The sequence below is a fragment of the Diabrotica virgifera genome, chromosome 9 (assembly GCF_917563875.1).
Source record: "Diabrotica virgifera virgifera chromosome 9, PGI_DIABVI_V3a".
In the NCBI taxonomy this organism is placed as follows: Eukaryota; Metazoa; Arthropoda; class Insecta; order Coleoptera; family Chrysomelidae; genus Diabrotica; species Diabrotica virgifera.
The window spans coordinates 123,758,737-123,830,825 of record NC_065451.1 but is presented as its reverse complement, the minus strand read 5'-3'; the positions used below and the strand labels follow the sequence as shown (position 1 = coordinate 123,830,825).

General features: G+C 32.2%; 1 protein-coding gene and 1 long non-coding RNA gene across 2 annotated transcripts; one reads left to right on the top strand and one right to left on the bottom strand.

The window, feature by feature from the left end:
- Positions 1-26,499: 26,499 nt before the first annotated feature.
- Positions 26,500-48,855, bottom strand: LOC126892669 (uncharacterized). Its single transcript, XR_007700962.1, has 2 exons — positions 48,406-48,855; positions 26,500-28,104 (listed from the first exon to the last, which is right to left on the bottom strand). It is a non-coding gene; the product is annotated as an uncharacterized LOC126892669 (long non-coding RNA).
- A 17,457-nt stretch (positions 48,856-66,312) lies between these two features.
- On the top strand, positions 66,313-68,787 carry LOC126892453 (uncharacterized). The gene is made up of 2 exons (XM_050661985.1): positions 66,313-68,515; positions 68,602-68,787. The coding sequence occupies exon 1, from the start codon at positions 66,467-66,469 to the stop codon at positions 67,772-67,774; it is 1,308 nt and encodes a 435-aa protein (XP_050517942.1). The 5' UTR covers positions 66,313-66,466; the 3' UTR covers positions 67,775-68,515; positions 68,602-68,787.
- The last annotated feature ends 3,302 nt before the right edge of the window (positions 68,788-72,089 follow it).

Sequence of the window (72,089 nt, the reverse complement as noted above, 5' to 3'; positions counted from 1 at the left end):
TTAAGCTTCTATAAAACTAGGCTCTTGGGCCTAGAAAGAGAGTTCTCATTTAGTCTTCAGCTAATCGCGTATCAATTATCAGTTACAGTGTTCGGCGGTTCTCCCGGGATTGAAATATATCCTTGTGTTCGTCTATATCAATAAACGTATTTATCGCTACTCACGTCTTTTACATCCTACGTAATTACACACCATCTCAGATTTTTCCTTTTACAAAAATGACGGGCATTCAAAATGGCGACTATATATTGTGACTAATAGCACGATAATTTTTGAACGAGACTTCAGACTTCAACTAAATTTGGTATATAGGTTCTTCTTTGATGTATAAGATCGAGGTCTTGAACCGGAAGAATCGGTTTACCAGATGTTGTGTTTTTCCTGGTTTTTATGTAAAAATATGCTTTTTTTTTTCAATTCTTTCACCCTGTATGTATTATTTTTTTAAAAAGTTAATACAGCCATTGAAAAGAGCGTGAAAATATTTTTAACTTTTTAGTTATGTTAATTAGCATTTAATAAATGCAAAACGTATCTTCACATGTACCAATATGTGGCAGATTCGTGCAAATATAAGAATTATTGTGTATTTAATGGTAGAAGCATATAATTTGGACCACATATACTACACATATAATGGTTCAAATTTAGATACGAGGCCATCTCAGTTTTTGTTCCTTTTACAAAAACGGCGGGCATTCAAAATGGCGACTATACATATATGACTAAAGCACGATAACTTTTGAGCGAAACGTCAGATTTCAACCTAACTTGGTGTGGTTCTTTTTTTGATGAATAATATCCAGTTCTTGAACCGGAAGAATCGGTTTACCAGAATTTGTGTTTTTACTGCTTTTTTATGTAATATGTTGTTTCTTTTTCAATTTTTTCACCCTGTATATATAAATTGTTCAAAAAGGTAATAACGCCATTGAAAAGTGTGTAAATATATTTTTTAGGAAATATTTTGAACTTTTCAGTTGTGTTAATTACCATTTAGTAAATGCATAAAGTATGTTCACATGTACAGGGTTATTCACTATATTGGGCCCCCCTGTAAACTGCTTTATTTACAGAATTAGAACAAAATGTAAAATACAAAAGTTATTCGATTTTTAAATTATGATTTTTGACATATATACCGTACTAGTGACGTCACCCATTTAGGCGTGATGACGTAATCGACTATTTTCTTAAATGGAAGAGGGGTAGAGTGATAGTTCATTTGAAAGGTTATTCAATTCCTTGTTCAGTAATATAAACATTAACATGAATAATTATTATACAAAGTGTCCAAAAAAATTTTTTAATTAAATTAATTGACACAAAAAGAAGAATGTATGTAATTTATTTAATTCAAAATACATTCTATTGCTGTCATAAAACAGAAATAAATGTTTATTGAACAAATAAACATTACTTTTCACTTAAATTCAATGTTCAAGCTGCCACCCATCTGCCTCTTGGCAGTTTGAACATTGAATTTAAGCAAAAATCAATGTTTATTTGTGCAATAAACTTTTACTTCTTACTAACAGCAGTAAAATGTATTGTAAATTAAACAAATTACATACATTCTTCTGTTTGTATCAATTAATTTAATTTAAAAAAAATTTTTTGGACACCCTGTCTAAATAATTATCTTATGGTTATATTACTGAATAGAGAATTAAATTACCTTTCAAATGAGATAGCACACGACCCGTATACTCATTTAAAAAAATAGTCGATTACGTCATCACGCCCAGATGGATGACGACGTCACTAGTATGTTATATACATATGTCAAAAAATCACATTTTTAAAATCGAATAACTTTTGTATTTACATTTTTTTCTAATTCTGTAAATAAAGCAGTTTACAGGGGGGTCAGAATATAGTGAATAACCCTGTACCTATGGGCGGCAGATTCATTTTGAATGCCCGCCATTTTTGTAAAAGACTAAATCTGAGACGGCCTCATATCTAAATTTGAATCTTTGTATGTGTAGTATGTGTGGTGCAAATTATATGCTTCTACCATTAAATGCACCACTTATTATATTAATATTTGCACGAATCTACCGAACGCAGGTACCTACATGTGAAGATACGTTATGCATTTATTATATGGTAATTAATATAACTACAGAGTTCAAAATATTTCCTAAAAAATATTTTTACGCTATTTTCAACGCCAGTATCACCTTTTTGACAAATTAATACATACAAGGTGAAAGAATGAAAAAGAAACAACATATTTTTATATAAGAAAAAACAGTAAAAACACAAATTCTGGTAAACCGATTCTTCCGGTTCAAGACTTCGATATTATTCATCAAAAAAGAACCCATTTACGAAATTTGGTTGAAATCTGACATCTCGTTTAAAAGTTATCGTGCTATTAGTCACAAGGTAGAGCTAAAGTTCTTATGGAAATCCATTGTTGCCACATCTTCAAATATGAGAAGAGACGTCTATCAATTACTGTCAATTGTCAATGTCTGATGATCTTTGTTATGTTTGGTTATGTTGTTGACATTCTAACTTTTGATAGGATAAGGATATTTTTAAACACATTTTAAAAGAAAAAGAACCTTAGAAGTCAGTAGAAAGGAAAGCAATTTTAGATTCCAACCGTATTTTTATTTTTGGAATATTATCATCTTGTGGGAAAACCGCAGTGATTGTGCCTTCAAACGGGCAATTTGAAAGGACAACCCCACCAAAAACCATTATAATTGTAAATTGAAATAATTGATATTAAAAATGTTTGTACCTATGTAATTGTACATGTAAAGCTGGAAATTCAGGTAAACGCAAACATATAATTGGCACATTACTATATATTTTTCGATAAGTGATTACATAATGGTTTGATAAAAGAACCATTTCTCTGCAATTTTGTTTATAATTCTTTTTTATTGCTTACAGCCATACCATGGAAAATTTCAAAAAATTAAGCACGACAGACATCAAACAACAGTGGGGATAATTAAAAAAACAATAATACAACATAGTCAACAATAAAGTCCTACCAGTCTGCTGATAAATGGGCTACTGATATTGTACTAAATTATGATTTAGCTCTATTTTACTCAAATAATGTTGAAGTAAGCTACAGTAACTCTGTTGAAATGTCTTTAGCTATGCTAAATCAAACTGGAGAAGCATGGAAAAGGCTGACTTGACTGCAAGTAACTGGAACAATTTACTGCCATTTATTTATGATAAAAATAAAAGCCCAAGTTGGCCACTTAAAATCAACCAATTGTATAATTCCAATTTTAAAGAAAATACTGTACCCTTCCGTGGGAAAAAGTTATTTATGAATCCGTTGCTTTAAATATGTAAAAAAATAATTCTAAGTATGACTGGCAGTGTCAATGGAATTGTTTCCGGAAAATGTCTAGAAATAAACTGTCCTCTGGCAACTAAAACAAAAACGTGACCTTAAATATTTATGCATAATTGAGGGCAAACAATATTATGTTAAAGAAAAATCATATGTATTTATGGACAAGTGCAATTGCTACTTACAGGACTACAAATATGTTATTTTGTAGTGTTTTGTCCATTTGATAAGTCCACACTTCTTATTAAAGTACCATTTGATGTAGAATTTATACAAGAAATGTTAAAAATTTTGGTAGAGGTATATTTTTACAATGTATTATCAGTTTTATTCCAATTATATAAGTAAAAAATTTGTTTTAAAAGATTGTTTTATTTCTTATAGGTACTTTTACTTGAAAAGAATATTCAAACTTGTCTACACTCATATCATCTGTGAATTCAGATAATATATACAGTAGAACCCTGATTATCCGTGTGCGGATTATCCGTGCTATGATTTTCTATTACTGAAGTTGCATTTTTGAGGTTTTATCAAAATAGCGTCACCTTAATTCACTCGACGGAAACTCTGTAAGCCAAGAGGAAGACTCGTAATGAAAGATTCATTTTTTCTGTTATCTTTTTATGGTAGGTACATATGTATTGTTTTGGAATTGTTTTTTTTTAAGGAAATTAAAAAAATTAAATTTATATAAAAGACCATAAAATCATAGTTTTTCATCACCCTGTATGTGAACAAGATTGTATAGAATTTAATTTTGCTAGTAAACAAGTGTTTCGGAAAAATTAAAACGATTAGTGATAATTATTCGACGAAATGGACGGGGCATTAACAAAACATTTCGGTGATTAGAAAGTGGAGAGAGCGTTGACAGGACAATAACGTTTTTAAGATCCTTCCGGGAAGGTATTTTAACGTGGTATACAAACTGTATTACTTTTAGTTGTAAGAGTAGAAAGTAGAAAATAACTATTTATGTTTTTCCTTGAAATTTGACAAATTGAAAAAGTTATGTATAAGAATATTGGGTTTCTTAAGAAATAAATGGTTTGAGAGGTTGTTGTTTAGTGGACGAAAAATATCGGGAGAAGGGATAATGGATGTGAGAGTATGGATTTGAGAGAAAAATAAAGTCAGTGTGGAATGAACATCGAGAGAAGGCAGCCGAGTTTTTTAAAAGTGTAGAATCAGTGTAGAGTTGGTGTGATCAGCCTTTGCGAGCAGAATCCAGTTGAAACCAAATCGTCGACCCGTTGAAGAGCTAATTTTCCTGGTCCGAGGGAGATTCCTTTGTTTTGTCTAGAACGAGTAGTTGATTATTATCCGTTTGTACACAAGATATTCGAGCAAGTCCTTTGTGTGTTTTTCTTGGAAGCAGTTTTGACGAGGGGGATTTTTTTTCAACAACCAGAGAGTACGTGTTGAGAGAATCAAGGAGAGCGCAATCCAGAAAACGAGGGAGTGAAGAATAAAAGGTTAGTCAAATCATTTGTCTGAATGGAGAAAAGTTATTTATATCGAGACCATATTTGTTTACTTGTTTATTGAACAATTTTTTTTGTAACGCAGTTAGTCATTTCAAATTTGAGAAATCAATTCAAAAGAAGAAAAGTAAAATTCATTCAATTTAGTATGAGTAAATAAGAAATTAATTAAATAAATAATTTTATCAAAACAAGGAGATATCAGAGTTAGAGTTTTAATTTATTAAGTTAGGAATTGTTGCAACAAAGTTAAATTTTAATATTTTTTGAATCATATGTACACGGCATTTGATAAAAACAATAGATTACATTTATATGAATTTGAGTGTTGTCAATGTCCCTGTTTCCAGCCTGGAAGAAGTGAGCAACTAGAAATACTAGAATCCACAGATTACAGGTATTATATCAAATACAAAATTAGCCCTGATAATAAAATTGATTGGAAAATTTAATTGAAATTTAGTTATGTCTTTGCATAGGCAATAATCAATAAAATTAGGAATTTGCTAATTAATCGAAATAAATAGAAAAGGTAGAGCATAACAGTATGTATATATGTATTATATTATTATATAACAAATAAATTTCAATTATCCATGCCACGTCTGACCCCGAGGAGCACGGACAATCAGGGTTCTACTGTAAACATAAATTAATTTTTATCATTACTAAGTATTGTTGTAAAGAGGTTAACAATACCTCAAATAATATTTATATCAGTTCATATAAGGAAACTATTTAATAGGAATAAAGTAACTTGTACTTTGACTTTTAAAGATTTTAGCCATTGTATAGTTCTTTCAACGTTTACACTTGCTGAAGCAAGTCTTATTAATTCAATTTTCTTCTCAATGGATTCATTTTCTATAAAAAAAAGTCTATCTACCATTATAGCATCCTCATTTGGTGTCAATATGATTTTTTTGTTCATTTGAACAAACACCTGTCCAACAGAAGCATCTGATGGGATAAAACTTGTTGAAAACTTTTCCTTAACAGCTATTAACACACCACCTCCACTGTCGAAATTACTGGATTCTTGTGTGTAGATATAAATTAAATAAACCAATTTCAGCATCGCTTGTATCAGGTGTTACCATGTTTCAGTAAATGTGATCACATCAAAGTAGCTGTTAGAAACATTTAGGGCCAGTTGTTCAATCAGTAGTTAACTCATGGATTAAGTAAACCGTAATTAAATTTAATCTAAAGATTATTTTTTAAGAAGTTGTTCAATGTTAGTTAACTTTCGGATTTATTAAACGCGAGTACTGAATCGGCGACAACGTTGCCAGTTATTAATTAACGACTTGGAACAAACTTTATCATGAAAATTGTACATAAAAATGTGTTCTGTGTTATAAAGTTAATGATTTTTAACATGTAGTGTTTAGTACATGTCAACTACTACTGACAGAGATTTTAATTTACATTATTAAACATATTTAAAATGAAAGAAAGTATTAAAAGTACAACCGCTAACTTTGCGTAAAAAACATGTTTAAATAGTAATGTTAATTTTTTAGCTTATAAAAAGAATTCCTATTCCTTCACAAAAATTTCATTAAAAGTTCTTCCAATTTGTTTTAACCTGATTTTTACACATAATGAAAAAAAACGAAACTTCTGGAAATATGTATTTATAAATAATTAATAATTATCATGCATAAATTTGTAAAAAGCATAAGTACCTATACACTGAGAGATCTAATTTATTTTTGTACTAATATAAATTTTTTAAGAAACACATTTTTTTGAAGTCAAAAAAATTATATTAAAAACAGCTAAGAAATATTCGTCATCTGTCATATTTCTGTCATCAAAATAAAAGAGAAATAGCCATTATTATTAGACACGAAACTGTAATAGATTATTACTGCATTATTACTGCAAATCTTATCTACGACTGAAAATTTATAGAAAGAACAATTCAAAATACATGTAATAACTATGGTTGTTCCAATTTGGAATTTTCTTGAAAATATTTAATTTAAAACCAGAAAGTAAGGTTACAAATCTTTAGTTAACACCGTTAATCGTTCGTTTTTGAGCGATTAAGATAATCTCTTGTTAACAGATGGTTAAGTGTTAAACTAGGATTGAACAACGCAACATTAAGTTTAATTGAAGATTATTTTTAATCTGAAGATAATCTCCAATTGAACAATCGGCCCTTAGAGTCAGAGTTGTCAATTTAGTCCGAAGTCCTCTACCATTTTCAATAAAAATGGAGAGCTTGCCCAAGTCATTGTGGCTTAGAGGTTTTTTGAATTACTTTTGGGATATTATAATATCGTATCGACAGGTTCCGTCCCCTGCTTCCTGAGGAGACAAAAGCTCAAATTTTATATACAGATTCAAGTACCTTCCCTTTATTAGGGGTCTGATCAATGCTGATAAAGATGGTTTTAGCATGGTCAATGTGTTTCTGTTTAAGAACTGCATGTCTGCTGTCTGAACATTTTCAGTTGAAGATAAGAACACGTTAAATGGATGGTGCCCATTTTTATTTTTCTTTCCAAAGCGAGCTATTCTAATATTGTCAGAGACTTCATTCTAAATTTCGTCTTCGTCTTAGACTTCATCTAAATTTTTTTATATAAAAAACCTAGTTACTCTGAATAACTGAAATATAACTGAAAAAGCAATATAGGTAACTTATTAATTTAAAATAAATGTAATTGAAGACGATAATTGCAAACATTGCAGGAAACAGGGTGACTTTGATCATCTTTTTTGAATGTAGGCACTAAGTTTTAACAGCATTTAAACTGCCTCTATAAAAATTTAATCAAACTTAATATACATGCACCATTCAATATCCAGTCTGCTGGCTACAGGCTCACAACAAAAATATAAATTATAGATTTCTTGTCAGACACATGCACGTTTCCTAAGATTTGTATGCGAGCATGAAATTTTTTATGATTTCAGTTTAGATTTGAATCCTTTTTTTATCCTAAATGTACCGGGTGTCCCAATAAGAATGGCTCTCGGCCATATCTCAGGAACGGTTTATAGTAGAGCTTTTAAATAAAAAATTTTATAACAAAAGTTGCCTCAGGAAAAGCCTGGAAATTATTTTCATAATTGTGGGTCCACCGCTAGAGGGCGTAATTGAATATCAAAAATAAAAAAATCTAAATTTTACAAAATTTTTCTAATGAACGGGCACTGGAAATCCGATTATTGTATTCTTCATCAAATTCTGCGCATATTTGATTTAACAAGTTTAACTTTACCTTTGCAAATAAGAGGTGGGGGTGAGTGGGAACCTTGTTATGAAAAAATGGCTGTAAGTCCGGTTCTGCTAAATCAAATTTTGAAAACTGGATCTTGTTGAAGACAGATCTTTTTCTTCAATGTAAGCGTGATAATTTTGAACCATCTTAATAAGTAATAAGCCAGCTGGGAGGCGTTATTTAATTTTTTTCAGAAATCTAGTTTTCTTTGGAAAATATTAAATACAAGTATGCATTTTTAATCATACTTTATAAAATTAGATTAAATTAGCAATAAAATAGCGAAAACCGCATGTCGATACCTTTTGTCTATCTCAAGATATCTCGAGAAACGTGTAAATTTTATACATAACTGTTACTATCACCGGTAAACTAAGTTAATGAAAAGTAGTGTGCTGTGGAAAAAAACAAAATAACATTTTCCAGATGTCAACGTATAAAAATATAATTAATTAAAACAACAATATAAAGAGAAACAATACTATTAAAATTAAATATAACACAGAACAAAAAGAACTACTTAGTGACGACCTAAATATTCAAATTGTTGCCCATCATACACTTCTCTAGAATACATTATCCAGAGAATACTAAACGCCATTCAAAGCATATCGAGAGCAGAAATTGAGACTGCTGTTCAATCTACTCTTGAAAGAGTAAATGTTTGCAACGAAAATGATGGGCAAAAATTTGAACGTTTATGTCATCACTAAATAGTTGTTTTTATTTCTTTGTAATAGGGCTTTTCAACGCTCCTCATTTGTTTCGAGCCTCTGTCATATGCCGTATAATCCGTGTATAATATTAATATACGAGATATGAACGAGACTCGAAACAAATGAGAAGCGTTGAAAAGACCTAATATACGTTGACAGCTGGAAAATGTTTCTTTGTTGTTTCCATAGCACACTACTTTTAATGAATTATTTCGTTTACCGGTGGCAGTAACAGTTATGTTTTTAAATTTACACGTTTTGTAAGATATCCCGAGATAGAAAAAAGGTATTAACATGCGGTTTTCGCTATTCTGTTGCTAATTTTGTCTAATTTTGTAATATGGTATTAAAAATGCGTATTTGTATTTAATATTTTCCAAGGAACACTAGATTTCTGAAAAAAATTAAATAACGCCTTCTAGCTGGCATATTACTCAGTAAATTGGTTCGAAATCATAACTTTTTCATTGACGAAAAAGATCTGTCTTCAACAAGACCAAGTTTGCAAAATTTGATTAAGCAGAACCGGACTCACAGCCAGTTTTTCATAACAAGGTTCCCACTCACCCCCACCTCTTATTTCAAAAGGTAGACCTAAACTTGTCAAATCAAATATGCGTAGAATTTTATGGAGAATACGACGATCGAATTTCCAGTGACCCTTCATTAGGAAAATTTTGTAAAATTTAGATTTTTTAATTTTTGATATTCAATTACGCCCTCTAGCGGTGGTTCCACAGTTATGAAAATAATTTCCAGGCTTTTCCTGAGGCAACTTTTGTTATAAAATTTTTCATTTCAAAGCTCTACTATAAACGGTTCCTGAGATATGCCCGAGAGCCATTCTTATTGGGACACCCGGTACATCTTATCCGATATCCATTTTATTGTCCTTTATTGTACCAGTATTGTATATGGGATTATGATTATTGTATTGTATTAAGGTAAATGCACTAGTACTTGACACTGTACCAGTAGTTGACATTTTCCATTTTAAACATAAATAATAAGCTTTTCCAATTATTTTTAATATAATTACTTCCATCATAGTTAACTAGTGTCATCTATACACCTTCTCTGTAACTATAGAATTATTTAACCTTGAAACAGAAAATTCCCACCAAATTTTTGTCAGAGTGTTGTGTGAACTTCAAGTGGCAACAAGTTTTCTAAACAAAAGTATTAAGAAGGTAAGTTTAAAAAAAATCTATTTATAATTGATTAAATTATGAATGACTGTAGTTTTAGTTGTATCACTATGTTATTTGAATATTAAGGTAACACCTTGCTAATGTTTTAAGTGTGTTTTATTCTCAAAACAAAATTTAGACTTGGTGTCAATTACTAACACACAAATAAACAACAATACTAGTAGTTGACATAGGTGTCAACTACTAACCATTTTATACTGAGACTGTAAAAACATAATATTTTATTGTGATTTTCATTGTATATAATGTGTATACTTATATTTTAAATATCACGTAAATGTATCCACCCTATCTAGTAGTTGACACTATGTCAACTACTGGAACACTTTGGATGTCAACTACTAAAACAAAAATTTTCAGTTAAAAACATGCCTCCTATAAAAGGACAAATGTTCCGATATACAGAAGAAGCTATGGAGAAAGCTATCGACGAAGTACTATGTGGAAAGCCAGTTTCAACAACAGCAAAGAAGTATGGTATACCCAGAGTGACTTTGTTGTACAAGTCAAAAGGCAAAACTCCACGCAAAAGAAAAATGGGCCCAGAACCATACCTGAAGGAAGATCAGGAGAAGATTTTAGTGAAGTGGATTACTCATGTATCCAGAGCCGGTTTTCCTATACAACAACAGCAGCTTATGAGCAGTGTTCAGGTACTAAAAGTTTTAATATTATTTCAAGGAAAAAAAATTTTTAGTTTTCTTGTTTCAGGTGCTTATGAAGGAACTGAATAAACAGAATCCCTTTAAAGATGACAAGCCAGGAAGAACATGGTTTACTGGATTCTTAAAAAGAAATCCCGAAATAAGTAACATAGTTGCTCAAAATCTAACATCCACAAGGTCAGCAGTAACAAAAGAAGACATTCAAAAATGGTTCAGAGAAGTTTATAATTATTTTAGAGAAAACAACTATGAAGAGATTCTTAATGACCCAAATCGAGTATTTAATGCAGATGAAAGTGCATTTTCCTTAACCCCAAAGGAAACAAAGTATTGGCAAGAAAGGGTGACAAAACTGTTTACCAACAAGTTAATCCCGATGAGAAAGAATGCCTAACAGTACTTATAACAGGTAATGCTGCTGGTAAACTAGCACCACCAATGGTCATATTTAAATATGAGAGAATTCCAAAAGAACTGGCACTTAGTGTTCCTGAAGAATGGGGTATTGGTAGGTCAGAAAGTGGATGGATGACAGGAGCTACTTTTCATGAGTTCATTACAAATACTTTGATAAGTGGTTGACACTAAGCAAAATATCTCGCCCTGTATTTCTATTCATTGATGGACATTCATCCCATTTAACATTACACACTAGTAGATTTTGCGCTGAACATGGTATTATATTGGTAGCCCTTCATCCAAATGCAACACAGTTGCTTCAACCAATGGATGTTGCTGTATTTCGTTCTTTGAAAGGGGGTTGGAAAAATGCAGTACACCAGTGGCGGATTGAGAATCAGGCTTTCCCAGTTTTAAGGAAAATTCACTTCTGTCCTCTTTTGAAAAAAGTTCTAGAGGAAAGATTAATGCCATTAATTTTAAAAAATGGTTTCCGAAAATGTGGCTTGGTTCCCTGGGATGTTGGTGCGACTAGGTTTCACAATGAGAAAATAGACATTTCAAAGAAAACACAGGAACTACAGGAAATGGAACAAGGGAAAAACTTTATAGAGAAACATATTGATAAAGAAAAACTAGCTCTTTTCAAAACAAGCCTAGAATGGAACAATGACAATGAAGATTTATCTCTTTTTCACTTTTACAAAAACATTTGCATAAAATACAGTCTTTTAGAAGAAGAAATAAACAATTTGAAAGCGAAACAAGGTGCCAAAGAACCAGATGATGAAGACAACATTATGGACGATGCCACTTATATTGAGGACATACCAAATGATGAAGACAACCCTAATGTTGAAGGTGATAAACCAGCCGAAGAACAGTATGAAATAGGTGAGTTATTAAACCAATCTGAGGCTGAAAGAGATATAAATATTTCGGATATTTTGGAAGGTCACTGTTAGATTTTCTAACATAAAGCTAATTATCATTTCTACTTATATAAGAATCTCAATAAAATTCGTCGAATCATTGATAATTTCAAAACGAACACATCTGCCCTTTGTAGCTTCCAAAATTAACCAATTCCGAGAAAACATTGCTTCTGGAGGGTGGTCGGCGATACAAAGACCCTTGCTTTATGAAAATACTCGAGTTTAATACACATCCTGTTTCCCAGAGGCTCGGTCGAAATTGAGAACAATCTTTATATCTTTAACTTAACAATGTGTGATTTAAACTGTCTCCCCGTTCAGATTTATGTTTCCTAAAATCAATAGGGAGCTTTGTCCCTGCCGGACAAAATTAAAGCTTCTGTTTCCATCTGAAAACGTAAATTAGACACGCTTAGGACTTTGATAAATGAGTTCCCCTTCTTTTCGCTTTTGAACCCGAAGGAAAAAGGAATCCTTATTTTTAGTCGTTTTTAGTCTCTCGTCTCTCAATCATTCTTTCGTCAACCACCGAGCTAATCGGTCGCGTCTCTCGCTCAACTCTGAAAGTATTCACGTCTCGGATTTTCCTATCACATTACACGGTTTTTCACGCGAATCTTCTCTCACTCGTTATTAATCACATGTTTCACTCTTAAATCGCGGTTCACTTTACTGTCAATTGTACATAGCAAATGTATGTATGTTTTTTGTTGTAGTAACCACAATAATAATTATTTTGTACGATACTTGTAAATAACAGTGATTGTTTTAAATAAACTAATTATCCCACACGTATTTTAATCATTTCAACACCGATTTACACCTTGCTTCGACTCGACAAAGAATATCAGAATCTAATTATATCAACCACTATAGAAGCTGGTTCCCCTCTTGTGTGAAGGACAGGAGATATTCACCAGGTCCTTTTACCACAGGTGAAGCGTCCTACACAGTCACGCTAGTCCAACTTGTGCTTCTTCATCAACACAATCACAAGTTCCGTCTTCAGCAATGGAAGAATTACCTACTCCTTCTACATCAAATGAAATTATACCCCCTCCTTTTAAACGAATACTGTTTTGGCCTGAACCCAGAGTATCCTCAGTAAAAAAAAAGAAGACTGGAAAAAGTGCCTTCAGTGGCTAGTTCAAAAAAATGGCAAACTTATCACGAAAATAAAGAAAATAAGAAGATCAAGCTACTTGAAGAAAAAAAGAAAAGAGCAGAAGAGAGGCAAAAGAAAAGAGAAGAAAAAAACTTTGCTAAAAATCAGAAACCGAAATTGATTAAGAAAAAAAATAAAGTTAACAAAAAGGAAGAATCATCATCAAGTGATGATAATGAATCATGGGTTGAATCTGGTAGCAGTCTTGATGATATATCTTTTGAAACAGGTGATTGCAGTCATAAAGATAATAGTGATCATGTAAATTATATGGAAGGGGATTATGTACTTGCAAAATTCCCTGGAAAGAAAAGAGACTATAAATTTGTATGTGTAATACAAAAAAATTTCAATAATTGTGAAGCTGAAGTTGTGGGTATGAATTATTGTGATGACAGCAAAACTTCATGTCGAATTAATGATAAAGATGTGAGTGTAGTAACATTTCATCAAATCATAAAAAGGCTGCCCCAACCTAAGAAACTCATTTCAGGAGAAAGAATAAAGTATCAGTTTCCAGATTCAGTAGATGTAGATGGTTGAATTTCTGAATTTAAATATTTTATTATACTATAATTACATAACATTCATAAAGTTCATCTCTTATAATTACATATTCTTAATAAAGTTCTCAATACATATTTGAGTGTCAATTACTAAACCTTCGATGTGTCAACTACTAATTTTTTTTTCATTTTGTTGTGTCAACTACTGACACTTTTGCAACAATTTTTGTAAAATTTATAAAAAATATTTAGAAAGCACAATTGTCTAAAAATTTATTTGTTAAATATTCAGGAAGGATTAGATAACCTGAATATACATATATTTTTTAGTAAAGTTCAACCACATCGGTTTGAGGCTAAATATTGTTTTTTTTTTATTCTTATAATGTCAACTACTAGTACATTTATCTTAAGGATAGGATCCCTTATTAGGGATAGGATTGTATATTTATTATTACAACTGACTGAATGACTAATGTCTATGCCATTAAGGGCGTAGGCGCAAAATTTCGGCTCTAATGCTTTTTAAATGCATTCATTTTTTGAAGTTATACTTCTTTACCGGCGATAGAGGGTGAATTTTTATATGGTTAAACTTAGCGACCGGGCGCATGCGCATTATAACTTTGTTCTGATTGGATGTTCAAATGACATGTCAAAAATTATCCAATATGGCAGCTGTAGCATAGCTGTGGTTTGGATTGGACGGTTTTTGGTTATGTTGTTGATTGATAAATATAGAGTGGTTGTTATACTGCCTTTTTAAATAGTTTTCATATTATATTTTTGGACTTATTAACATGCTTGTTGGATGTCATTGTGGAAGCCCAAACTGTGTGAGTGCGATTTTCAATCGCAAAATTACTGATAAAAACCTATTCGCTCGAAGAGGTAGAGTGTGGAGAACTGTTGTGGATAACATCAGTCAACCCGGAACGATTTACGATCTCACTTATTCAAAACTAAAGAATCGGAGAATCCAGTTATTACTGTCAATGATTACTGGTAAGTGTTTTAAAAATAAGTTGATAAAATTTGGTTCCTACATTTGAACATAGCCACTTTACACATTGCAAGTAATTGCGAAATTTATAGCACAAGTTCTTGCAGCAAGAACTTCTGCAATCAGTTGCAACTTGCAACTAGATTTCTGCAATAAAATGATTACAGGGTACAAGTAATTGAATAAGCTGACATGAAATAGACAGAAACTTTGACCTAACCATAAATTTTAGGTTATGTTGTTTTTATAAATTAAATGTGATTTTTTAAGTAGAGTTATCAGATATTAGATTAAAAAGGTTATAATATGTGTTATACAGGGTGTCCAGAAACTCTACCGACAAACGAAGACAGGAGATTCTTCAGATAATTTTAAGATAATTTAACCCAATTCACTTAGTCCGAAAATGCTTCCTAAGGGAGCTAGAGCTCTTTGAAGATGGCGTCTTGTAATTAGGTTTTCTTAAATACCTCCAGAATGCTTCTATTTAGAAAAACAAAAATTGGTGCGCGTATTTATCTTCAAGATATAAATCTAATCCATCTATTACAAATTTCTAGTACCGATCATAGGCGTCCGTTTTAGGTAGGGCAACGGTTATTTTATCGCATAACTTTTTTATCTTTAACTTTTATGCATTTCTGACACTGGATTATTAAATTGTGAAGTATTCTAGTACTAAAAGGTACTCTTGTTTTAAATCGGTAGGACACACCGTTTTCTAGAAAAATCGATTTGAAAATTTTTCGCTTTATGAATTAAAAAAAAATTCAAAAAAAAAACTGTTTAGAAAGACGAAAACTGGTACATTTATTTATATTCCAGAGATAAATCGATTTCATTAATTCCGAATTTCTAGTACTGGTCATAGGCGTCCGTTTTGGGTAGATCAACTGTTATTTTATAGCATACCTTTCTTGTCTTGAATTTTTGACACTAGATTATTAAATTATGAGGTATTCGAGTACTAAAAGTTACTCTTACTTTATGTTGGTAAAATACTTCGTTTTTTGTTGAAAAGTTCTTTCAATTTTTTTTCAAATTCCAAAAACGAAAAACTTTCAAATCGATTTTTCTAGAAAACGGTGTGTCCTACCGACTTAAAACAGGAGTACCTTTAAGTACTAGAATACCTCACAATTTAATAATCCGGTGTCAGAAATGCATAAAAGTTAAGGACAAAAAAGTTATGCGATAAAATACCCGTTGCTCTACCCAAAACGGACGCCTGTGACCGGTACTAGAAATTTGCAATGGATGGAATCGATTCATCTCTGAAAAGTAAATATGCATACCAATTTTCGTTTTTCTAAATAGAAGCGTTCTAGAGGTATTTAAGAAAAACTAATTTCATGACGCCATCTTCAAAGAGCTCTAGCTCCCTTAAGAAGCATTTTCGGACTAGGTGAATTGGGCTGAATTATCTTAAAATTATCTAAGGAATCTCCTGTCTTCGTTTGTCGGTAGAGTTTCTGGACACCCTGTATATAACAATTGCAGAAAAAATTGCATGAACATGTTCTATTTAGCTGCAACTTCTTGCAGCAGAACTGCGGACTGTCTCCTTATATGCAATAAACCATTAGCTCATGTGATGCTCCAGCTACAATTTGCTTAATCCATATTTTATAACTTTTCCTCAGCTTTTCGCTTTCATGTATCACATTGTTATTAGCATTAATGGTTCTCATTTAAGTCGAGCTGCAATGCCACTTTTTTTGAATAGCGTAGTTAACCATATATTATCTGGTAAAGTATCCAAAAATGTTTCTTACGAACTTGGTGTCAGTGTTCTCCTAACTGCAAATTATATTCATATTTACCAGTTTTACGTGGACTCATTTAACTTTTCTCTATTGTTTGAGAATAGTCCGTCCGCTACAACTTTTCCCATGCGGTACGATTCATTTTCAATCAAATTAAGTCAAAACAGGAAGTGGAACGTATGCCGATGTGTGTAGAATATAGTATTCAGTATACAAAATGTATATACACATCGACGTTCGTTTCAATTTATGTTTTGATTTAGTTTGATTGAAAATGATTCATACCGTATGGGAAAAGTTATAGCGGACGGACTATATCTGCATAAGTATGCTCTACAAACTCTACATAAATCACTCTGTTTATAATGATCAGCTATTGCCCAAAAATTATTAAATGAATTGAGTCATTCTTTTTTTATATAATTTCGATTTACATTTAATGTTACATTTATCGTTACATCGAGGTCCCAATTCTCTCATTTACGTTAATTTTACAGTTTTTCTAGTGTATTCTTGGTCAGAGTTCCTCAGTTTCTTCAAAATATTAATTTTGGGAACACTTGGATCTCTTTGTCTCTCCTTTCCAAGATTTTTCTTCTTTGGAAATTTTTCCTTAGCAGACGTATCTAATAATAAAACTAATGCCTTTGATGCAGGAAGGGGTTTCCGCTGTTGTAATTGAACATGTAATCTACCGTGAACATCAGATATAACAGTGGAAGTTAGTTCACTCGTAAATTATATAGATGTTACAATGTGTTTATAAAAATATTCATCAATAATAGAAATTTATAGTATTGTAACATTGGTTACAAAGTTTTTTTCCACCGAGTGATTCAAAATTTGCACTTACAATGAGGTTATTTTATTAAAAAACTTTATATTTAGGTACATAAGATAGGATAAAAGTTTTTAGATCAAAATGAAAGTTGTCCTTTATAGAAATCATTTAAGCAATAGTTGAAAAACATTATAAGTGGAGTTACAATGTTATTCATATCAGGTGTAGTTGTGATCTAAAATTTAAATTGGATTAATTTTTTTTGTAGGCTATACAGATAAATCAAAAAGTAAACATAGAGGACAATGATGCATTAGAGACTGGCATATCATCTCATACGGACAACAACACAGGAGCGTTTTTTTATATTTGAACAATTCAGCTTCGCTTCAAAGAAAGTTGGACGCCTTGAAAAAAAAATTTAAACTCACCATTTGGACTTACGGAAGATATTGAAAATGCTATAAAGTAGGGACATTATACGGGATTTGTATATACTTTTGTAAATAATATATTGTATGATATTTTAAAAGAAAATAATGAGTACCACCAGTGTTACTACAAATGGCTAGTGAATTTAGTAAGTAATTTTGCCAATTTTGTAAAGTTGGCAAGAAAATAATTACTAAATAGTTCTCACAATAAAACACTGAAAAACGTTTTTTCATGAAGAACTCATGTTTGTTGTGTTCTCCGTATATCATAAACCTACCCATACTGACACAACTATACACAATTCATCATCCCATCCTACACAACACAAATTAGCAGCCTACCATAGCATGATACATAGACTGACAGAAATTCCTATGACAAAAAATAACTTCGAGACAGAACTAAATATCATTAGACAAATAGCAGTAAACAATGGCTATAACGACAAACAGTTAACAACATTTTAAACCAAAAACTCCATAAGAAAGCCTTGAAATTAGTGTATCCACCACCACAGAAAGAACCCAGTACCTTCTGCTCTCTCACATATACTGGCAAAATAACAACAAAAATAGCGAGATACATAAAAAAGAAAGGAATAACACCAGCTTTCAGAACTAACAACAACTTAAGCAAACATATTAAAAACAATAAAAGCCGAAAGAGAAAGCAACTACAGAGTGGTATGTACAAACTAACTTGTGGTGACTGTCCGAAAACTTACATCGGTCAAACTGGCAGAACTTTTGACAAACGGATAGCAGAACACAAAAGGGCTTTCAACAATAGAAAAACAGACACTTCTACATACGCACTTCACCTTCTAGATCATAATCATTCTTTCAATGAAGAGTTTCAAATTCTACATATTCAAAATAAAGGCCTTAAGCTATCACTTTTAGAATCAATGGAAATTAATAAATTGAAAAATACAGATATAATTCTGAATAACCAACTCGAGACAAACAGCTCCCCACTCCTCAACCTCTTCAGTTAAAGACTTAAAAAGGCAAACACATTGTAAAATATATCACTTGAGAAAGGCACTTTGCCGAAACAGCTGTAGTAATAACATAGTTGTAATAAATTTTGTGGAAGTATAGAAAAACAAACGTTTTTCAGTGTTTTATTGTGAGATAAAATGAACTTCCATCAAGTAACGGTCGAATCCATAAATTACTAAATAGTTGGTAATTTTGCCAATTTTCGCAAAATTGGCCAAAAACAAAAAAAATATCTACTAAAAACACAGCCAGTTGTGTCCGAGTTTAGCGAACAGACTATAACTCTTGTTAAATTAAGGTTGAGTTTACACTTTTGACTTGCCTACAGATTTAAAAATATTTTTGTCATAATATACAGTATGTCCCTGTAAGTTGGAACCATAATATGGAAAACTTTTTTATTATTCATTTTACGAAAAATAGTTGTTCTGCATAAAAGGTTCTGCAATATCTAGAATCTCTGATTCAACCATCAGATAGTAAATTTTTATGGGTATTACACAGGGTATGTCAAAAAATATGAATTTCACTCAAGAGAAAAGTAGCTTTATTTTTACAATATTGAACATTGTTATTATGAACAGTTAATTGGGATTAGAACTATATTCTAATATGCAATTACATCCTTCTAATTGAAAAAGAAATTAAAAATTTTTCTCGGCATATATCATCAACATTACTTTCTGTTATTTCAATTATGATAACTTTTGTTATTAATTTTACGAAAGAAAAGTTATAGAATGTTCTGCATGATCTAAAACCTAAAATATAACCATCTTATATCAAATATTATCGATTTTGTATGAGGTATATAAAAAAACTGTTTTTTATGACGACAAAGAAGTATAACTTCTTACGTGCGTACACAAGTACACACTCTTTTTTTAATTCTGAGAAAACTAATAAGTATTTTTGAAAAATTTAAGGGCAGAATGAAAGATTACGTTATTACCCAGAGCCGAAAGTCCCTGAAAACTTCTATAATGTTTATTTTAATAAGTTACAGTTGTGAACAAAAAAACAGAAAATGTGTGATTTTTAATTTCAAATCTCATTAAAAAAATATGCTTACTCTAAGGGACTTTCAGCCCTCGGTAATAATGTAATCTTTCATTCTGTGTTTAAATTTTTCAAAAATATTTATTAGTTTTCTCAGTATTCGCAAAAAATTAAGGCATTTAAAAAGCATTAGAGCCGAAATTTTGCGCCTAAACTCTTAATAAAAAAACTCAAAAAGCAACTAAAAACTAAAATACACTGACAACGGATACGAAACAGAAAACAAGGCAAAAAATAAAAAAGTAAATCACTTTTCATAAATGACAGATGACAGTTTTCTCAAGATCAACTGGCAACGTTGGATTTCCATAAGAACTTTATCCCGACCTTTAGTCACATATGTATAGTCGCCGTTTTGAATGCCCGCCATTTTTGTAAAAGGAACAAAAACTGAGATGGCCTCGTATCTAAATTTGAACCATTATGTCAGTACCATTTGGTCAGACGGTGCTAACTGCATTTTTAGTCATTTTGTGTTTAGTGCACACAAATAATCAAAACAACATTCTTTATCGTTTAGGCAGACGCTGCTAAATGCACAACGGATATAATTTGATTGGCAGCATTGGTTATTCAATGATAAGTGCACATTTTTTTGTTTATGCGTGATCAGATTATCATCAGTATTGTTATCACACAATGATCAAAATACATTTTTTATGGTCAAATAGTGATAAGTGGTACAAGTCACAAATCAGTATTTTTGTGGAATCAAGTTGTATTAATTAATTGTTAAATGCATTCAATAACATGAAACAAATATTTTGTAGTAGACCTCAGCCTAAATCTTAGAAAACGAGTAATAAATTATTGTTATGCATTTTCTATTCTTGTGGATGTTGTGGAGACATGGACTCTTATTAAACAATGTAATAATAGATTGGAACCATTTGAAATGTGGACATATCGAAGATTGCTGAGAATCTCCTGGGCAGACAGAATAACCAATGAAAAGTACTAAGAAAAATAGAGCACAACACGGAGATACTGGATTCCACCAAAATAAAAAAACCACAGTATCTGGATCATATGACACGTGGTGACAGTTATGAATTCTTTAAATTAATAATGCAGGAAAAGATTCAAGGAAGGCGCAGCATAGGTAGAAGAACAACTGAACTCTTTTGAGCTGTAGTGTCAAAAGTTAGAATAGCAGTGATGATTGCCAACCTTTATCGCAGATGAAGACATAGTGAAGACATAAAGATGACATACAGAAGAAGAGGAAGAAGAAATTCCACAAAAAAGTCAATAATTCCAAAATAGGAAGATAACAAGTGATATTCTTTAACAATAATCATTTGGTCAAAACATGATAATTTGCAATTTTTTTAAATTTCTTTTTTATTTTCAAACTCTTGTTCCACTTATTCGAGTCCGTAAAATAAATTTTAACATATCGCATAGATTCACATATCTATTTATTCTGAAAATTGCTAATTCCTAGGTAAAACCTTAAACACAAACGCCCATAAACGGTTTTTTGTCTCTCCTATAACGTAGTAAAAATGGACATAACATCAACTGATCAAATGGTACAGATGTGTAGTATATGTGGTCAAAATTATGTGCTTCTACCATTAAATGCACAATAATTCTTATATTTTCACGAATCTGCCGCATATAGGTACACTTCGCGTCATATAAAACTGGTACACGTTTTTTTCCCAATGTAAACCTGTGTTCAGACTGACAATTATTGTTCGTGAATCACTTCGTTGTTGCCATCACAGATAACGGAATTGCACTAAATCTAAATACAAAAAAAATAACGTTTAAATGTATATTTCGAATTGTAATACATATATTTAAATTCCACACTTGTTCACTGTAAAAGTTATTCATTTTGTATTAATTTCAAATTAAATTTTTAATTTTTCCGGTGTGTTCTATTTATTCTACACAACTTAATGCAGTTTTGTCCTACAATTTACGAGAAACCAATCACACCTCTCGATTTGACATTAAACATAATAATTTAAAATCATGTCAAGATTTATTATCTATCATTATTTTTGAATTGAAATATTTTCATAAATTATAATTAAACACGAATCAATGTATGGGTACTTAATCGAGATGACGGAAAATTACAATTGTTTTAGTTTGTAGTATATTAAAAAATGCTGTCTGTCGCACAGCCCCGTTTTTACCTAGTTTGATATATTTTCGTTGAACTGGCAACGTTGCTCTAGAAATCAGAATGACACTTGTGACAAGATCGACTTAAACAACTTGAAAAACACGATTTTCGGTTATAAGAGTTGTACCAGTTTTTTTTTGACGCGAAGTGTACATGTGATGGTAATACGTTTTGCATTTAATAAATGGTAATTAACATAACTAAAAAGTTAAAAATATTTCCAAATAATATTTTTACGCACTTTTTAATGGCCGTATTAATATTTGAAAAATTAATGCATACAGGGTGAAATAATTGAAAAAAAAAAACAACATATTTTTACATACAAACCAGGAAAAAACAACTTCTGGTACAGATTCTTCCGGTTCAAGACATCGATCTTATACATCAAAAAAAGAACCTATATACCAAATTTGGTTGAAATCTGAAGTCTCGTTCAAAAGTTATCGTGCTATTAGTCACATATGTATAGTCGCCATTTTGAATCCCCGCCAATTTTGTAAAAGGCAAAATCTGAGATGGCCTCCTATCTAAATTTGAATCTTTATATGTGTAGTATATGTGGTCCAAATTATATGCTTCTATCATTAAATGCACAATTCTGCCGCACTATCTTTGGTATTGACATCGGTAGCTTTGAAATGCAGTTGCTGGATTTACAGAACAAGGAAATATGGCGCTCTAAATTCGAAAGTCTTTGTGTGGAATTAGAAATATTACAAAAGAAACAATTTGAGATTAGTTCACAACACAAGTGGTCTGTTTTGAATTATCTGGAGAAGGAAGATATGATTATTTTTACCACTTGAAATAGTATTCCTGATTCTTACGATCAGCTGAAAAAGCTCGCGTTTGCTGTTCTTTCCCTTTTCGGTTCGACATTCGAACAATCGTTTGTATGCGAACAATCTTTTTCTAGCATGAATATTATTAAGAGTAAATTGAGAAGTCGTCTTACTGATGAAAACTTGGAATCATGCCTAAAATTAGAAGCTACAACTTACAAACCTGACTTACTCAAACTTTCCAAGCAGATGCAATCACATTGCTCGCATTAATAAAAAAAATATTTATAAAGTATGAAATTTAGTTTTTATTTAGTGTACTACTTATTTAGTGTAATAAAAGTTTGAGTTGGCTCCCAATGTTTTTTTAATTGTTGTAATGTTCTAATTTGGCTCTTTGGGCTAATAAGTTTGCCGACCACTAGACTAGGTGTCAATTAGTAAGTCACATGACTAATATATCAAAGCATAAAAGTAGCTTCTTTTCAACATCATATGTGTGCTCAAAAAACGATCTACATAATATAATACACTTCAAAATACTTACAGTAGACTCCCGTAAGTTCGGCCACCTCGGGACCGGACCCTAGGCCGAACTTAAAAGTGGCCGAACTAACCGATGCTTACCTAAAAAATGCCCATTTATTGTTTGTACGGATCTAGCAAACAAAAAACACTTTCACATTCTGTAGAATACATCACAGAGGAATACTCTGAGATATTTAACACATATGAAAAGATAGACCGTTATAAAAATACTATAAAACAATACAGAACTTTAGGCCTAATAAAATTTAAAAATATTATTGCACATTGGTGGTTTGGCTTCTTAAACAGTTAAAAAAGTCAGCAATTTTTTTCTGAATTTTCTTTTTTAATGATTTTTGATGGGCAAAGTCACGCCACTTTTTAATAATCATTAACATCGATGGCAGTTGCTTCTTTTTGCTTTTCGACGTAAGTAGCTGCCAGTTGCAGATCTGCTTTGCCTTCAGCGTGGCTCATTTTATTTTCTTCATCTTCCTCTTCATTCTCAGAAGCATCTTTGTCGTTATCCTTCTCATTTTCTTGGCGAATGACACACTCTGTGATTTCGTCGTCGTTGTGTAGCTCCGTTTCAAAGTTGATTCACTCCAAAACATCTTCTTCGACAATGGGACCACAGTTCGGTAGTTGCTGAAGGTCGTGCAATAGAGCTGCATTGCCATCAGGTTCGTTAACAAGAATGTTGTTTGGCTCATCTGCTGATGCGTTTGCTTGGTCAATGTTATCTTATATATTTGGCCAAAGTTTTTTCCAAGACTTTACAAACGTCGACGGTGGTATTTCGTTGTATGCCTTAGACGACATGTACACAACATCCTTCATATTAACTGACTTTTAAAAGGTCCAAGTTGTCATCAGCCTCCAGTTTGGAAAGAACGTCAGAAAGCAGTTTTCGGCGATACTTTCTGTTGAAGCACTCAATGACCCCTTGGTCCATTGGCTGTTGAAGATTGGTTACATTGGGGGCAGGAACAGCAGTTTAATTTATTTTTGAAGACACTGAAGACCTTCCTGGTGAGTAGGCGCGTTGTCAAGCAGTAGAAGTGCTTCGATGGGCAGAGGTCGCGTCTAGGTGGCGCTCGCCATGTGCGTGACTAATGCTCAGAAAGCGGGCCGGACTAAGCGGAGGCCGAACTAACCGAGGCCGAACTAACCGAGGCCGAACTTACGGGAGTCTACTGTATCTTTGTATTATCTGCTTTTTATATTTATTTTTGTTTATATTCATACATAAAGAAGACAATGAGTTCCTCAGAGTTCCATAGCAACCTCTTCTAAAGCCCTCTACTCAGTTCAAAAGCTGGTTTGCTATGGACTGTCCAAGTTGCTCACCACATGTTTTGAGTACATATATACATCCTAATACATCCGTCCGCTTTAAATAAATCTACTTCAGACATTTTCCTTTATTTGATTGTCTTTATTAACGTTGCTTTCCAAATGATCAATTATAAAAATGATTCAAACCTCTAGAATATAGGGGTAGATTAAAGGATTTGTAGAACAGCGAACGATGGATAATCAAACCTAATTTTGAATTGAATGAGACGTATGTAGAAAGGAGATGAAACAAAAGAATTCACCACTTCTTATTTTTTTGTCGTTTCTATCAATTTAAAAACCATTTTGAAAATAGTAACTTCTTGTTAAATTGGAAACATTCTGACATTGCCAGACATGAAATAAGTTCCACGCTTTTCATGTCAGATATAGATGAAAGTCTTTTCGATTTGTTTGTAGAATCTTCTTGTTAATACAATTCCAGTTTTTTGTTTTATAATAACCATAAATCGAGATTTTTATGCACTAGGTGTCAATCAGCCTGTTACAACATCACTAATACATCAAGAATAATGGTAGCATCTTTTCAACATCATATTATATGTATGCTCAAAAAACGATCTACATAGTATAATATACTTCAAAATATAGTTCAAAAGATGGTTGGCTATGGACTGTCCAAGTTGCTCACCACATTTTTTTCAGCATATATATACAGGGTGTAACAAAAATACAGGTCATAAATTTAATCACATATTCTGGGACCAAAAATAGTTCGAATGAACTTAACTTGCCTTAGTACAAATGTGCACATAAAAAAAGTTACAGCCTTTTAAAGTTACAAAATAAAAATCGATTTTTTCCAATATATCGAAGACTATTTGAGATATTTTATTGAAAATGGACATGTGGCATTCTTATGGCAGTAGTATCTTAAAAAAAATTATAGTGAAATTTAGACACCCCATAAAAATTTTATGGGAGTTTTGTTCCTTTAAACCCCCAAAACTTTTGTGTACGTTCCAATTTAATTATTATTGTAGTACCATTAGTTAAACACAATGTTTTAAAAACTTTTTTGCCTCTTAGTACTTTTTCGAAAAGTCTAGTTTTTATCGAGATATTTTGAATATTTGTCAAATCCACCACATATTTGTATATGGTTAAGTACGATTATGGAGACTTGGTAATAATACACATCTCGATAAAAGGTGCCTTATCGAAAAAATACAAACAGGCAAAAAAGTTTTAAAAACACTGTGTTTAACTAATGGTACCGCAATAAAAGTCTAATCGGAACGTACACAAACATTTGGGGGGTTTAAAGGAACAAAACCCCCATAAAATTTTTATGTAGACATATTAAAAAGAAGCCGCAACTCGATAAAAACTGCCTTATCGAAAAAATACTAAGAGACAAAAAAGTTTTAAAAATATCGAATTTAACTAATGGTACCACAATAATAATTTAATTGGAACGTACAGAAAAGTTTGGGGGGGTTTAAAGGAACAAAACCCCCATAAAATTTTTATGGGTGCACAAATCTCACTATAATTTTTCTTTAAGATGTTCCTGCCATGAGAATGCCACATGTCCATTTTCAATAAAAAATCTCTAATATTTTTCAATATATTCGAAAAAATCGATTTTCATTTTGTAACTTCAAAGGGCTGTAAATTTTGTTTTATGTGCATATTAGTACTAAGGTAAGTTAGGTTCATTTGAACTATTTTTGGTCCCAGAATATGTGGTTTAATTTATGACCTGTATTTTTGTTACACCCTGTATACACATACATATATAATCATAAATTCGCTTTTCAAATTTGAAGCAAATACTAACGTAATGATTATTATAAATAAATATATATGCAGAAATTGTCTTTGGTGTTGCAATCCTTGATGTTTATCTATTTTTCAGTTACATTTTTCAAAGCCGATCCTGACGGAATGGTTAGTAAAAAAAACTTTTATCTACTCCTTGAACCATTTGAATAAAACTTGATAACCCTGGAACTGGATATAAAAAAACAACATAACAAATAATATTTAATATTAATACATTAATTAAAGGATTAATAGTCCATGTGGTGAGACCGCTCCCGTCTGAAAAAAATTCTGATTCGGTTTCTTTGTGGATTCCTATTCAAAAATGTCCCCTTTAAACAAATCTGAAGGGTGCCGGGCGGAATTTTTGGGCAGAAATTGTTTAAACAATTTTTTAAACAAATACAAAAGATCACCTTTTTTTGCTCTGATATATGTATTTTTAGGTTTTTTGGGTCATTCTAAACAAGAAATCTTGTAATTTTTCTCAAAAATTGATAGTTTTCGAGTTATAAGCGATTTAAAATCTGAAAAATGCGAAAATACGCATTTTCGAGGCTTAAATACTCATATTTACATTAGTATTTTTGAGGTTGCCAGATAATTAATTTGAAGGTTAAACATTCATCTTCAAGATTCTGAAGAGTGATCACGTCTAACTTTAAATTATACCGTTATATTTTAATTGTTAAATATGCATGTTTATCCGATTTTTTTGCCGGTGCGGCGCGCTCTATTTCAAAAATCTCCTATTATCCTCCGAAAAATATTTTTTCTAGATTCTTTGGGATATTCTAAATAAAATAAGTTTCTTGACATTTTTCTCAAAAGTTAATAGTTTTAAAGTTATAAGCGATTTAAAATCGGAAAAATGACAAAAAACGTATTTTCGGTTTTTAAATCGCTTATAACTTTAAAACTATTAACTTTTCAGAAAAATGTCAAGAAACTTTTTTTATTTAGAATGCCCCAAAGAATCTATAAAAAATATTTTTTGGAGGAAAATAGGGTTTTTTTTGGAATAGAGCGCGCCGCACCGGCAAAAAAATCGGATGGACATGCATATTTAACAATTTAAAAACAACGATTTAAATTAAGGTTAGACGCGATCATTCTTCAGAATCTTGAAGCTGAATGTTTCAACTTCAATTTAAGTATATGGCCACCTCAAAAATACTAATTTAAATATGAGCTTTTAAGCCTCGAAAATGCGTATTTTCGCATTTTTCAGATTTTAAATCGCTTATAACTCGAAAACTATCTATTTTTGAGAAAATTTACAAGACACCTTTCTTGTTAAGAATGACCCAAAAAACCTAAAAATATATATTTCAGAGCAAAAAATCGTGATCTTTTGTATTTGTTTAAAAAAATTGTTTAAACAATTTCTGCCCAAAAATTCCGCCCGGTACCCTTCAGATTTGTTTAAAAAGGACATTTTTAAATAGGAATCCACAAAGAAACCGAATCAAAAATTTTTCCAGACGGGAGCGGTCTCACCACATGGACTATAAAGGAAGTACATTTATACACATTAAATCAAGATTTTGAATACTATCGCCACTCTTTTTTCTAGACACATGACGCTATGTCTGGGTCTTAAACCTGTTATCGTGTAATATTGTGCATTCTTGAGTGTCGACCCGATACACCAGCATATTATTACTATGAATCCATAGAAAAGGCCAAACTTAAAATTGCATCTACGGAAAAAAAGCTTGTGTGGCAAGCAGAAAACCAAGCTCTATGAGGCCTGCAGTCCTTACTACCAAAAATTCATTTATATGTATCCAGACACTGTTTCTGCTCTTAACCTGAAAAAAAAAACAGAACTATGTCTATGAGTAAATCAACATCTATATATTTCAAAATAATAAAAAATTAAAATTAGTATAAACATGATCTAAGGTCGGCCGTACACGGACAGCTTCAAGCAGTTGAGATCGACTACTTGAAGCTGCGACCGCGCGGTGAACAATAATCTTATATTCGCTGCCATACACAGGGCAGCTCGAGCAATCGCGACTGCTTCAAGCTGTAAACAGCACGATGAAATTCCATCGTGCTGTCGACAGCTCGTGAAAGTTGCAAGACATACACTGACTGCTTGAGCTGTTGACTGCGATAGGAGCAGTCGATAGCTCTTTTACGAGTGCTTCCTCGTCAGAATCTGTGATTCGACTGCGGAAAAGTCAACTGCTTCAGCAGTTACAAATCGAGCAGTCAACAATCGACCGATCCAACTGACTACAACGACCGCTCGAGCTGTCCGTGTATGTCGCTGAGTGGTAAACTGCCTCAACCGTCCATGTGCGGCGGCCCTAAATGTTAATGTTGGTTCATCACAAGATTTTTGCAATTCTTTGGTGTTTATAAGATATTTCGTAATTTTAATAATGCTTCTGAAATGCTTTCTTTATTATGAGTTTTACGTTAAGGATAGTTACTTGCCATCAGGTGAATAAAAAAATTAAGGATATTTACTATATTTAATGGGAATTGACAACACCGACATAACAAACCCATCAATTGATTTGGAAACAAAAATGGATTTACCCCAAATGAGTAGTATTTAAAAATTGGAATCTCCCACTGATAGATTCAGTCAGTCCCGCGGATTCTGGGGACAAAAATATATCACTTAAAATTACAACTTATGCAAGAACCCTGCTATCAGAAGAAAAAATATAGTTGGAGTTAAAGCCTGATCCCATTTTCTATTAAGTTGGAGAGAACAATGGAAATGGAGGTAAAGAGTAGGCTGTACCGAAAATGTTTTTTATGTAAAATAACAACACATCATCATCATCATTCTCTTTGCCTTATCCCTATGCGGGGTCGGCTTCCCTAATTGCATTTCTCCACACAATTCTATCTTGGGTCATATCAATGTTAATCCCTGTTACCAACATGTCCTGCCTTATCGTCTCCCCCCAGGTCTTCTTTGGTCTTCCTCTCCTACTCCTTCCAGGAATCTGCACTTTAGCTATTCTTCGTATTGGGTGATTAACGTCTCGACGTTGAACATGACCAAACCATCTTAACCTATGCTCTCTCATTTTGGCATCAATTGGTGCCACACCTAGACTTCTCCTAATATACTCATTTCTAATTTTATCCTTCTTTGTCACTCCACTCATCCATCTAAGCATTCTCATTTCCGCCACATGCATTCGTTGTTCCTCTTTCTTTTTCACTGCCCAACATTCAGTTCCGTGCATCATAGCCGGTCTTATGGCTGTTTTATAGAATTTTCCCTTCAGCTTCATTGGAATTTTTCTGTCACACAACACACCACTCGCTTCTTTCCACTTCATCCATCCAGCCCTAATTCTACTGCATGCATCTCCATCTATTTCGCGATTACTCTGTAATACCGATCCTAGGTACTTAAAACTATTACTTTTCACAATCATTTCACCATCCAAAGATACCATTTTATTTGTAGTAACTCCATCTTTGTAAAATCCATGTAAAACATGTAACGCCATCTTTGTAACATCCATGTAAAATAACAACACCTGAGGTCAAAAAAAGTTGCGTTGTACTAAAACACAAATTTTAAGCCCAAAATGAGTAGCTAAAAATATTTTTCTCCACTCCCACAAAGGCTCTATATTATTGTAATATAAAACGTCATTGTGGCAGTGGAAAAAATAAAAAAATTAACTTTTTCAAACACAGATATTCATTTTTTTATTACCTAATTTTTGAAACATCAGGGTTATTTATTTTGTACCCCAAAAAAAGTTTAAATAAAATCTGTATTGTTGTGGCTGGTTCATGTATACGTTATATACTAACCTATACTTTATTTGGCTATGTCGCCACTAAATAATAAATAGACAAAAATTAATTTAGAAACCTACTTCAAAAAATGTGATGATATACTCAAATAAAATATACGATAGTGTAAAAAAGTTAACATTACCAATCGTTATTTCACTTCTAAAATAACGTAACCTTGGACGTCAACGCTTCTGTACTGAACGGTACTATAATAAATACAGGCGTAAAGGAGGCATTATATTGTTACCTACTGGAGAATAAAATCGAAAGGTCCCTGCAGTGGTTTGTCTGCCAACAAGTTGCCTATAATACATCTATTTCAACAACTGGATAGCAGTACCAGTGGACCACATGCATTTTCGGGCCTCTTGGAGAACAACTGTATGTTTGCGAAACTCTATCTTAGCTTCATTTTCAAAAGTAGAATCATCAGCTGACGATTTCCGCAGTGACAATCTTAGTACAGATCAAGAATTTCTGTACGATATTTGTCAAAACAGAAAGTGGTGTTTGTTCAGAACAACTTTCTAAGAGACAACCTGGGAAAATGGTTCATTCTTGCTGGCTTACCACTGCTTTCGGAAACCCCTCGGAAAATTTGCAAATACTAGGCCATTTTAGAATAAAAGTGTATGCGCCCATGTGGTTTTGCATTAAGACTCAACCATCATGACTTTATAGTGCAAGACATCTATTGAAGACAATATGACTCTGCGAGCAGACCTCTTCTTAATACCAGAATTAAAAGATATAGTCTACAAAAATATTTAAGGAAAGGGATACTTTGGCAGTCCAGAGAATATTATTTTGATTATGCTATTATTTGGTGAACGTAAAAACATAAGACAACTGGGATTTTAAACAATTTTTAAGAGGAAATAATTTAATTACAAAGATAAGCGGTATTTCATAGTAGCAGAATTATTTTTTTTGCGCTAAGGAATACTTTTGAGATTATTGACTGTCAGAAAATTTTATGAACAGAGCCTCGTGTAGCTATAAAGCTATCAAAAGACCAACTAAGGGAAGCTGTTGAAAATCCCGACACCAGTCTTTTGGCATAATATAACAGCATACCACTGTCACACACAAGCGGTTGAGAGGGAGTATTTTCGTTTACTTTTTGTGTTCAAACCAAAGTCAGCTTTAGCTTAATTTATTTTTTTATATGCAAAAAAAATCTACCATACAAAAAAATACAGTGCTTCCATAAAGTAACGCATAAAATCATTATTTCGTAAAGCAGCGACATTAATGAAAAATCCATAAACAGGTCGATTTTTATTTTTAGATTCAGATTTTTTGGCATATATATCATACTAGTGACGTCATCCATCTGGGCGTGATGACGTAATCGATGATTTTTTTAAATGCGAATAGGGGTCATGTGATAGCTCATTTGACAGGGTATATAATTCTCTATTCACTAATATAAACATTAACTTAATTATTTATACAAGGTCTTAAAAAAAACATTTTTTAAATTAAAATAATTGAGACAAAAAAAAGAATGTATGTAATTTATTTAATTCAAAATACGTTTTACTGTTGTTAGAAAACAGAAAAAAATGTTTATTTGAGAAATAAACATTGATTTTTGCTTAAATTCAATGTTAAAGCTGCCACCCACCTGTCGCTTGGCAGTTTGAACATTTCGTTTAAGCGAAAATCAATGTTTATTTGTCAAATAAATTTTTTTTTTGTTTACTGACAGTAGTAAAATGTATTTTGAATTAAATAATTATATTATACTCTTCTTTTTGTCTCACTGATTTTAATTGAAAAAATGTTTTTTGAACACCCTGTATAAATAATTATGTTAATCAAAAAATAAAAAATGAATAACCATTTTTTTTTTAATTATGTTAATGTTTATATTATTGGATAGAGAATAGGGATGTTCACTAATTTTTAAATATAGTTAAATTCAATAGATTACAAGGTATATAAAAACGTAACAATCATAAAACTGTTTAAAAATGTATATTTTTTAAGATAAATGAGTTCATAATGTTGATTTTCTTGGAGGCTAGAAAAACGGTACCCTGCAGCGAGGCTACGGTCTGTGACGTCAGCAGTCGTAACGTCTTTGATCGACGACTAGTTTTGTATACTTATTTACTCAGTATATTTGAATGTGCGCAGTTTTTTACGTATTTAATTATTAAAAATAAAGCCAAATAAGTGGTGTTTTGTTCCTGGGTGTGTAAATACATCAAAAAACAGTTCTGACAAGATTTTTATTACCGTTCCAGCCAATTTAAAACAGAAAAAGAAATGGTTTGTTGCAGCTAGAACTTAAAATAACTAACTTAAAGAACTAGCTTAATAAAATAAACATTATAGAAGTTTTCCAGAGACTTTCGGCCCTTGGTAATAATGTAATTGTTCTTTCTGCATTTACATTTTTCAAAAATACTTATTAGTTTTCTCAGGATTCGAAAAAAATCAATGAATTTAAATAGCATTGGAGCAAGATTTAGCACCTACCCCCTTAAAGAGTAAATGAAAAAGTTTCGGGACCTCAAATTTGTATTCCTTAAACTGGGATATTCCTAAAAACGGGATTCTAATAATACATACAGTAAAAGTAAACCTTGAAATAACTACATGTGGATGTAGGTATGACTTTATATTATATTAAAATAATTAATAATTTAGTGAAAAGATTGGTTGAAATGAAAATGTATAATACCCAAGTTCAAAAATATTTTTTACCTTGGAACAGTTGTCAACTCGAAATACGAAACAACCAAAATAAGATCTAGAGTTGAAAAGGGCATAGCAACATTTAACAACATGCGACATAATATCTCTCCCACTAAAAATGCGGCTGCTAAAATGTTATTATTTCCGGTCTTGCTATATGGCGCAGAGGCCTGGACAATAATGGAAACATTAATGAAAAAGCTAGAGGCATTCGAGATGTGGGTGTACCCACGTATCCTCAAAATATCCTGGGCGACCCACACCAACGTACAGGTATTGCATCGAATGGGAAAACAAAAAGAAATCTCTTTTACAATTAAGAAACGAAAACTTAAATATTTCGGTCATATCATGAGGCATGATAAATATCGTATACTCCAACTGATAACGCAAGGTAAAATAGAGAGCAAACGCGGACCCGGAAGAAAAGACACTCATGACTTAAAAACTTACGCCAATGATTTGGACAAAAATCGATCGAGTTATTCAGAAACGCCTCAAATGAAATTAAAATTGCCATGATGATAGCCAACGTCCACAACGGACAAGGCACATGAAGAAGAATAAAAATATTTTTAATACACCTAACCAAGGTAAAATAATAACCAGCCAATGTATGTATACAATATGCATGCGTACAATGCATGCATACAACTTTCTCTATTTTTTTTTTGTGGAGTATTAAGCATTTATTTTTTTAGCTTAAAGAAGACATGGAAAATTATATGGAATGTACACTCAGTAAAGCTGTGGTAGTGTGATATTTATTTTTTTACAAGATGCCAATAAATCATACACCATTGTTACATCTACACTACAGTCGGTAGTTTATACGAATCGGCTTTCTGAAAACCTTCTTCAAAATATGTCCTTACAAACAGTCTATCCACTTTAAACTAAACAAATTCACTATAAAACTCCACTTTAACCCTGATAAAACAAGAAGAGAACAAAATAAAATGACCTGAAACGTCAAACAGGTAAACAGTAACACTATGAGAATGGCGCGCGCTTGGGGTATGCAACTAGTGACGTCAGGCCAATAGAGAAGCGTTCTTGAAATTTAAAATAATGCTAGATTTCTAATAAAGATTTTTTATAGAAAGGCTTTTTCAATTTTGTTGAAATTTTGGACAATTATTCCTAGGGTGTTTCTTAATCGTTTTACATGTTTGAAATGACTTTTTAATTTTTTGTGAACATCCCTATTGAATACCCTTTCAAATGAGCTATCACATGACTCCTATTCTCATTTAAAAAAATCATCGATTACGTCATCACGCCCAGATGGATGACGCCACTGGTATGATATATATGCCAAAAAATCGTAATTTAAAAATAAAAATCGACCTGTTTCGGTAATTTTCCTTAAAGTAGCCGGTTTACGAAATAACGAATTTAGGCGTTACTTTATGGACGCACTGTATAGTTTTTTTGAATAATCCTTAGGTTTATATAGCTCTGTGGTAGTGGAAAAATTATTTATCGGTCAAAATACATACTATGATGGCAGTTATCTTATCAAACACGCTTTTTGGCTCAGGCGACCATAATAAATAAAAAAAACTAATTTGCCATTTATTAGATGATTAGATTTTTTCGAAAAAATCCTATTCTTATACAGCTCGGTGGCAGTGGAAAAAAATAAAATTAATTATAAAACAAAACACTGTGAAGTAAGTTATCTTATCATAAATCTTTTCTGTGGTCAGGAAACTTAATTAAAAAAACAAAATAAAAACACATTACTCAACGGCCCACCCTAGTATAGAATTCGTTATGACGACTTGTACACTGCTGTTAAAGAAGACCACGAACATTTTACGATATGTGGCGATTTTACTGCCACAATAGGAGTAAGAACCGATCCAACTGAACATGTCTTTTTGACATTTTGGCACACCTGGTGGGTTGGTTCTGATTGTCAATATACATATATCGTCCCTCTCTAGTTTAACTCCAATCATTTTCAGCGTTTTTTTTTTCAAATGGTAAATTGGTAAAAAGGTTAGTAAGTGATATCATGATTAGAGTAGCCTTTTTACCAATGAACCATTGAAAAAAACGCTAAAAGTAATAAGAGTTAAACTAGAGAGGGACAACACATTGACAACCAGAACCAAAGTGAATGTATCAGATATCATGGAACTACTATCATTATGCACAGATAACACCTACATACTTCCAACTCAATAATGATTTCTATGAGCAAAACTTCGTATTAGCCATGAGCTCATCCTTATCTCCATTATTAGCTGATATATTCATGGAGGATTTCGAACAGAATATTGTACACAAACAACCTACAGTATAATGGAGATATTTGGAGGATGTGTTTTCCATTTGGCCTCGTGGACTAGAAGCATTAAGTAAATTCCTGACTGAAATAAACAATCAAGAAGAATGGATCAAATTCACCTTGGAAAAAGTGGAAAACAATTGATTTCCTTTCCTGGATATGCTAATCACCAAACAAGTTGCAGGATATGCAACCAAAGTATACAGAAAACCAACCCACCCCAACATGTATGGGTTGGCTTTCTGTATACCCACAACTTCCACTCAAACCACAATGTAAACATCAAAAAAGGAATCATCAATTCATTATATTATGACAAAGCACAAAATAGCTGTTCCAACGAAAAGGCATTTCAAGAAAAGAACCTGCTAACTAAAGTCTTAACAAAAAATAACTGTCCAGTGTCATTTATAAACAAGGAATTCCATAAGATAGAAGAAAGGAAACAACAATAAATACAACACAAGCAACCCAGCTACACCCAAAAAGAGTGACTCAAGGATAAGAACAATACCATATGTAAAGGGTCTATCAGAAAAATTAGGTTTGGATTCTTTACATAAAAATAAGCAACTTTTATTCGAAACATTTTTTTCGAATTATGGATAGATGGCGCTATAATCGGAAAAAAAGATTGTTGGAAATGGAAAATTAAATTAAAAAATGGAAACTCCCCACGAAAATGGAAAATTTTATTTAACTTTTTTTGGTTTTAGGACCTAATTATCACAACCCAATAGGTCCCCACAGCGCTCGAGTGACTGCACATTTAGCATACTTTCCTCCCCTACCATATATGAAGAGTACAAGGGAAAAACAAGGAATGTCACATTTTATACATATTGAGATAAACACCAATAAAGGTTTAATTCTTATGATATCTAAAAACTACTTAGGAGATTCTTAGCAGAATTCTAGCAGTTTGTATTCTATAATATTAATATAATATTAATCTATATGAACTTATATGGCGGGCAGACAATCCTGGGTCTTCACCTGGATACAAATTATTAGAAATGTATAGACTGATATTTCTGGTTTTGTCCTGAATCGATAGGCTAGTTGATAAGTACTCAGTTTTTGCTACCAACTGGCGAGAAAAGCCAAAATTCATAAAAGAGTGATATTCCTTGTTTTTGCCCTGTACTCATATAATTTCTTGTTAGATATTTTTTTTGCGTTTGTTTACTGTACAAATAATATTTATAATTCTTTATTCAAATTAACGACGTGAATCGGTTTTTATTACTTGGCGAAATATATTAATAATATGCCTCAATATACTAATTAAAATCAATATGCTGTACTGTATAAATAATCAATAAAATAAATCATCTAATATTTTAAGGCTAAATCAATTTTAAGGCTGTCATTTTTATGACAGATGCCTGTATGAGTATAAATAGTATGTAACATCTACGACTAATATATTATAAAATATATCAATAAAGCATTTTTTCTACAACCGTGTTAAAAATGCAATTTTTAGCACTCCATAGGAGCGTTAAAAATGCTACTTTAAAGCACTAGTGCTTTAAAAATTTTAAGGCACTGCAGTTAAAAGTGAATTGTCAAAATTGTGAAACGTCAAAATATTTATGTTTCATTTATTAACATTAATATTAATAGTACAACTTGCACGATTTGAAAAAGGTAGTTTAAAAGGTTTTTTAAAATTTAATGCATTTTTAACACGTTTGTAGAAAAAAACTACATATTAAAATTGGTTAGAATATACAACATACAGTATATACAGTATAGGCAGTTTTGATGTAATGTCAAGAAAAATATAAAAATGGAATGTCAGTCAAGTTCAAGTAAAAGCTTTTGTAGATATTGTCCTGTAATTGAGAATGAATAAATTATAATTGTAAATTATAATGTTGATATACAGGGTGATTGATTAGTGTGAGGAAGCTCAGTAGATCTGTTATAGTAAAAATTACAAAAAAAAGTTACTGACAAAAATTGTAGGCCGCTTTAAACTCCACATTTTAAAATTAGTTACAATCTTACAGGGTGTTCCATAAGATGGTGGCAGACCAAACTTATCTTTTTTTAAATGGAACACCCTGAATTTTATTTTAAATTTGAAATCTGCTTCACTTCCACATCACAACAATGTAAAGTTTTATTATGTTATACCGGGTACTTAAAAAGTTATAGCCAATATTACATGAAAATCGTATAAAGTTTAACTCCCTGTATAATTAAAAAGAAGTATAGGAACATTGATCTATTGCAACCATAGTTTTTTAATAATGGTTAAAAATTATAAAAAATATTCGTTTTCATAATATTCGTTAAATCAAATACAGGGTAAGTCAAAATGCAAGTACATTATTTTCTTGGTAATTTTAAATATAACACCCTGTATTTTACATCACTATCGAAAAGTACTAATATCATACTTCAAATTTTATGAAGTACTCCCTATACCTAAAGTTATCAGTTTTCTAGATATTTTTATTTTTTCATCAAAGTATTAATTTGGTAGATATTTTAACGTTTACCAATAATTATTGTGAGTTGGCCATGATTGATTTGTCAGAAACTGACAGTTTGACATTATTGTTTATTAATTCAGTAACGAAATAACGACACAGAAAAGAAAACAATTTATTTTAAATAAAATTTATAAAAAATAACCGACGCAAAATTAAAAAAAAAATAACACAAAAAAATAAAAAACAACACTAATTTTAACTTATCTTACTTAAGTAAGGTGTTCAAAATGACCTCCCCAAAAACATCTATGCATACTTGAAAGCGGTAATTGAAAGAGTTGCTTACATTACTAAGCATTAGTAAAAAAATATTCTGAAATACAATTCGGATTCTATTTTTCATATCATCTCTTGTTGTTGCAGGTATTTTATATACTTCGTTATTAACGTAACCCCAAAAAAATGAGTCCATTTTATTGAACTCTGGTGACCTTGGGGGCCACCTTACTGGTCCATCCCTTCCGATCCATCTTTCACCAAACTGATCATTAAGTTCACCACGTACTAATTCGTTGTGGTGCGCAGGAGCACCGTCATGTAGAAACCACATTTGTTCACGTATATTAAGTGGAACCTCTTCTAATAATATCGGTAACTGATTTACGATAAAATCTAAATAAATCTCACCATTTAAATTATCTTCAAAAAAATATGGTCCTACTACATGGTTACCGACGATACCTCCCCACACATTTAGAGACCATCTTGTTTGACTATGTGTTACTATGTGGTATGGATTACTTGTTGAATAGTAGTGAAAGTTATGCCTATTAACAGAACCGTTTCGATGGAATGTAGCTTCATCACCAAATAGGACATAATCAAAAAAATCTCTCTGCTCATTAATTTGTTCTAAAGCCCATTCACAAAATACTATTCGTTTCTGAAAATCATCATTATTTAATTCTTGGTGCTTTTGAATATGATAAGGGTGCATCTTGTTTTTAGATAGAATGTTTTGACCAGAGCAGTAACTAAGTTCTTCTTCATTGGAAATACTCCTTATACTTGTGTGTGGGTTTTCTGTAACTGCCATCAACACACTCATTTCGTTTTCCTCTGTCACACTAGTTTTTGTTCGTTCATGTTTTTCATAATCCACTGAACCAGTGCGGTTAAATCGATCTTTCAATTTTTCAAATGTATCTTGTCTAGGTTGCCGCCTTTTTGGAAACCGTTCTTGATAAATTCTAGCTGATAGTAATGAATTTTTATTGCATTCCCCCAAAATCCAGATCATATCTACCATTTCATCAGTAGTAAAATTCATTACTGCTAATTTTAAATTGAATTAATTACTGAATTACTAAATAATGATTATTGCTAATTTACGGTGTACCGCAATACTGAATTAATAAACAATAATGTCAAACTGTCAGTTTCTGACCAATCAATCATGGCCAACTCACAATAATTATGGGTTAACGTTAAAATATCTACCAAATTAATACTTTGATGGAAAAATAAAAATTTCTAGAAAACTGATAACTTTAGGTATAGGGAGTACTTCATAAAATTTGAAGTACGATATTAGTACTTTTCGATAGTGATATAAAATACAGGGTGTTATATTTAAAATTACCAAGAAAATAATGTACTTGCATTTTGACTTACCCTGTATTTGATTTAACGAATATTATGAAAACGAATATGTTTTGTAATTTTTAACAATTATTAAAAAACTATGGTTGCAATAGATCAATGTTCCTATGCTCTTTTTTAATTATACAGGGAGTTAAACTTGATACGATTTTCAGGTAATATTGGTTATAACTTTTTAAATACCCGGTATAACATAATAAAACCTTACATTGTTGTGATGTGGAAGTGAAGCAGATTTCAAATTTAAAATAAAATACAGGGTGTTCCATTTAAAAAAACATAAGTTTGGTCTGCCACCATCTTATGGAACACCCTGTAAGATTGTAGCTAATTTTAAAATGTGGAGTTTAAAGCTGCCTACAATTTTTGTCAATAACTTTTTTTTGTAATTTTTACTATAACAGATATACTGAGCTTCCTCACACTAATCAATCACCCTGTATAAGACGTTTGTGGAGGAAAAGGGAAAAGATTTGAAAGAGCAATTTTATAGCAAATTAGATGAAGTATATGAGGCTATACCCAGGTAGGATATGAAGATCATTCTAGGAGACGCCAATGCCAAAATAGGCAGAGAAGAAATATTAATGCCCACTATAAGCAAGCACAGTTTACCTCCAGATACTAACGAAAATGGATATTTCCTGGTAGATTTTGCCAAAGAAAAGGGACTTATAATAAAAAGTATGTACCACCAACTAATGGACATTTATAAGGGAGCATGGAAATCTCCAGACGGCCGTACAGTCAACCAGATCGACCATGTTTTAATTGAGAAAAACGAAGAACACTGCATAACAAAGGTGAGAACATATAGAGGACCCGATATGGACTCAGACCACTATTTGGTCGGAATATGGATGAACCAATTAGTACCAACTCTTCGAAATAAAAAGAGATTAAAATACGAAAGAAACAAACCAATCAGATTACAGACAGAATGTGTGCAAACGTTGTATGGACAAATTATTAACAACAAATTAGAGAGCATAGTTGATGAAAGGAATGTAGAATGCATGTGGGGAACATTAAAAGATGTAATTAAAGAAGCAGCAAATATTTCCAGCACCAATGACAACACAAAGAAAAAACAAAAAGAATGGTTTGATGAAGAATGTGAACAATCATTGGAAGAACGGGCCAAGATACGATTAAAAATGATAACTCGAGGAACAAGAGAAGCGCAGGAAAATTACACTAAACAAAGAAATACTACGAAAAAAAAACAGAAACATGAAGCTAAACTGAAAAATATAGAGGAAAGCTACAAAAATAATCAAATTAGGAACCTTTACCAAGGGATAAAAAATGAGAAACGAGGGCACCAACCGAAAACTGTACATTATAAAGACAAAAATGGAGACATGATTATCGGTGAACCAGAGATATTAGAACGCTGGAAGCAGTACTTTGATGAACTTCTAAATGGACCTGAAGAGACAGACGATAACAACGAGGAAACAGAGGATCAGGCTCCGACTACAAGCGAAATTCAGAATATCATCGATTAATTAAAAATGAACAAAAGCCCAGGAAGCGACGGCATAACGGCTGAAATGATTAAATTTGGAGGAAATCAGTTAGTAGACAAAATCCATAAACTAATTAATAATATATGGGAACAAGAAATACTACCCGAGGAATGGACAGAAGCAATACTGTGTCCTATTCACAAAAAAGGAAATATGGCTGATTGTCAGAATTATCGAGGCATAGCGCTGCTAAACATAATGTATAAACTATTGGCTATGCATATTAAAAACAGATTAACAACGAAGGTTGATAAAAGCATAGGAGAATATCAATGTGGGTTCAGAAAAGGCAGAAGTACTGTGGATCAGGTCTTCACACTACGAGAAATACAGGCTGAAAGTTACGAATATAATAAAGACACCATGGTTCTTTTCATTGACTTTAAACAGGCTTTCGATCGAGTGAAAAGAAGCGAATTATTCACAGCATTGCAAGACATGGACGTTTCTCCAATGCTTATTAGAATTATAAAATTAACTCTCCAAAGAACAATGAATAAAGTCAAGATAAACAATACTACAACAGAAAGCTTGGAGGTCAAACAAGGAGTGCGGCAGAGTGATCCACTATCGTCTATAATGTTTAGCATATTACTAGAAAAGGTTATACAGGAAGCAAACATTAATAGAACAGGTCTGATCTACCACAAAAAAACATCAGTGCTTGGCATTCGCAGACGATTTGGTAATCTTGGCTAGGAGCAAAATAGAACTTATAGAAACAGTCGTGAAACTCGAGGAGAGGGCAGCAACCAAAGGATTGTATATAAATGAAGCAAAAACAAAGTATATGGAATGAACAAATAAGCAATTCGTTCGGGGGTAATACATAACAATGACAACAGCGAAGGGAACACAGTATAAATTCGAAGAAGTTGAGAGATTTGAGTACTTAGGAACTGTCTTCACAAGAGATCCTAACTGTGAAGAAGAAATACAAAAGAGAATTATGTCGGGCAACCGCGCTATATTTGCTCTTAATGGGTTGTTAAGAAGTAAAAATATATCACGAAGAGCAAAACTAAGAACTTACAAGACCGTAATAAGGCCGATAGTAACGTATGCTTCTGAAACATGGGTCACAAGTCACAACAAAAAAACACCAAGAGTGTTAGTTTGGGAGAGGAAAATACTGCGCAAAATCTTCGGTGGGAAAAACTTAAATGGACAATGGGTAAGAAGAACAAATAAGGAACTAACTGAGCTCTATCAAGATCCTAACATACTAGCAGTAATTAAGGCGCAAAGACTTAGATGGCTGGGCCATGTGCAGAGGATGATTCCATCTAGAATTCCCAGAATGGTACTATCTAGTGCATTAGCAGGGAAAAGGCGAAGAGGAAGACCAAGGTCACGATGGAGTAATGGAGTTAGAGAAGATATGGGAAGAATTAACGTAAGGAACTGGGAAAGAAAAGCGACTGACAAAAGGGAGTGGAAAAGCCATGGGCCTACTAGGCTCATAGTGCTTACATATTATTATTATTATAAGACGTTTGTAGAAAAAATATTGTATGATATACGTGTTAAAAAGTACATTTTTAAGGCACTCATGTGAATTACAGAATTCGCTTCGCTCATTCTGCAAACTTTCACATGCGTGCCTTAAACGTGTACTTTTAACACTTATCATAAATAACTATGTATGTCAATAATAGTAATTGTAATATATACAGTGCTAGTCAAAAGTCCGTACCCCCCCTCGTATCTTTTGAACGATTATTCCTATAATAGTGAAATTTGAAAGGAGGAAATAAACGGACGTAAGCTTCTTAACCAGTAATGACAGGTGACGTAATAGTGACAGATGACGTTACAGAGCCACTGTGACCGATAATTTTAAATGGGACCTTATGGCAAGTGATACCTCGCTTGAAAGGTATTGAAAATACCTATTCAGTCATACTAATTTTGTTTGAGTTTAAGCTAATTTTGATGAATAAATGAAATAAATATAAAATTGTAGTTTCGCATTTAATTAATAAAAATTCAAAATTCCGCCTATGATTACTTGTCAAACAGGTTGACGTTGACGTAAAAACTACTAGAGAATTAATAAACGTCAACTTTTTTGACAAAAAATCCATAGGCGGACATTTGAATTTTTATTAATTAAATTCGAAACTACAATATTATATTTATTTAATTTATTCACCAAAATAAAAATCAACCTAAACCCAAAAAAATTAGTATGACTGAATAGGTATTTTAATTACCTTTCAAACGAGGTATCACTTGCCATAAGGTTCTATTTAAAATTATCGGTCACAGTGGCCCTATAACATCATCTGTCACTATTACGTCACCTGTCATAACTAGTTAAGAAGCTTACGTCCGTTTATTTACTCCCTCCAAATTTCACTATTATAGGTATAATCGTTCAAAAGATACGAGGGGGGGTACGGACTTTTGACTAGCACTGTATAATAATAAAGTACCAGTGAACACATACAAAATTCTGGGGTCATCAGAGATTTTATTTATATTTCTTTTATATTTATATGGGGTCTCCAGGAAACTCGCAATCACAAATGGGGGTCGTAAATGAAAAAAGTTTACAAGACCTTTGATAGACTGTAATATTGTTGTTAATTAATATCTTTCATATGGCATAAAGACTGCCACAAAATCACATAGCCATCCCCAGATGGTAAAACTGTAAGCCAGATAGATCACATATGTATAAGTAAATTAATGATAGATGTGCATAATAAAAGAGGAGCAGAAGTGGGATCAGACCACTACCTCCTATTAGCTAAAGTATGACTAAATATGCAGAAGGAGAAAATAATTTACATACTCAACCACAAACTAGACTTACCAAATTAAAGCTTGGAAATACAAGAACAAATTTGCTCAAATCCTAAAATGAAAGCAAGAAAGAATAAAATACAAGAAATCGATCCAAGATCCAAGGGAGCAGTGTAAATAAATATTCACAAGAACAGGACAAGAGGTCCTCGGAAATAAAACAAATGGAAGGAAAAAATGGATGAGTGGTGATATTTCGAAGATAGAGGAAAGAAAGACTATCAAACAGAAAATACTAGCCACACAAATTGCAGAAAAAAAAAAATATTACAAATGAACTAAAAGAGATTATCCAAAGAGATCAAGTAAAGTGTTAGGAGAAATAAACAAACATACATTGAGGATATAGCAAAAAAGCACAACTAGCAGCAGAGATGGGGAATAGCAAAGGGCTCTGTAGTAAAATTAGAGAATTAAGTGAAAACAGAAGAACATACAATATTATAAACAGTAGAGAACAACAAATACTAACAACAGAAGAACAGAGATGTGGGCAGAATAATTTAAAGAATTACTGAACATACAAAGAAAAGAAATCCTAATGGCACCAGAGAAAGAGAATATTTTGGAACTTAATATAAACACAGATAGACCAAACAAAGAGGAATTAATCGAAGTAATAGAGTCTTAAAAACAGCAAATCACCAGGCATAGACCAAATCACAGGGGAACTATAGAAAACGGACGTGAATATGACAACAGAAATACTATTACCCCTATCTGAGAAGATATGGAAGGAACAGAAATATTCGAACGACTGCCCAACAGGTGTAATAGTTGAAATACCAAAAAAGGACATTTAAAGTTGTGCAATAATTGGAGAGAAACTATTCTCTAAAATAATTCTCAACAGGATTGTAGTAAACACAATCAATGATGGCCTAATAAACGAACAAAATGGGTTTAGAAGAGAGCAGTTGTGCATAGATTTAAGGAGCACATTACAAATAATAATTACAGAACAACAATCATTGTTATCACATACTCATACACAGATATTACTTCAAAATAGAGGCATCCCGATAAAAATAAATTTGATCAAAGAAGGTTGCAATACTTTTAAAAGTGTAGTGCAGCACCAAGGCAAACTATCTAGAAAATTTGAAACAGAAACAGAGGTTAAACAAGGATGTATACTATCGCCATTACTGTTCTCCATACTGTTATACCACCTTTACTTTAGAAGTAAAGATGGCGGGTGATGAACAAACACCGAAAGATGGTCCGCCTGATATTAGTTCAAAAATGAAGTGTTGTATAACAAAATATCCGGCAGTCAGCGTTTGCATCAACTGTTATGGAATATTTCACAAAAATTGTTTAAAAAGACTAAGTAATTTAGTAGTAATAAGTGAAAATAAAGTAAAGTGCTACAATGGCTTGTCTGTGCTGAATGTCGAAGTATTTAAGCGTCAAAAAGACTCATTAGAGACCGAAAACAGGTATTTGAAACAACTTGTTGAAGTCCAAGATAAAAACAATATAATGTACTACAAATAAGTAATCAGTTATTGTTGGATAAAATTAGGTATATGGAAAACGAAAAACAAATCAGATCCAAAAAAAGTGAAGTGAACGAGAATTCAAATACGAAATCCCTAAAAAATTATAGAAAAACCATAGACAACAACGATAAAAATGGCAAGACCAGCCGCAGTCTGCAAACCAAACATATTCAAACTGCGCAAGACGAAACATCAACCTCGAAAACAACCGCACTTGTAAACCAACCATTAACCAAAAATGTATTTGAACAATTAAAAGAAAACGAAGAAGAATTCTCAAATGCAGTTCAAGGCCAACAAAATAAACAAGATGGATGCATAACAATAAACCCGAAATTCAAATGTAAACATATAATTGGACGTTGGTGCTGAAAATAATGACGCGATTATTCAAACAAATAATGAAGAAAATTGGTCAGATGTTTGTAAAAGAGGGAAAAATCGAATGACAAAAGTCAGTACAGCTCAAACAGATAGGTCAAATGGACTCCCGGCAGGGGTGGCAACTCCTAAAACTGCTTGGTTTTATATTGGCAAAATCCGAATCAACATCAGAAATGTGGCAGAAATGGCTGGAAGATGATAATAAAGGTTTTACATTCACTGTAGAAAAATTAAATAATGTTGGGAAATATTCATCATTCAAAATTGGTGCACCCTTCCAATTGTACACCAAGATGAGTAATGAAAATTACTGGCCACCTGGGATAACTTTCCGTAGATTTAACTTTGCTAAAACGCCTGAACAGAGATCAGAACATATTTTTTGATGAATCAAACGATGAAGTAGGAGATGATCTCATTACCTCTAATGGCGAAAAATAATAAAACCTGTAAATATTTTTATCAAAACGTTCGAGGACTACGATAAAAAACTCAAATTTTACATGAAAATGTTTTGTCAAATAATTTTAATATTATTTGTCTCACGGAAACGTGGCTTAACAACTCTGTAGACCAAGAGCTACTGGATGATAGATACGTTTTATTTCGAAATGATAAAAAAATACAAACTAGCAGGGGACCAAAGAGGTAGGGGCGTTCTCATTGCTGCAAAGAAGAAATACATACCAGTCTTGTTGGGTTGTAGTAATAACTTAGACTTTCAATGGGTTTTTGTAAAGTTTACTGTTAAAAGTGTGATGTTTACAATGGGCTGTGTATACAGGGTGTCCCGAAAAGATTGGTCATAAATTATACCACACATTCTGGGGTCACAAATAGTTCGATTGAACATAACTTACCTTAGTACAAATGTGCTCACAAAAAAAGTTGAAAGCCCTTTGAAGTTACAAAATGAAAATCGATTTTTTTCAATATGTATATCGAAAACTGTTGCAGATTTTTTATTAAAAATGAACATGTATAATTCTTATGACAGGAACATCTTAAAACTAAATTATAGTGAAATTTGTCCACCCCATAAAAGTTTTATGGGGGTTTTGTTCCCTAAAACCCCCCAAACTTTTGTGTATGTTCCAATTAATTCATTATTGTGGTACCATTAGTTAAACACAACGATTTTAAACCTTTTTTGCCTCTTAGTATTTTTTCGATAAGCCAATTTTTATCGAGATGCAGCTTCTTTTTTATTATGTTTACATAAAAATTTTATGGGGGTTTTGTTCCTTTAAACCCCCCAAATGTTCGTGTACGTTCCAATTAAACTATTATTGTGGTACCATTAGTTAAACAGTGTTTTTAAAACTTTTTTGCCTCTTAGTCTTTTTTTTGTTAAGTCACCTTTTATCGAGATGTGGCTTCTTTTTCAAAATATACCTAAAAATGTAAATTACAAATAAATTTTCAGATTATTAACAGGTCTCTATAATCGTACTTAACCATATACAAATATGTAGTGGATTCGACAAATATTCAAAATATCTCAAAAAAACTAACTTTTCGAAAAAGTACTAAGAGGCAAAAAAGTTTTAAAATATTGTATTTAACTAATGGTGCCACAATAATAATTTAATTGGAATGTACACAAAAGTTGGGGGGGGGGGGGGTTAAAGGGAACAAAACCCCCATAAAATTTTTATGGGGTGCACAAATTTCACTTTAATTTTTTTTTAAGATGTTGCTGCCATAAGAATGCTACATGTCCATTTTCAATAAAAAATCTCTACGAGTTTTCGATATATGAAAAAAAATTGATTTTAATTTTGTAACTTCAAAGGGCTGTAACTTTTTTTGTTTGCACTATTGTATATATAGGTAAGTCAGGTTCAAGCAACCTATTTTTGACCCCAGAATATGTGGTATAATTTATGACCAATCTTTTCGGGACACCCTGTATATTAGGTCAGGGTCTAATATCTCAGTTTATGAATCATTCTTAGAAAGCCTGGAGGAAGGTGATAAGTTTCTCTCAGAAAATATGTACATAATTGGTGATTTCAACGTTCATGAAATAAATGGAAGTACTTTTGATTTTTTAAATGCAACACCCAAAGGTAAAATTATTGAATCACTAATCAATGAATATGATTTATAGTCAATTAATAATGTTAAAAATCATCTGAATTCTATGCTAGATTTAATTTTAACAAATTTAACTGAAACAAATGTTATCGAGTCAGATACATCACTTTTGAATATTGATCGTTATCATCCTGCTTTAGAAATTGACATTTGTTTCAAAACGCCAAATTAAACTATTGTAAATGCCACAAACTTTGCACCACCATCAACATATGATTTCAAAAAAGGTATAGGATATAGGAAAAGGATATTCAACTGCATTATCTGATATACAACACTAATTGGCAAGAATGTATTACTTCAAATTCAAATAATCCAGATATATGTGTCAATCAATTTTATAATACTCTTTATCATATACTAGATCAATGTATTCCACATAAGAAGTTAAGCCAATCAAGGAAATATCCTTTTTGGTATTCAAAAGAATTGATTAAAAAAGTTAAATCAAAAAATAAATTTTTTAAGAACAAAAAAAGATGACACATATTTACAAAAGTTTTATGAACTTAGGAAAGGTGTTAAAAAACTTATTAAAAAATGTTATAGGGAATACATTCAAAATATTGAAGGTAATATAAATAATAGTCCTAAAGAGTTTTGGCAGTACCTAAAAGGGAAAAGATCAAATTCAACACTAGCATATAAATATAAACATGAAGATGAATGTTACGAATCTGAAAGTGATATAGCAACATGCTTTTGCACATTATTTTGAATCTATACATTCTAACACTAATCCAATAATAACAGACTCCTACAAGGAATATGGACTTGAACAATTATGTGTTGATTTTATAACTCCAGAAGAAATCAATATTGCAATTAAGTCTTTAAAAAATAGTGCAGTATAGGTGAAGATGAGATTCCTTCTTACCTGTTTAAGGCATATTCAGAAGTCCTGTTACGTCCCCTACAAATGATATTTAATAAATGTTTAGAGACAAGCACGTTTCCGGATGCGCTTAAGGCAGGTAGAATAACTCCTATCCACAAATCGGGAAATATGAGTTTAATATCAAATCATCGTCCTATACCAGTATTGCCTTCTCTTTCAAAAATCTTGGAAAAAATTATGTACAATACACTGTATACTCATGTTTCAAAAACTTTAATTGAAGAACAACATGGTTTCATTAAACAAAAAATCAACTCAAACAAATCTGTGCATTCTCAGTCACTATATTGCTTCATCCATAAATAATTATCAAGTTGATGTTATCTTTACTGGTTTAGCAAAAGCCTTTGATAGAGTAAATCATTCAGTACTATTAAAAAAACTGAGGTCATATGAACTTTCTGACAAACTTATAAAATTCTTTGAATCTTATCTTACCAACCGTACTAATGTAATCAAATTTGGGAACTGCTATTCAGACAGTTTTATAACCAGGTCAGGTGTACCGCAAGGTTCCATCCTTGGGCCTTTACTTTTTGTTATGTTCATAAATGACATCACCGATTATATCAAATTTGCCAAGTTTCTTCTAGTTGCAGACGATTTAAAATTATTTCCTACAATAAAAAAAACATTGTATTAATTGTATATCCACATTCTGTAAAAATAATGATTTGGACTTAAATGAATCAAAATAAAAACTACTGACTTTTTCTAGAAAGCGAGAAATCATAAGAACAGATTATTTTATTAACGAAGTAGAACTTGAAAGGCTAACAAAAACCAGAGATCTAGGGGTTTTATTCACTATCACATTCTCCTTTAATTAGCACATTCTCAAACTAACTAATGATTGTTATAGATAGTTAGGCTTTATTCTAAGATCCAGTAAAGAATTTTATTGTGGCACTACAATTAAGCTTTTTAATGCATACTTATGTGAGGTCAAAACTCGAATATTGTTGTAACATATGGAATCTCTCCACCATATCACATAGTGATATGATAGAGGATTCAGAAGAAATTTTTAAGGTCTTTATATCTAAAGAAATTTGGGATTTATCCTCTTAGGTTTCCTATCCTCTACTTGCAGAGAATGCTTTTTGACACTGTTTTATTGAACGAAAGACATAGAAATGCCCAAATCATTTTGGATAGATCACAGATTCTCCTACGATTCTTTCATTTATAAATTTTAATGTACCAAACCAAAGACTTAGATGTAGACACACTTTATTTAAAATAACTCCAGAATATGCAAACTCCCCCATGACAAACTGCTTAATGGCAATGAACGATTTTATCGTGAGTGAAGACCTTGACCCAGATAATATGAAAAAGAGTACTAAGTTACATAAACTCTGATACCCTTGTTTATTGTTTTAAAGTGTATTTATTTTATTGTACACCCATACCTCGCTATACGGCCGCTCTGTATACGGCATTTCGCTATAACGGCCCTGTTCAATTACGGAACGGTTTCGATTTACGACCTAAAATGTTTCGCTATAACGGCCCCATGTTGTCATTCTCGCGCAAACGCAATCTCAATGCACACGCTTTTCTATTTCCACTTGTTTATGCATAATTTGAAGATAAAATGAAATGAGGCCGCATCTAAAGAATATCTCAACATTTTAAAGGGAATTGTTGAGAAAGGTGGTTATAGACCTGAACAAGTGTTTAACGTAGACGAAACAGGACTTTATTGGAAGCAAATGCCTGATCGCACGTACATTTCAAAAACCGAATAATCTGCGCCTGGTTATAAAATGGTCTAAAGAACGACTAATTTTGCTACTTGGTGCAAAGGCCACTGGCGATTTTAAGCTAAAACCACTTCTAATATATATGTCCGAAAATCCAAGGCCTATTACAGGACTAAATAAAAACATTTACCCATTATATGGAGATCCAACAAGAAAGCTTAAAGTTTGTAGATTATATTTGGTTTTTTGAACCTATTATTATTTTATAACCAGTGTATGTGCTTTTTTTGTATGTCTTTTTGATTTAAATGGAATAAACAGATAAAATGCACTTTTAACGATAAACCATGTCACATATTTAACAAATTTGGAACCGATCCAATCAAATTTTTATGAATATGTATTAGAATAATTGACTTGTTATACGGCCTTTCGATTTGTGGCCATGTTTCGTGGAACGTATCTAGGCTGTAACGCGAGGTATGGGTGTATTGTATAAATTGTATGTTCTTATTTCTTTGTATTGACCAACTGTGTGTTTATAATTGGCATCATTGCTGTAAATGTGCAGTATAAATAAATAAATAAAATTAGATGATGTAATGAGGAAAACCATAAATAACAAGAAGAGAGGAATACAATGAGGATTAACGGAAAACCTTGAAGATATAGATTTTGCAGATGACATATGCTTACTGTCGCAGAACAGGCAACATATCATCTGTGTCTTTCTAATCCCTTGTAACCCCAAAATAACGATTGTTCAGGAGACAAGAAAAACGATTGCTATTCATACTCTCAGCAATGGGATACAAGCTCTTAGAAACCTATTTAATAATATCGTGGCTGCAAAGCAACAGCAGGATATGTAAAAAAATGACTTTTGTGATATCCATGTCAAATGATTCGAAATAAACCCTTCTGTTGAGTGTAACTAAGATAAATAAAAAGTGAAATAGTTTTTTCATAATATTACATATCCTTGTGTAGCTTAATTTTTTTAGCTCAAATTCTTTAATGTAACACTAAGACAACATACATATCATACCATTATATTTTGTCGTTTACCCATTTTGGTCATCAATATTAATGCAACACTAAGTTATCTCACGCACATATTCTACTGTTGCCATGTAGTTATTGCTGAGTTGCGATTATGTCTTTGTTTATATTATCCAGCTTGCGGGCACAATTTTATCTTCTGTAATCTTAAACAACAGTTCTATTACATTGATGTTGAAAGGTGTATGTTAAGAGTAAAAATGAATAATTCAGCCAATTTAACCCTCTCATGCCTTGAGTCCACTGCAATGGACAGATTTTTTTAAGTCCAAAAAATATATTTTAATTCTATGAAACTTGTGCAAAATGCATGAAATCCCTTTCAGTGGATTCTAATCAAGTAACTACTACCACCATCTACATCTACAATATTTATTTTGAAAGTCAAAGTTTGTTAATGTTAGTATCTATACTGCTGTACTAAGCACAAAGGGGGTATCTGACATTTTTGGGTATATTGAGATTTTGATGTCTAGTAAATTCTTGAATCTTCCTCTATACGTTACTAAAGCTCTTTAGCCATAAATATGAATAGTTATTTTTATAAATCGCATATTTTGTTTGACGTATCTACAATTTTAACCTATTTTGCTAAGCATAATTGGGTGTAACCGACATATACTAAGGTATAAAAGTAGTATCGTCACAGATACAGCTGTTTGATACTCCTATACAGGTTACAGATACCTTTAGTTTTTTTAGACACTCCTATATTGCCTTAGTAATTAGTACTCACTATTTACCACCTATTGCCTCTAGTATGTTGGTAGGAACTACAGTACTGCAGAACTAATATAGTGGTCCCAGGAATGCAAGTCATAAATGTTGGCAATATCATTTTAAAGTCTTCTACTTTAAAATGTATAATATTATGTCTGAATTACCGATATGAATGAGTCAGATTAAATTAAATTATTAAAAGAATTTTTTTGACTAAGCAACAACATTTTTGTTTAATTTAGTAATATGTAAGATGGCGCCGACTGATGAGCAGCGTTTAAATGTGCTCTCTCTAGTTAGTGAGGAAAATTTCCTAGAAAAACAATTTAAGTGTTGTCAAAGTAAAGCTACTAAAATCTTAGTTTGTATACAGTGTGGAAATGTTTTTCATTTGTCATGTGCAACCAGAAGTAAGCTTCAGTGCATCAAAATTTGTGACACACGTATAATTTGCTGTGAAACAAACGAGAAACCAAATGATGTTGAGGAGAATTTCCAAGGTAAACCCGATCTATACAAAGAAAATGAGCTACTTAAAAATATTATAAAAGAAAAAGAGGAAAAATTTAATTTATTACTAGAAAATAATTCTCTTTTAAAACAAAACAATCGTTATCTACAAGAAAAAATACGCCAAATGGAAGCAAAAACTGTACCTGTTAAACAACCAGTTTTAAATGAGTCAAACAAAAAACACCTTAGTCATATCAAACAATTAACTCCAAATTATGAAATTACAAATAAATTTCAAACACCGGTGTTGCCACCTGTTGCTGAAAATAGTAGAAGCACTGATAATAATTCAACATCTGCAGAACTTAGTAATGCACAGCAAAATAAAATGCAAACTTTAATAAATATAAATGAAGATATTGGACAAGACAATGATGGTTTTACATTAGTCCACTCGAAGAAGAAAACTAGACAAACAAAAAAGAACTACGGGGAAAATGATAAAACTACCGACTTAGGAGTTCAACGAAAAGCTTGGCTTTACCTTTCTAGAGTTAAACGAAGTGTCACAACAGAAACTATTTTCGATTATCTAAAAGATCAGGAAGTGTTTAATGAGGCTGATATTATTATTAGAGAACTACCAACTAACGAAAACCAAAACAAATGCTTTATGTGTTGTGTCAACTTCGAATTAAAAGATGAAATCTATAAACCGTCGACTTGGCCAAGATCTGTCGCTTACAAGCGTTTCGATTTTCGGAAATACCAACAATATAATCGTCGCTCCGAGGATTTTTAAATAATTTCTTCGTTAGGGACTCTCAAACCCAAAGTAAATGTCAAACTTCCATAGTTCACCAAAATATCCGAAGTATTAATGCACGTAAACCGACGAACTTATATTTCCCTATTTTACACTGCAATATACAGGGAGGACTTGCACGTAAATCTCACGATATAAACTTAATACTTCAAAGTAATAATGTGAATGTTTTATGCCTTAGTGAACACTGGTTGAAAGAAGATAAACTTAAGGTAACCAATATTGAAAACTTTAATTTAGTGTCTTATTTCACAAGAAATGATAAAGAAAGTGGAGGCGTATGTATATTTGTAAATAATAAATTCAGTTGTGAACAGCTAAATTTAGGTCAATGGTGTATTGAAAGCAAAGTTGAAATATGTGGAGTAAAATTTAAAGTTCATGGAAGTAAAAAATATTTATTTATTGTAACTATATACAGACCTCCTTATAGTGTGAATTTTAATACTTTTATTGCGAAGTTAGAACTGTTGTTGCAGAGTATTTATAATAATAATGATTTTTACGTTATATGTGGAGATTTTAATATCAATTTTTTAGAAAACAGCAATCAGAAAAATATTTTAATAAACTTATTTTTAGAATACAACATTAAATTTCACATAAATGTACCTACTAGAATTACTAAAAATTCTTCAACATGTATTGACAATTTTTTTTCCAATTTAGATGTTCAAAAGGTGAGTGTATGTGACACATTTCTGTCAGATCATACTTATCAATTATGTGCTTTTGATATGAAAGTTACTGGACAAAATCCTCAAACTATTTTTACCAGAAACTTATGTGATGCCAACTTAATAACTTTTCAAAATATTTTAGCTAATATTGATTGGAGTATTCTATATGTGGCTAATAGTTTTGAAGAAAAATTTTCAATATTTTATGATACTTTCTTATATTATTATAATACTACTTTCTTAAAACGTAGAGTAGCTACCAAACCAAAACAAAAAACGTGGTTTGCACCTCATATTAAGGGTTTGCATGATCAATTGTGTCAGATGAATAGATTAAGAAAACAACTCAATAACCCACAGTATTCGGAATGATACAAGAAATTTAAACAAGAATATCAAAAAATTGTTAAAAAACATAGAAAGGAACAATATGATACTCAATTTAGAAATAGCAATAATGTAATGAAGGAAAGTTGGAAAATAATTAATAAAAATAGAGGTAAAAACTGTCAATCAAATCAAAATTTAATATCTTTTAGTAACAACGGTGACTTACAAAATTATCATAAAGCTGATCAAATCAACAATTATTTTATTAATGCTGTAAAAAATAATGAACTATCAGTTGTTAACCGTACTATAATACAAATTGACCAATGCAATTCAAGTTTCTTTTTATCACCAACCACTGAAAAAGAAGTTATATCTATTGTGTTGAAAAGTGCTTCTAAAACAGCTGCAGGGGTTGACGAAATTGATGGAAAAGCTTTGAAACATGTTGCCACTTATATAGCTCTACCACTATCTTATCTCATAAATGAATCATTTACATGCGGAATATTTCCAGATATAAAGAAATCGAAAGGAATCCCTATTTTTAAAAATAAAGGATCTGCAACGGATATTGCAAACTATAGGCTGATTTGTGTGTCAAGTCAGTTCTCTAAAATATTTGAAGCAGCCTATGCAAATAGATTAACAGATTATTTAGAACATTTTAAAATTCTTCCTGTTATTCAAAACGGGTTTAGAAAAAAGAAATCTACAAATACTGCTATTTCTGACTGTCTTCAATTTATTTATAAAGCATTAAATGATAAATTAAATGTATTGGGTCTTTTTTATGACCTTAGTCATGCGTTTGATACGGTTGATCGTGAACTCTTATTACAAAAATTGCAGAGTATTGGAGTACGTGGTATACCGTACAATTGGGCCCTATCTTATCTAAGTAATATAGGCTTGTGTAGTTCATGAGCGAACTAGTTCAAAGATCCGGCTCCGATACATGAACTAAACGAACTAGTTCGCCAGAGCTGGCTTAAACCGCTCAGTGCTCAGTCGCTCAGTGAGTCATTTATTTATCGTAGCCCAGAGCTTCGCGTTTCGTTCGTCTATCAGTCAGGAGCGGTTCGATCTTCGAGTCGAGTCGAGACGTGACGAACGAAGTATCTGAGCTATGGAGCTGAGCGGGTAGGAAGGAATGGCGTGAACTAAAGAAAAGAACTATGAACTAATATTGACTGATGAAACGATGAGTTGATGTGGGTGAGCATCAAGCATTTTTTTAAATAAATACAATTTAATTTGTCCTTTTTTTCTTATTAATGAATTTTGATCACATCCTTAAAAAAAGAATAATAAATTTTGTAATAAAATAATTTTGATGTTAATATAAATTAAAATCGGCCTTATCAAAAATAAACTTATGCACAAACGATAAATCAATCTTACGTTTTGCTCATCTGTTCTCATGTAACTCTTTGTGCTAATGAACTAGTGAACTAAAAGAGCGAACTAGTTCACTTCTTACATTTGAACTAAACTGAGCGCTCTTGATGATGAACTATTATGCCCAAGCCTAAAGTAATAGAACTCAAGTAGTCACAGTGGATAATGTAACGTCGAGGCCACTTCAATGTACGATGGGTGTACCTCAAGGCTCAATACTGGGGCCTTTATTTTTCATTATATTTGTAAGTGACCTAAACACGTTTTGTTCAATGCCAGATAAAATTGTTCAGTATGCTGATGATACCAATATTTTCATGTCTCACAGTGAACCCATAAAACTGGTGGAAAATACCAATTTTGCGTCTGCTGAATTTAGCACATATTGTAAAAATAATGGACTTAAGCTCAACGTAACAAAAACACATTTTAAGCGTTTCTTACCAAAAAACCTAACTCCAAATTCCGACTTTTATTTACATGTGGATGGCAAATCAGTAGAAAGTTGTACTACAACGAAATTTTTGGGGGTAACCCTAGATCATAAACTTACATGGGAAACTCACGTGAATGATGTATCAGCAAAGTTAAGTACATGTAGCTATATAATGCGTAATTTAAGAGAAACTGTCTCATTTGATATATTGCGGATGATTTACTTTAGTTTAGTCCAATCTGTACTTCAGTATAGCTTAATATTTTGGGGTTGCTCATCTCATTTTGAACGGGCATTTATAGCTCAAAAGAAAGTTTTAAGAAGTATGTATGGCGTTCCATTTTCGGATAGTTGCAAGCCACTATTTAAGAAGTCTAATATTTTAACACTACCTAGCCTTTTAATTTTCCAATTAATATTGCACATTGAGGAAAACAAGCTTAAGTTTGACAGAAATGAGGACATTCACTCACATGATACTAGAGGTAAATCAAATTTTCGACAACCTTTCTCTAGATTAGGTGTATCCCAACATGCACCTGAATATATTGGAATAAAACGTTACAATAAAATAGTCAATATATTAAATCTCAGTAATTCTTCACATAAAGGTTTTCGCCAAACTGTGTATTCATTTTTAATGGACAACACATTCTATAGTATTGATGGATTTTTAAATTTTTAACATTTTTGCAACAACAGTTCTAAATTTTTATTTGTAACTTTTATTTCTTATTTATTTTATTGTAATCACTGTTTTATTTTAATCATATGTATTTTTACTATATATTGTACTAAAACTTTGACTAGTCCGATAAGATTTATACATTTTTTTTTGTAAGAATTGTGTAAACTTTGTGGATGAATAAATTCTATTCTATTCTATTCTTGTATTTTGAAAACGACATCTGATGTGGACTTCGAAACGTCAATAAAATCATTTTTTCAGTTAAATTGTGGCTTAGTTCCCATTTAGAATAATAAATTACATAAATGCCACACAGAAATAGCTTCAGAACAATATTGGGAATACATAAACAAGATTTAAAAAAATTATCAGACCTTTGAACTGATCAAATTTAAATACAATATCTATTATTAGATAGATTACTAAGCGGTAATGGTCGTAGAAGTGTCTTTTACTTTTTACTTGAGCATTTCAGCATAACTACTACTTTAAATACCTTTTATTAATCATTGGAAGATTCAGTTAATAAATTTATATCCTAGTAATCTCTAATTTATATTATTTTATCATTGGTAGTATCCAGTGTAAATACTAAGCTTTATTAGTGGTATCTGCTATTACTTAAGAACTTTGGACGTAACTACACAGATACCACTTATTTGGCGTAGTACATTGCAGTTACAACTAAAACATCTTAGCATTGTTAGTATTTTGCGTTGTAAATTTGGCAGTATCTGGTATAATTAATGTAAAATAATAAATTTTACTATTAAAACAATACATTCAGCTAATAGTACGTTCTTTAACAGTAAAATATTTCAAAACCTCTAAATTTTAAAGAACCTCTTGAATTGACATGAAATTTGGCACACACATAGCTAACAAGTCAAAGAAAAAAAGTGATATTGTGCCGATGTGTGCTTTTGCCCTGGGGGTGGTTGTCACCCCCTGTTGGAGGTGAAAAAATATACATCCAAAGTAAGTCCGGAAATGGATAAAATGACTAATTTTAAGTAACTTTTGTTCCATAGAGTTTTTTCATTAAGTCAATACTTTTCGAGTTATTTGCCAATGAATATGTTCATTTTTTCAACAAAATAACCACGCTTTTAGACAGTTTTTCACAAATAACTCAAAAAAAAACATTCTGACCCAAATATAGCCTGTAAAATTTAAAAAAAAAAATGGTGTATATACCACGTTTCTATACCTAGTAGAAGCAGTGTTATATCTAATGAAAAATAGGTTCATATTCGTCAAATTCCAAATGGAATACTTTAACGCGAAATAACCAAAAATGAAGCACATTTGGGGGAAAACTCATTACAACTTATTTCAAGTGTTCAAGAAAAGCTTCATTTTTGTTTTAAAAAAAAAATTCTATCTTCAAAAGTAAACAAGTTAAGCTCAAAATAAAGCTAGTTCTTTTTTTTTGGCAAAATATTCGGGAAAATCACCTCCTAATTAGTATTTCAAATGAACTTAATCGTTATGACTCCACAAGTTTTTTGACTTGCGTATGTATTGTTTATATGATCTGTAGGTTTCATCGGTTCGAAGTCATTATTTTTGAAAGGGCTGTAGTTAAAAGGGGTTGAACGAGTCACTGATCACGAATGTATGCAAATTTAGAAACACCAAAACTTAATCAATTTTTGTCTTACCGAAAAACAAAAAATACAGGATATTCAGAAAAGCTATGCTGACTTTTTTTGTTTTTAGAGATTTTTGGTATCTCTAACAATTTTTAAGTTATTTTGAAAAAAGCATATTTTTCAAAATTAAAATTTTTAAAAATTTTACTTTAAAAGAAATTTTTTTTCAAAAATAAGCACTTTGAATCGATGAAACTTACAGGTCATATAAACACAACATAAGTAAAATAACTTGTGGAGCGGTAACAATTAATTTTATTTAAGTTGCTAATTAGGGGGTGGTCTACTCGATTTTTTTGCCAAAACAAAAGGGACCAACTTTATTTTGAGCGTAACTTGCTTAAATTTGATGCTAGAAACTTTTTATAAAAACAGAAATAACGCTTTTTATAAACACTTTAAAAAAGTTATAATTGATTTTTCCCAAAAAGTGAATAATTTTTTGGATATTTCATGTCAAAATATTCTATTTGAAATTTGGCGAATATGCACTTATTTTTCATTGGCTATAACTCTGGTTCCAGGAGGTCCAGAGACCTAACATGTACACCATTTTTTACTTTTTTACAGGCTATATTTTTACTAACAACGTTTTTTCAACAAAATACATACTTTTTGAGATATTTGTGAAAAACCGTCTAAAAATGTAGTTATTTTGATGAAAAATGAACATATTCACTCGCAAATAACTCGAAAAGTATTGACTTGGCGAAAAAGCTCTATAGAACGAAAGTTACTTAAAATTAGTCAGTTTATCTATTTCCGGACTTATTTTGGACATATATTTTTTCACCCCCAAGAGGGGGTGAAAGTCACCCCCAGGGCAAAAGCACACATCAGCGCAATATCACTTTTTTTTCTTTGACATGTAAGCTATGCGTATGCCAAATTTCATGTCAATTCAAGTGGTTCTTTAAAATTTAGAGCAAAAACCGCGAAAGAATGTACTATAAAGAAAAAAATAAGAAATTCAATAAAAAAGGTTGGAAGGTTTTACCTAATAAAAAACCAAAATAAATGAAGTTTGAACTTTAAACGTTGTTTTCTCAGTTTGAGGTCTAATGTAGATACCCCCTTTGCGCTTAGTAGGGCAGTATAAATCACCTGACTGCGATGGCGACCTGTGAATTGCCTGAAATAATTGCCAGTAGTTTCTATGGAAAAGCGAAAAAAAAAGATAAGAAAATATTTTTCTTATAGAAAAACAGCAGAGCGTCGATAATCCGAACGTTCGCTAATCCGAACCCAAAAAAAAAATTATGAAATTAAAAAATATGATCGCGGACCGAATTTTTGGATTTAATATGACAATATGGGCAAAATATGACTGCGAATTTTTGTTTTGTTTATGCAGAAATACATACAATATATTTGTTTATTATGCAGGTGTTTATTCCTTGTAACTAAAACATATGTACATGTTATGTACTATGTTTATGAGCTTTGTATGTATTTTGAACATATGTTCGATAATCCGAACAATTTGATAATCCGAACTACCACTGTACCAAATAGTTCGGATTATCGACGCTCTACTGTATGTATTTTACACAATTAGCCTTTGTTATAATTTCAAAATAATTGAAAACTAACTGAAAATATCACCTTGAAGTCATGTCCACTAGATTGGACATTTTGCAATATGTAACTTACAATTCCACTTTTGTGGTATGTTTTATGAGTATAATTTTCAGAGGGGTAGTAGGATTTTTGTTCACATATTTTTTGTTATTTTCTTGTCAAAGATTTATTATTTATTTAGGGATTTTCGAGGGCATTTTTTTATGTACTTACCTATATTATTTTAGTGGAAATAAATAAATTTTATTTATTGACATAATATTGCTTCTTCAATGAGAAATTTTATTCTATTTCAGAAAGTACTTTTTGCTGATGAAGACGACAATAGGGATGAAACACCTTTATGTTTACCAGAAAATGAAGAATTTATAGGTATTGACAATTATCATTATTTATGATTTACTAGAGAAGGTTCAGATTTGGAATCTGATTACAACGACGACGAGACGTATTCACTTAATATGTAACAGCTGAAGACTAAATTGTTGAAAGTGAAGAAATACAACCAGAAAACAGTGATGATATGTGTGAAGATGACATTCCATTAGATCAGCGTATTTTGGCATTTTCATCAAAGCATAAAAATCAAGAGAAAAAACCAAAAAAAGACTTGAGAAAAAGACTGGAAATGGAGCAATAATAACAGCATGTATCGGCCAGCAACTTTGCTACAGTTTAGAGGAACAGAAAATATTCATGTTCAAGGAAACAATCCCATCGATTATTTTTTATCACTGTTTACCACAGACATAATGGATGATATCGTCTTTCAGACCAATTTATATGCTAGCCAAAACAATACTTTAAATTTTGGTTTTACAAAATGAGTTATACATCTGCAAAAGGTGCAACGAGTCGCTGTGTTCATCATGCTTTGAATATTTTCACCTGATGCTGCTGCAATTCCGCAAGTGCATAGTAGTGATGTTGAAAAAGTATCTATTAGTTACAAAGTACTCGTTACTTACGAATACCGAAAGTAACGATTACTATACAGAGAGGCAAATCGTTACTTTGATTACGTTGATTACTTCGTTACTTCGTATCAATCATATCACAGCGAGTAATGACTATTGTATCTACAACCAGTACACTTGATTACTTTCTACCAATCGTATCCCAGCAAGTAATAGACGCGACAGGCATTTTATGAGTGTTATCGAATATCGTTACCGGTATGAAGCATTTTAAGGGTGTGATTACAAAATACCTACCTACTGAGAAATACGATTCTCGATATGATTACCGGTACTCAAATACAAAAGTAACCATAGTAATCAAAGTAACGAATACTATAAATGATTACTTTATACGAAAGTAACGATTTGTAACGAATAGTCGAAAGTAACTATAATCAACATCACTAGTGCATAGTGACCACTAGAGTGGACAGACTATTTTTTAGGTTTTAAGAAAAAAATTTCATGTTTTGACACTTACTATACTACTTTCTAATGTTAATTTTTAATATTTCGCAATAAAATAATTTTTCTAAGAAAAAAAAAATTTTTTTCTTAAAATTATTAGGTCTGGATTCCGCGTATGAAAAAAGTTAATAACAAGCTGAAAATTTGTTAATAGCTTAAGGGTGTCTAGTCGGACAAACTTTGATATATGGGAACACTGGAAAAGGTGAAGTTTTAATTGTGGAACAGGTTAAAAATTTGGAACGGTCAGACCATGAAAAAGTCATAGGTATTTTGTCCAATAGAACTTCCAATTGATTTGTTACCCTTTCATTAAACTCTCATACAAAAATCAGGCTGCTATTTACCACCAAATGGGCATTATAAGTGGAACACATAGAACATGTCAAATGACAGGAATTATGACAGGTCTGCTTTTTGCATGAGAGTTTAATGAAAGGGTAACAAACCATTTGGAAGTTCTGGCGGACAGAATACATGTGATGTTTTAGTGGTCTGACCGTTCCAAATTTTTAACCTGTTCCACAATTAAAACTTCCCCTGTTCCAGTGTTCCCATATATCAAAGTTTGTCCGAATAGACATGCTAAGCTATTAACAAATTTTCAGCTTGCTATTAATCAACTTTTTTTCATACGCGGGATCCAAACCTATATGCATGGCATGAGAGGGGTAAATTGTACAAATTATGGGTATATAGAAGAAGTCAGTATTTAGTGTATTTAGCGAACAAAAATAACACTGATTCTGAGTTGTTATCTGTAATTTATCGAGCACAGGAAAAAGGTAAGTTAAATAATTCATGATTTCCCATTTAGAAATTTCAGGCTGATTTAAGAAAATGCAATAAGTTACAGTAGACTCGCGATTATCCGAGTCTCGGTTATCCGAGCCCCTCGGTTAACCGAGGCAAAAGTCATAACTGGTGAGTTACAACTTTCAACCTTGGTGCAACATCGACCCCTCAAAAAAAAGAATGAAACTTACGCAATAATCAATCAAAGATTTTTTTAAACAGTAATATTGATAAGGTAAATGTCTTTATCTTTTATAGACAGTACTGGATTAATTTTGTCATTAAAATATCCACAGTTATCATTATTTACATGTTTTTCTATCAATAAAATCAATCTCAGTGTTAACCGAGTTTTTCCATATCCGAGGTAGTCACGGTCCCAGTTACCTCGGATAATCGCGAGTCTACTGTATTACTTTCACAACTTTCAGTGTCCGTTATTACCAAAACTGATTCTGATGATTTTTTCATTTTATTTTGTTTATTATCTTGTCAAATTTTAAAATTTTTGGAAAACAAGTATGTTCATGTTATAATTTATGTAATAACATGTGCGAAGAACAAAATTGTTTTGTTTTTTGTATTGAAATGTGTAAAATTTTAAACAAAACTTTAGGGCAATATAAGTTTATATAACAGAAATTTACGGATATCGTTAAAAACACATTATCTTTGAGCGCAACAGTAGGACAACTAACTTTTTTTCCAATTATTTTTCACTTTTTTATGAATTAATATAAATTGTTATGTGACTCATGTAAAGTTAGGTACTCAAACAAAATTCCATGTAAATCCATTCACATATAAAAAAGTTATTAATTACTGAAGTTTCGTAAAATTTTCAATTGCGTTTATCTCAAAACTACATTATTTTACATATCCTACTGTTGCTTTGAGGCAACGATATAAGTAATGTGCAAAAAACGCATTTTCCAAGTTTTGTGGGTTACGAGATATTAGAATGACACAGACGATATGCAGGAAAAGATAGAAGCGTTAGAAACAGGAGCGAGCAAAGTCAGGTTAAAAATACATAAAGGAAACACCAAATCAATGAGATTGAATGCGACACAAAATATACAACTAAGAGTATCAGAAAAAATTATAGAAGAAATAGACAAGTTTAACTATCTAGGAAGTATTATGTCGAAAAGAATAGAAGCCGTCAACAAAAGAATAAATAAGGCCAGGAGCATGTTCGCAAGGCTAAATAAGATGACATACAAGCACCCTGACAACCCATACAAAAAAGTCGCTGCAATGGCGCTGAAAAGAAATAGGCAAAAGGAAGTTTGGATGACCGAGACATACTTTAAGAAAAATGAAATTCCAAAGAAAGTCGTACATTGGAGCCCACAACACAAGGAAGAAGAAAACAAGGGAGGCCCAAAGGAAACTTGGATCAGAAGTACCCAAGCAAAAGCCAATAGCCACTGTCATAAGCTAGTTTTACTGAGTAGTGAGTGTAATTCAAACAAAATACGGAGAAAAATTAATAACATCAATAATTAGAATTACATATCGAGAAGTTATGAACTACATAAACATTTGATGGTACTTACATTTATTGTTAGCAAGGACACAATTGCATATATATAGTTGACTATAAATTCAATAATTTGATTATAGATTCATTTTTTCTGCAGAATGCCTGCAAAACTTTCTTTTTACACAAATGACCACTAAACACCTCCATTTCCATTATGAAAAAAAGGAAAAGAAGCCAAAAGCTAGAACTAAAACCTAGACCTAGAACACAACGCCGGTTGTTGGTTGTTGGTTTTGGTTAGCGGGTCGGAGGGGAGGAATGACAATTGACAATATCAAGGTAATTTCATTTCCGGTACGTCCAGTGTTGCCGTTGCCAGAGCCCTGGGAGAAAATTTCAGTAGCACTGCTCCATAACTTTTCGGTAGGAATCGTTTTTCAGTCGAGTTTATTTTCTGTTTATTTTGCTATTACATTGCAAAAAACAATGATGTATTTTTTGAATTTAAGTATAATCGGTTCGCTAACCTTACACAGAACTGTCTAATAATTTTTTTTTACTACATATTTTAATTTACAATCTGCTTCATCGAAGCTATAAGACAGTTTTACATTATGCTATTTTCATGCTAGGCAAGAGCCATGCAAGACAGATCACGCTACTGCGCATGCCCACGCGCTATTTCCATGCTATTCCTGTGCTAGACGAAAAATTAAAATTAAAACATGTTGTATTTTTCATGCTATTTTGATGCAAGTCCTGTCAAAATTCATGTTGTCAATATGACAAAATTTATAGTTTAGAAAAAACTTAACCTTATTTGTGTAAGTTTAAGTGGTATTTATCGGATGTAATAATTTGTGATTTATATTTGAATATATTTAATTATGGACTGAAATTTCCAAGTGAAATAGGGTAAGTGCACCAGTAATGGACATACCGCTAGTAATGGTCACCTTAAGCCAATTAACGTCATTATATTCATTTCTTATTACATTTTACCGCACATTTTTACATTACCCTGTTGATTATACTATCCATCATGATACTATAAATAACAAGATAATATATTACACATCCGGAAGTCGTGACGTAACTGGAGACCGGCAAGTTCGTAATGGTTCGTAATCATTCGTAATGTCCGATTAGTTTGAATTGTTCGCGGTTGTAACCTAAGTGTATTTTATATTTTATTTTTGACAGTTACTTTGACAGGAATCTCGACACTAAATTTTTTTCGAATACATTGAAGTTTAATGTTATTTAGCTAATTGAATAATTTCATCACAGAATGCATACAAATCCCATTTAACTTTAACAAGAATTCAAATTCAACTTCCGGTCTCCAGTTACGTAATCATGCGCGAACTCGGACGTATTTTCGCAAACGGGAAGATACTATCTCGTTATTTATAGTATCATGCTATCCATAATACAAGGACGAACTCTGCGCCATCTGACAATGGTTTTTGACTAACTGTCATGCGTAAAACTTTGGCGCGCCAAAAATCAGTTTCATGCCCCGCTAACTCTAATAAAAAACATGTATTCGTATTTATTTTCCTTCCGTTTAGTCAGAGGCGCTGATGTCGGCATTGTGATTGGTGGAACATGACTTTTGACAAATCCTGCGCTATCTGTGAATCTGTAATCTGTGTTCGTGTTCGTTCGTTCGTTGTCGTTCACTTATTTTATATGGTCGGTTATGTGATGTGTTTGGTGTTTGTGTTTATTTTGTGTCACCATAAAAAGCTGATATTCAGTCGTGTTTTTTGATATTTTTGTTATTTCATAATCGAGTACCTTTTTAAAGATAAGTTTTTCTGATTGTAGGTACTGTTTATCCAACAGTTTTAAAATACACATTTTATTTCGCGTTTTGTTGTTGGGTCTAATGGCCGATCAGCTGTTGTGTGCAGCCGATAAATTCAACAAGTAAACATATATTTAATCGAAATTAAATACTCATATTTCTATGTAAAATGTCACATTATTGTATAAATAAATAATTAAGAAACAAAAGTTGTTTGTGTTTTACCTTTATTGTCCACTTGAATAAAATAATATTAAATATTGGAAGTACCGTATGGAGGCTATGGTGTACCTAGCGTGGAGGCTAGATAACGCTACCCTTCCTATCCAATCAACAGCAAGAACGTTTAAAATTTCACACCTATCATATCGAAGCTACAGACCACTTATGTGGAGGCCAGATTTGTAGTATCCTTCCAATTTTCCAGGTGCTGAAATACGTGACATATTTTTTGAAGGGTAAGATCGCATTCTACCAAATCACACAACACTTTTTTCTATGATCAGTTTGTTTTGATCTATCAGACAAGTTGTGTAGTCGTTGGGTTGAAATTAGTGCCGTGAACGTATTATTGAAATTTATATATTTATTTTGTGTTGTTACACATTTAAAGGGTAAGTACTTTGTATTTTTTATTCATATTTACTAAAAACATTATTATGAAAGTTTTTGATCATGGGTGACCATTACTGAATGAAAATTCTGTTAGAAATTTAGAAATGGTCACCACGGGTGTCCATTTCTAAAATACAATGATCTATTAATGGTCACCAATATATTCGAGCCATTTAGCGCTTTAAAAATTATGTGTTATTTTTTTATTTATGTTTGTTTGCTTAATACATCATTGTGGAGGTTTTTGATTATGGGTGGCCATCGTTAAAATACAATCATTTATTAATGGTCTCTTTATCCATTTCGAATTTAGAGCTTTAAAGAATTTAAAGTAACCTGTAATTTCTTATTATTATAGACATGGATACTCAGAGAGGAAAGAAAAGGCCTTTTTTTAAATGGACGGAAGATAAAATGAGCCTTGCTATAGAGGCAGTAAAAAATGAAGGCATGTCCAAAAAATGTGCAGCTAAAGAATTTTGTGTTCCTAGAACAACCTTAAAGCGTAGACTTGAAAACAATTGTCTTAAACGAAAAATGGGTCCTAAAACTATTCTTTCAGAAGGCGAAGAGAAATTATTAGCTAATTGGATCTTGTCTATGGGCAGAAAGGGCTTTCCTGTTAATGCAACAAATCTACTCTCCACGGTGCATAAAATTATGAAAGAAACTGGGAGGTCGACTGTTTTTAAAGATGGGATGCCCGGGAAAACTTGGTTCGCTGCTTTTCTTCGAAGACATCCTGAGATAAAAAAACGAAGAGCAGAGTCTATTACAAAATCAAGAGCTGCCGTCTCTAAAGCTGATATAGAAAAATGGTTTAATGAAATTGAAAACTATTTAAAAGAAGAAGGTATGATTGACATACTAAAATACCCAAATAGGATATACAATGCAGACGAAACCGGGTTTAGCCTTGATCCTAAATCTGGTATTGTCCTTGGGCCGGCGAAATTGGAAGAAGACTTTTATGAGAGAAAATCTAATGCAGAAAAAGAGCAAATAACTGTTATGGCCTGTTTTTCAGCCGATGGTATCACAGTTCCACCAATGGTCATATATCCGTACAAAAAAATACCAAAGGATATAGTTAATTCTGCACCACCAGAATGGGCAGTGGGACGATCAGACTCCGGATGGATGAACTCGGAAGTATTTTATGAGTATATCGGACACCATCTTTTGCCCTATCTCAAAGAAAAAAATATACCACAACCTGTTTTGTTTTTCGTGGATGGACATAGGTCCCATCTAACTAAACAAGTCAGCGAATTATGTGAAGCAAGTGGTATCATCCTGGTTGCTCTTTTCCCCAACGCCACTCATATTCTCCAACCAGCCGATGTTTCAATTTTTAAACCTTTAAAAACTGGTTGGCAGACAATAGTAAGAACATGGAAATTTGGAAACTTTCCGAAGGATGTAACAAAGTATAAATTTGCAACCATTCTAAGTACGGTTTTTAAAAAATATGCAACGGAAAGTACAATACGCAACAGTTTTAGAAAATGTGGACTGTTTCCTTTTGAAAAAAGCAATGTTGATTACACCAAATGTGTTTCCACTCGGCAAGTTGTAGATCCTACAAATCAGATATTAAAAACACAATTATTACAAAAGGGAATATATTATCCGAACTTGAGAAAAAAATACCACCACTTGAATTGAATCATTTCAGAACAAATTTCGACAATAAAGATGACTGGAAGGGAGACTTACAATTTAAGAAACTTTATTAGGTTTGGGCAGAATTTAAAAATGAAGCTTTATTAGTAACAAATAAACATAAACATGTCACTGGGGAGGATGACTCTAACTTAATGGAAGGAAATGAAGAAATGTCAATATCGTTTTCAGTTCCAACAGCGTCAACTTCAACTCCAAACGGTAAGCAGAGAGAAGAGAGTGTAATTCTTCCAAATGAAGAACAGTCACAGAACGGGAACAGCACTATTTTTATTTTACAAGATAAAAGTACTACTTCACTAAATGTTTCAGAGTAATTTCTTTCACCGGATAAATTAGAAAACGTTGCGCTGTATAAGGACAAAGAAGACCAAGGATATGTGGTTAGCACTCCTTTCAAAAAATGTCTCATTTTTCCTAAGACTCCTGAAAAAGAACCACCCAAAAGAAAACGAAAAATATTTCCAGCAGTTGTATCCACTACACTTTACAGGGCCCATTATGATAATATAACGTCTAAAAGTGGCCCTTCAAAACAATCACAAATTAAAATAAAAAAGCCTGCAGTAAAGAGAAAAGTAATAAGCGAATCTGAATCTTCTGCCGAGGTTGTTCCTTACTGTGATGAAGATCTAGATGCGAGTGATGTTGAAAATTATACGATCAAGAATATTCATGATGGAGATTTTGTTATTATCAAATACAATGGAAATCTTTATCCAGGTAACATTCTATAACTATAATATATTTGTTGTTTCCGTCTCCTAACAGAATTATGTTTTAATGATCAAAATTTTTCTTTGTTCTAGGAAAAGTGATAAAAGCTAACCAGGAAGGAGCAGAAGTTTCGTCAATGGAAAAAGCAGGCTATGACTGGAAATGGCCAGAAAAAGAAGATGTATTATTTTATTTTTATGAGGACATTAAAAAGATTATAAGGGAACCATTAGTTAAAGGCAAACGGGGTTATTACTCAATACCAGAACTATCTAGTTTTCTTTAAAGTACGTTATACAATTTTTAAGTGAAACATTTTTTTGTAGGACATCACGGGCGTAGCCAGGTTTTAGTTTCGGGAGGGGTTTAAGAAAATAAAACGACAAAAAGTACATAAAATAACCCTTATATTCATAAGAAAAATTTTATAAATCTTAATATTTAACATTTAGGGGGGGGTGGAAACCCGAAACCCCCCCCGGCTACGCCCATGGGACATAAGTTTACATTTTGCTATGTTTTTTTTGAATGGTTGTTAAAAATTTCAGCAATGTAACGCAGTGAAAAGCTTATATAAAAATATATTTGATAAAGTGTCCATTACTAAATTATCGAGAGTCCATCACTAGAGTTTTTGTGACCATTACTGGCGATTTTGGCATTTGTGTAGCAAAAAATATTTTTTTGGAAAAACAATTTTTTTTTAGTTATTTACTTGGATGTATATGAAAGTATATACCTTTCTTAGTATCCTAGCACAGTAAAAAAAATTGTAAGTCAAATACTTCATTAGAACGAATAAAAATAGTACAAAATTTTCTGTTGGGTGTCCATTACTAGTGCTCTTACCCTATCTAAAGTTAATATTTTGATATATTTCTTCTATTGGCAACAATGACAGTGGTCAGTGGTATCTAAAATTGCTCGTATGTAAAAATGGCAGGGTAGGCAAGAGATATGCCATGCAAGACGGACTTGCATAGCTTTGATGTAAAGCTGCTTTAAGCAAATAGTTTGAATGTTAAATACATGAGGGAGAAGCTGCCCTGTGGCAACCCTCCTATTATAATTTTTACATTTGATCACAATATGTATATTTAATTTATTAAATCTGTTGGCCATAGTTTCTTCAGTCGTCTTGCGAATTCGGGAGGAGTGTTCAGCAGTCTTGCTTCATCATTTGGATGACTTCTGAGTCCATCAAGGTAGCTCTTTGTGATCCTTGGAATTTCTTCCTCTACCAAGGGTGTAGCTGAGTCCTCGTGTAGGGTTTTATTGCTTACATACCAGGGTGCGTTGAATATCATTCTCAATATTTTTGATTGGACTCTTTGTATTATCTTGATATTTGATGGGTTTGAGCAACCCCAGAGTTGAACACCAAAAGTCCAAATTGGTTTTATCATAGTTTTATACAGGAGCAGTTTATTTTCAATATTGAGTTTTGATTTTCGACCAATAAGCCAGCTCATTTGTCGTATTTTGAAGTTGATCTGGGTTTTCTTGGCTTGAATGTGCGGCTTCCATGTTAATCTTTTGTCAAGGGTTAGTCCCAAATATTTGACTTGTGTGCTGACTGGTAACTGTGTATCATTTAGTGTTATTGTTGGACATACATCTCTTCGGTTTGTAAATGTAACTTGGGTTGACTTCGTTTCATTTACTTTCACCTTCCATTTATTGAGCCATGTTCCCAATTGATCAAGGTGGTTTTGCAGTTGCGCAGACGCGATAATAGCGTCCTCATTGACAGCGACTATGGTGGTGTCATCAGCAAATGTTGAGATTTGGGTTGTTTCAGTGGTTGGGATATCTGCGGTAAATAATAGGTAAAGGAGAGGGCCCAGGACACTACCCTGTGGTACGCCTGATTTAATGAGAAAATATGTGGAAGTTGCTGTGTTATATTTTACTTGAAAGTAACGATCTTCAATGTAGGATTTCATGATTAGGTAGTAGGGGGTTGGAAGAATACATTTGAGTTTGTATAAAAGTCCAGGATGCCATACTCTATCAAATGCCTTTTCTACATCTAAGAATGCCGCTGTGCAATATTTTTTTTCCTCAATAGCAATAAGGATTTTTGTTATAATTCTATGAGTCTGTTGTGTTGAGGAGTGTCTCTAAAACCAAACTGGTGTGTGGGTATTTCTACATCTAGGTTAATGTCATTCTTTAGTCTACCAAGTAGTAGTCTTTCGAAGATCTTAGACATTGTCGGCAACAAGCTGATTGGTCGATATGATGATGTTTTATTTGGAAGTTTACCCGGTTTGTGAATCATTATTATTTGCGCAAATTTCCATGTGATTGGGAAATATGTCAGTCTGAGTGCACTATTGTATATTGTAGTTAGCATGACCAATGATCTTCTCGGAAGATGTTTCAGTATTAATCCTGTTATTAGGTCAAATCCAGGTGCTTTGTGGTTATTGCATTTTTCTATTTCTAGTTTAACTTCTGATGGATTGAATGGTGTTATTGGGAGCGTCATAGGGCAAGCACTATCTAGGAAGTCTCTTATTTCCATTATCATTATTCTCTACTTGGTGTTCTTTAAAAATATCAGCTAAGTATTCTGCAAAAATGCTGAAGCTTTTTCCTGGTCTGATCTTCCCCAAGTACCATCATCTTTCTTAATTGGCGAGTGGTGTTCTGTAGGTCTCTTTAAGTGTTTTGTTGCCTTCCATATTGAGTGATCTTCTTTAGACAAGGTACGAATGTACCGAGTCGTGAACCACAATTCGTATGCTTAGCATTCCAATCACCTCCAACAATGAATTTGTTATCTAGCTTGTTGAATAGTTCTTCGTATTCTTCAGTTATGATTCTATGTCTAGGAGGGCTATATATTGCATCAATTTCGAAGTTCCAAGGCCTGGCATTTATATTAAGTATTGTTGCTTGTAGCTTATCTGTTTTATGTTCCGGCATTTGATGATGTTGTATATTGTTCCTTATAATTATTGCAGATCCTCCATGGGCTGTTCCATCTGGGTGACTAGTGTGGTAGACTGAGTATTGAGGTATTTTAATTACGCTTCTTTCTGTGAAATGCGTTTCGGATACAAAGAGGATGTCTATTTTGTTGTCCTCTAGGAATTGGATTACTTCTGCTTTATGGTTTGCTAAACCATTTGCGTTCCACTCGGCTATTCGAACAGATCTAATGAATTTTATTAATTAATGTTGTTAGCGTGGTAAGGATCATGCTGTTTGGATTCATTAGTTGGGTGAACATTGCTTTAAATTCGTTTAAGAATAAGTTCATCTGAGACCCTATGTCAGCTACTTGATTTCCTGCTCTTACTGCTTGGGCATATGATTGGGTTCCATTCTGTTGTTGGTACTGTGATTGTTGACTCTGATACTGTGAAGTTGGTGCTGGGTTAACATTTTGATGTGGGTTCTGATTATTATGGGTGGTCTGATTTCCGCGTTGTCTATTATTTCTTACATTTTGCAAGTCCTTGTAAATTACGCAGCCTTTATAGTTTGCAGTGTGTTCTCCGTTACACAGGGCACATTTTGCTGGTGTATTTCTGGGTTTTGTACATTCTGGCGTTGGATGACTTCCTCC

Excerpts from the sequence above, each read along its gene's own strand:
- LOC126892453 (XM_050661985.1), top strand. The coding sequence starts at position 66,467 with ATGGATACTCAGAGAGGAAAGAAAAGGCCTTTTTTTAAATGGACGGAA.